The following is a 72,089-nucleotide window of genomic DNA, read 5'->3' as shown; positions in this document are numbered from 1 at the left end:
AAAGGGTTTAAGTCACGGATTTACTGGGCAACACAAATGGTCATTCTGTAGACTTGTTTAATAGTCGGAATCTGGTGTCGCTGAATAGAAATGGGATTGAAAATCTGGTTAGATTAGAGCACCGGAAAGAACCCTGGATCGTGGTGCTGTATGCTCCTTGGTGTCTGTTCTGCCAGGTGAACCTTTACTTGTGAAAAAAATTTATATCTTTTGGCTGATAAATTTTCATAACATTATTAAGTGAAAGATTGTTAGGATGGAAATTAAAATTGTTGGAAATCATGAAATATGGACATGAAATAGTTTTTATTTGTAACTAGGGTAAACAAAACGTAAAGTTGATTGTTCCAGCCCCAAAATATGCTATATACGAATAAATTCAATTATTTTTTCTAACACGAAAGCTAATTGGGATAGAAGCATGAATACAACGTATGCCCCTCAGACCCTCATATCTAATGAAGTACTTAGATATTTCATTTGAAAAGAGGAATGGTTGAGATTTAAACATTTGACCTTTTATTACGTTGTCTGTTGATATCATATCGAGAAACTATCTAAATAGGCTCTCATGTGAAGGACTTGATAGAGTTTTAAAACAATTTTGGGGCGTGAGACATCAACTTAAACTTGTTATTAAGTAGGTTTATTGACATATGACTGAATGTATACTTTCCTGCACTTAAAAGAATGTCAATAGGTGTTTACTATATAGCACCTATGATATCACTACTAAACATGTTGCATCATTTTAAAACATGTTTGAATTTAGCAGGACTGCTTCTCTTCATGAATCATATAGGCTAGTATGCACTCAGGGGCGGAGCAAAGAGTATAGGGGTCCTATTTAATTTTTGATGTTTAGAAATTAAGGCTCTTCGTCAACCATCAGAGCTACTCTTGTGAGAGACCGTCTCTCGATAAGACGACCTTAAAACAAGAAGTCTATATGCTAATTATTTGCATTATTAGGTTATCTAACCCATGTATAAAGCGCGTCTCACGGTGAGATCACCTCATACACAAAATTTATGCAACCATTAATGCTAAAATCAAAGTAAAATTTATAATTGGTAAGTTTTGAACCTCTAACCAACAATATCACAGAAAGATACATCACCAACTAAGTTACGCTTGACGGATGAAATATAAAGAGTTTGTTAATATATGAGGCTCCTAATTTCTAGGGGCCATAGGCGGTCGGGCACTTTAAATAGGCCTAGAACCGTCCCTGTATGTACTGTTGCTAACTGCAACTAAATTTTGTTTACACAGGCTATGGAAGGCTCATTCACAGAGTTAGCTGAAAGATTGGCTGGGAGTGGAGTCAAGGTATGAAAATTTCGAGCAGATGGCGATCAAAAGCCATTTGCAGAGAGCGAGTTACAGCTCGATGTAGGAAATCAGTAGGAAATCAAATAAAATCAGAAATATTCTTTAGAGATCAGCATATTGTATTTTAGGAAGTATATTATTCAGCCCTTATTTCATTCCTAAATTAGATTAAGAATGTAATTATATAATGCATGTAAATACTCAGAATAAGAGAAGGAATTAAGCCTTTTGACAACCAAAAACGCTTCTATACAAAATCACATGGTATCCAAGCCGATGGTTCGATCAACAATTTAAAAATGGTAGGTTCGAAAAGAATGGCGTTCCTACCCTAATTGATTACTCCCACATGCGAACTTGACGGGGGTTCGCATGTGAGGGGGGGTGTTGGGATGAGTTATCCCACATCGATAAATTGAAAATGGTGTGCACGCTTTATAAGCTATTAGAGACCTTCTTCCCATTGCCATATGATTTTGGGATGGTATATATCTCCTTGGCTTATGAAGTGTGTGCACTTGTGTCCCCCCGTTAATATGCTGGCATTCACAATAAGTCCAGCCTAATTTAACATGGTATCAGAGCTCTAAACTTCCAGACTCCCCTTCATGCTCTTAAAACACATCATGAAGTCCCATCTTCTCATTCTCTTCTTCCTCGGGTTTTTGGGTGTGTTGTGTATGTTCATTTACCCGTACGGAGTCGTAGCAAACTTGAACCTCGGGCTGTCAAATGTGTTTTCTTGGGATATGGCACTACACAAAAGGGATATCGATGTTTTGATCTCATTTCTCACCGGATGTATGTGACTTTAGATTGTGAGTTCTTTGAGGATTCGTATTATTTTGCCCCGCTTCGATCTCAGGGGGAGAACCGTAGTGAGGATCTAAGCTGGCTCATAAGTCCTAGTAGGATAGATCCAAAAGAGCAAGTAGGTTACACCACCGACACTGCCTCTAAAACTCTTGAAGATCTTACTCTCCAGTCCACTCCTGCTCCTGAGCATCCTGATTCTTCTGAATCACCTGAGGTAATGGGTAATACTTCTGATAATATGATAGTTGATAATGAAGATACAGAATCTGGTGTTGAAATTAACAATGATCAGAATGTTGAGATGTCTAACAGGTATGAATTACCTCCGAGAATAACAAGGGGTGTTCCTCCAAAGAGGTATGATCCAGAATATGAAGCAAAACGATCTAGATATCCCACAGACAAAAACAATGTTGAATCTTTAGCTCAGATAGCATTAGCCTTTAACGCATCTCTGTACTCCAATAAGATACCCAGAAATGTGAAGAGGCTCTTCAAGATCCTAAGTGGAAAAAGGCAATGGAGGAGGAAATATCTGCACTTCTCAAGAATGAGACTTGGGAAAAATGTGAGCTACCCAAAGGGAAAAAGGCAGTAGGGTGCAAATGGGTGTTTACTATCAAATATCATGCAGATGGAACTATTGAGCATTACAAAGCACGGCTTGTGGCAAAGGGATATACTCAAACATACGGTGTTGACTACTCTGAGACTTTCTCACCAGTAGCCAAAATTGATACCATCCGGGTCCTTTTCTCGATAGCAGCAAATAAAAATTGACCCTTACACCAATTTGATGTAAAAAATGCTTTCTTACATGGTGAACTAGAAGAAGAAGTGTACATGAAACCTCCTCCAGGATTCTCAGAAACATACAACATAAAAGAGGGGTGTAGACTCAAGAAAGCACTATATGGTCTCAAACAATCTCCTCGTGCATGGTTTGGGAAGTTTACATCTGCTATGAAGAAATTTGGGTATACACAAAGTAATTTAGATCACACATTGTTTCTTAAGAAAAGAAAAAATCGGATTACATGTCTAATCATCTATGTGGATGATATGGTGATCACAGGTGATGATACAGATGAGATACAGATATTGAAAGAAAGACTGTCAGGAGAATTTGATATGAAAGACTTGGGAAACCTAAAATACTTTCTTGGCATTGAAGTCTTACGATCAAAAAGGGGAATCTTCATTAGCCAAAGAAAATACATTCTAGATCTCTTGGCAGAAACCGGCATGCTTGATTGTAAACCTGCAGATACACCCATTACAACAAACCATGGGTTACAGATAATTGAAGGAGAAAAGTCTACAGATCATGACCGTTACAGAAGATTGGTAGGAAAACTCATTTATCTCTCACATACTAGACCAGATATCGCATATGCAGTAGGCGTAGTTAGCAGATTCATGCACAAACCACAAGTTCATCATATGACTGCTGTTATGCGAATACTGAGATATCTGAAGAAAACCAACAGTAGGGGACTTCTGTTTCGAAAGAATGATAATTTGGATCTCCTAGCTTATACCGATGCAGATTGGGCTGGTGATAGAGACGACAGAAAATCAACTTCAGGATACTTTACCCTAGTTGGAGGAAATCTTGTCACTTGGAAAGCAAGAAACAAAAGGTAGTAGCACTGTCTAGTGCAGAAGCAGAGTTTCGGGGAATCGCAAAAGGTATCACTGAAATTCTATGGATCAGGAGACTTCTTGGGGAATTAACCTTTCCACAGAAAAGACCATGTAAAATATTCTGTGATAATCAAGCAGCCATCAGCATCTCCAGTAATCCCGTACAACATGATCGAACAAAGCACGTGGAGATTGATCGACACTTCATCAAAGAAAAACTTGAGAAAGGTATTATCGATCCACAGTTCGTTCGGTCTAAAGCACAACTTGCAGATATTCTCACCAAAGCTGTTTCTACAGAAACTTTCAACAGCACCATATGCAAATTAGGTCTCGCTGAATCCTACGACCTAACTTGAGGGGGAGTGTAGGAAATCAGTTGGAAATCAAATAAAATCAGAAATATTCTTTAGAGATCAGCATATTGTATTTTAGGAAGTATATTATTCAGCCCTTATTTCATTCCTAAATTAGATTAAGAATGTAATTATATAATGCATGTAAATACTCAGAATAAGAGAAGGAATTAAGCCTTTTGACAACCAAAAACGCTTCTATACAAAATCACACTCGAAACCTTCCCAACTATAGTGTTCTTTCTTAAGCATTCATCTAAGCCTATTAAATACCCATCTGAGAAATATGATGCTGACTCTCTAATGGTGTTTGTGAATGCTTTGCGCTAGCGGCATGGGTGAATTCAGGGACCGGGATGGTACCAATATAGGGATTAAGTTGGGTGAAACCTCATACCTTGCATGCTTGCATCGACATGATTGTCATTTTTTGTGTTATATAATATAAAATATAATGGATATTAGTTGTATTACTATTTGTCGTCACCCTTTTCATTTTATCGCCACTCCCTCCTAATAAAATTATAAATTTGCCCCTGAACTTTAAAAATTTACAAATTTGCCATTGGAGTTAATAACACTATTAAAATAAAATAATTTATTATAACATTTATTTAAATAACAATAACTTAAAAAATAAATTAATTAAACAAAAAAATTTAAAAAAAAAAAATTTAGTACCAGTCGCATAAAAAGTGCGACTCGACCTAGGCACAGTCGCACTTTTTGTGCGACTGGTATTTTTTTTTTAATTTTATTTTTATTTATATTTATATTATTATTGTTATTATAATTATAATTATTTTTGTTATTATTATTATTATTATTATTATTATTATTATTATTATTATTATTATTATTATTATTATTGTGGTTGTTATTATTATTATTATTAAATATTATTTTTGTTTTAATTATTATATTTATTTTATTTTTTAAAATGTTATTATTATTATTATTATTATTATTTAAATAAAAGTAACTTAAAAAATAAATTAATTAAACAAAAGAAATTTTATAATTCGAAATTCAAAAAAAAAAAAAAAAACCAGTTGCACGCGACTGTACCTAGGTCGAGTCGCACGCGACTGTACCTAGTTCGAGTCGTAAAAAAAGTGTGACTCGACCTAGGTACAGTCGCACTTTTTGTGCGACTGGTATTTTTTTTTTTAATTTTTTTTAATTATTTTTATTTATATTATTATTATTATTATTGTTATTATAATTATTATTATTATTATTATTATTATTATTGTTATTATTATTATTATTATTATTATTATTGTGGTTGTTATTATTATTATTATTAAATTATTATTTTTGTTTTAATTATTATATTTAATTTATATTTTTAAATGTTATTATTATTATTATTATTATTATTATTATTATTATTATTATTATAATTATTATAATAATAATAATAATTATTATTATTATTATTATTATTATTATGGTTGTTATTATTATTATTAAATTTTTATTTTTTTTAATTATTATATTTAATTTATTTTTTAAAATATTATTATTATTATTATTAGTATAAAAATAAGAAATTTTAAGTCCAATGGGAAAGTTGTAATTTTTTTAAATTCTAAGGGCAAATTCGTAATTTCATTCGAAGTGGGGGTGGCGATAAAATGAAAAAGGTAGCGACAAATAAGAATCGGGAAATATAATTCAACGTTAATAGGGTTTTTAATCTGAATCGGTGGTCATGTAGACCCGGGCACAGATTGTCTTAGGCTAGTGGCTAGCTAGACAATCACTCTAGTGTGAAAATTATAGGTAGAGTGAGACTGAGAAGAAATCAGGTATGAAAAGATTATGAATTGATGACTTTGAAAGCATAAGTTCCACAAGGCCCACAATCTTTCAACAGTAATAGCCAGACACCAGAGGCTTGACATGTTGATTCTTTGAATTCTTGTACACTTACAGATTATAGTACACCTTTGATTGCACTAGAAGTTTCTACATGCTTTGCGTTATGTACAACAATAATTGAGTATTATTTATAATATTAAATTGAGATTTTATTATTTGTGATTATAGGGTAGGTTGAGAGAGGAAAAAACTAGATAAGAATTAATTTTAAGATCTTACTTGTAAAAAGTGATAATTACCATATTTAGAGAGACCAGATTCTATTATTAAATTACATATGAATCGATACAAATAATGTTTCATAATTTTATTTTAACTTCTATATGTAGCCCTTGGGAGTTAGTACTATAAGTATCATATAGCAACTTGAGTTGATTCATATGAATCAAAACAAAATTATCAAAAAATTTAGGGAAATTGCATGTGGTGATTATGTATTTTTGGCTTTCTATGTGGTAGACAATAAATTCATATGGTGACCTAGAGCTTTCAACTTTTCCATTTGGTAGACAAAACGTTAAATTTTTTGTGAACTTTTATCGATTGGATTACGAAATATGAGGCCAATTAGGATGATCGCGACATCTTTTTTTTTGAAAAAAAATCATTATATTCGAGAAAATAGCGTAAAGTTAACAAAAACACTTTCTTTTTGTCTAGCATGTGGCAAAGTTAAAAAGTTAAGATCACCACGTGAAAAAAACCTATAATTAAAGGTTACCATGTAGAATTTGTGAATTTTGTATTTTAGAATTAGAAAGTATTCCGTGCATGCTATGTTTCTAATTAAAGTTAACCTTTTAATTTTCTCTATTTTTATTTTTATAGCTCATTTTATTTTTTAAGTTACACGTTTTAGTATTTTAGTTTTTTTTTTCCTCAATATTTAGAATGATTTCGTGATAATTGAGATGGACATCATAAACTAGTTTGTTTAATGCAAGAAATATTGTTGGGAGAAGAGTTTTTAAGACGTACAATACTTGCGTCAATGAAAGTAAAGTTTGATTTCAAAATAAAATCTTAACAGATAGGAATATTGCCAGTAAATAACTTTTATTTACACTTATGCGACTTTCGTATGACCTCGGACCACCATATATATATATATATATATATATATATATATATATATATATATATATATATATATATATATATATATATATATATATAGATTTAGGATCTAATAGGAAGGGGTTTTAAAATAAAAAAGATAGAAAGAAATTTCATCCGTTAGATATTAGATCAATGGTCCATTTTGCACGCGGTTCAGAACAGTAAATAAATTGTGATGTTTTCTTAATTAATATGTGATGCTTTCTTCATAAACATGTGTTACTAAATCTTTTGCTCAGAAAACTTTTTTAAACCGTTAGATCTTAATCAATCAACGGTAGCTACTCCTTTCTATCCTTTCATTTTCACATCCCTTCTCATTAGATCTCTACCCTATATATATGTGTGTGTGTTTTTACTCTAAGTCTTAAAACACTCATTTTGATACTTAAATTGCTTATTTAAAGTCTTAAAACTCCTACTTTAAGCCTTAATATTCCTTCTTTAAAGATTACGTTTATTTTTTACTTAACTATTCTAACTATTAAAATGTTCATTTCAAGGTTTAAAATTCATATTATCTATTTCGAATTTTTTTATTTAGGATAGGTTAGAACTCTTTACAAGTAAAGGAAAACGAAATTAATCCGTATTCAATACCAATAATCAAATGTCTAGATTTGAAAGAAAATGAAAATTGTGGAAGAAAATGGTGATGACAAAAAGATTGCCATATTCCCATATTGTTAGGTAATGTGATTTAAATAAATGGCCATAAATGATAATATTAATAATAAATGAAGGTATGGAAATTATGACAGATAAACATGGTACTTGATAGAGGCAGAAATACAAACTCCAAAGTGACTCCTGTTCAAGTATGAAAACATAAATAATAGTAGTACTCTTTAACATAGCTTGTGTTGTATTTGGCTGTATCGCTATCAGTCGAATTAATATAATTATTTAATTTTTCTTATTGATTATTTTTAACTTATAAATATTATGAAATTTATCTCTTTAAAATTGTAAAGATTACCTTAGGGTCATAAGTGATCACTTGAAGATAATAAATATATATACTCCAACCTATTTTACCCATCGGTCATTAGTTTTATTTATTTTTTGTCATTTTTCATTTATCACTCTTAATTTGTATTTTATTCTTAATCTATAAGTTAAAACATAGTTATGTATTATTAATATCAACTTTTTAAAATTTTTAATTAAGAACAATTAAAAATTTTAAAAATTTTAATATATTATCTCGATAAATGTAAAAATCTAAATAAAACTAATAAATTGAATAGAAGGTAGCCGAATAAAAATAGTCCAAGTACATAAGAGATAAGACAGTTAGGAAGATAATGAAAGACATAATGGAAGATGAGGACGTTAGTGCCTGGTGCATGAGTAATATTCAGCATTCACATTGGTCAATTAATTAATTTATTGTGATGAGGATCTTTCTTTTTTGTAGGTGGCAAACTGAAATTGGCTTTGCTATTTGTGAAATTATTGATCTAAATTAAGATGTTAGAGATTCAAAATAAGAAAAGCCATACATTGGCAAATTTTGGTAGAAAAATTTAAGACTTAAACCTCTACTTATCGAAATAAAAACTTTACCATTTATTCCACAATTATCATATAAATTTGGACCCTCTAATGGGGAGAACAAGATGTAGAAAAGAGAATGCTATTAATTAGGATCTATTTTAATAATATGATCTTATTCTTATTCTTGAAAGAGTTTTTTTTAATTAAATAGTATTTTCGAATAAAAAAATGCTATTAATTAAGATCTATCTTAATCATATGCATTACCCGAAAGAATTAATAACAATTTGAACTTATTTGTTAAATTCATTCCTTTTTATTTAAAATAATGTAACTAGAGAAATTATTAAATATACTCTAAAAATAATGTGTATGATGTAAATAAATAGTGGATTGATCAATTATAGTGCACGTTCTTAATTGAGGTCGTCTCACCGTGAAATTACCAAAATTGGGTCAGGCTAAACTATTTTTAAAAAAATTTGCTTTTTGTATAAGTATGAATTCAGTTTTCATTTTTTTTTTTTATGTTTTCTTACTACTGGGCTGCTTGTATGAGCTCGTTTCACGGTGAGACAGTCTTATACAAGACTTGCTAGAATTTTAAATACGATATAACATAAAAGAAAATAGAACAAAATAAATCAACCGACCTAATAAAAAAAATAGGACAAAAATAAATAAACAAGACAAAATTACTAAAATGAGGGAGTATTTATCACCAAAAGACTTTAATATTAATTTTACACTTTTACTCTTACCAGTACAAAAATCTACTTTAAATTTTTTTAAAAAAACGCCTAGAGGCGCATGCCCTCATAGGCCCAAAATGCATCCGCCACAGCTTTCAACCTTTAACCCTATTGACATCTCCTTAAAAACATCCGAAGTAGTTGACTAAGAGTATTTCTCATAATGTCAAATTCGTTAAAAACTTAAAAGTAAGACTGATTTTTAAGAAAATGATTTATATTTAAAATAAAGTAGAAGAAAGGATCTAATATTTCAATATTAAATTTTTTTTATAGTATTAATGAGAATTATTTTCTATTACTTATTGTGATGTAGCATCCATTTTTCATTTCAATGTTTTGATATCGAAAATTTAATGCTTTTTTTATCCATTATAAATAAAAAGAGTTTAAGACTTCTTCACTATTCACATTTTGAAAATGAATAGTGTTTTTGCTTAGTCATCTTTCACTTCATCTTTGGTGTTACACGCATGTGGTGGATTGCATGTTTTTGCTTAGTCGTTTTCGTTTGGGGTTACACATGTTCATTTGAGGTTATGTGGTTGATTGCATGTATGTTAGTGCTTTTGCTTAGACACATGTCGTGGAGTGTTTGTTGTGCGCTGTTCTGTATTGGGTTTTTGCATGTAAATTGCTTATATAATGCACGAAATAAATTATAGCCAAAATCTGAATTTTTATTCTGATTCTTGTTGGTTCTAATTCTTGTTAGTTATATTAAATAAATCACTCATTATCCTCTCTAAGGCAGCCATATCAGACGTTTTCATGCTTGCTTGCCTTAACAATAGGCAACGTTTATACAATGGATATGTGTATTTATTATGGATACAACATAGTGGTCTTCATATGTTTCAGATCAGCTGCTTAATTGTGATTTTCAGTTCACTGGTATGCTCTAAAACTTGATCATGCTTTGCACTGTGTTTTTGTTTGATCATGTTTCCACTGTGCGTTTGTTTGCATTTCTTTCTTGCGTTTTTTTGGTTATGTTTTGGTTTTGTTTAGTTCTTGCTTTTCTCGTTCCCTTTCTTTTAGTTCTTTGTTTTCTTTTGTAGTGGGTTCTTCTTCTTTTTATTTATAAGCCTTTTAGTTATCTTCCACGTGTATCTACGTCTCTTTATCTTCTTCGATCCGGGGGACTCCTTTAGCCGCGCTCTCCTTTATGGGTATGAGTTGCCGCCGTCTTTCCCTCCCCAGACCCTATCCTTAGTTTTCTATGAGTGGGAGACACTGGGTAGGATGATGATGATGATGATTTTGGTTTTGTCTGGTTAAGTTGATAGTGCTATAATAGCTAAAGTTTAGTAATTTTGTCTTCTTTGTTTCTTTTTGTTATCAATGATCATGCTTTAATCCTTTTGGCTACAGTTATTGCATGCGTTGTTTTGGATTTATTTTGGTCTTGTTCTATGTGTTTTTGATGCTTGCCTTTCGTTTGCCTTTTTTTTTAATGTGCTGGTTTTTGTGATGTTGAATACTTGTATGTCATCATCTTTTTATATTTTTGAGTCATTTTGCGTTGATGATGAAAGTTTATTCAGCTATTCTACATTATTTGCGTATTCTTAATGTTTATAGGCCTCAAGTTTTGGAACTTACCAACGATGCTTCTAACTGTGATAGGTGTTAATCGATGCAGAAGTTACTTCTAGGAAATTCAGGAGAGAATACTGAGTAAACTTGTAAAGGTTCACAAGGCATATTTGGGGAAATGCATTACAGCAGATGATGGTAATAAGATGACTAAAAAAAGCAATGTGTGTTTAAAAATTCTGTCGGATATATGTTGCAATGGTCATCAATCGCCGCGTCAAAGATTTTATAACAATAAGCATTTCCACAAAAGCGTTGAGTGAGCTTTGACTTAATCAGATCAACATCTTGCTGGAAATTCAGCAGAGAAATACTGAGTACACTTATAAAAGTTCACAAGGTTTATTTCGGGAAATGCATTCTAGCATATGATGGTAATAAGATGACAAAAGGGGCAAAAGGTAGGACATATGATGATGAATACTTGACCATGTACTGATTTTTGAATTCTTTAATAATGGTAATGAATTATAGAAGAAAAGTAGTATTATTATAAATCCAGTATTGGCTGAAACATACGACTATGTATTTTGGATAAATTTAGTTTTGCTATGCATTCTATTGCTAGGGACATTCAAAAACTTCAGGAAACCATCAAATTTGCTGCTAAGGTTGATACGCATAATCTTCAAGAGTATATTTTTGGTCGGAGATCATAGTCTCCGCAAGATGCTATACAAGTTCTTGATATTGTTCGTCGTGCTACTAAAACACCATAATAGACTAAATCATCGACCTCCCTCCCTCTGATAGGTCGTTTATGTACTATCAAACAAATCCTAATATGCAACTAGTACAGCGGCAGTTAGGGTCGAATCCACAGGGAACAACGTAGTAAATGATTATTTTCCGGCTACCAATTGATTCCAAGTAACATACAAAATTGGAGAATATATGTCTAAACTAACTAAATAACTAAAGCGCAAACAATTAAATTAAAAAGATAAATTGATGATACTAAAACATCTAGGGATAAACTTCCCCACTAGCATGATATGATGACAATGAGATCCTACTACCCTTACAACAATCATAATCGAGTTCAATAGGACGAATACACCATTAAGAATACAAATAACTCCTTTCGAAGACTATTAGCTTCACTACCATACTATCAAACCTATTTTCATGGAATCAAGTATAGTAATGACATTGAGCATAGTATTCTATAAGATCCAACAATCAAATCTATCTATTTTCATGAAGATTATCAAGTCCTTGATCTAAAAGGCAATTCACTCAACCCTAACTTTCGTTAGAGATTGAATGAATTGTTAACCACAATTTCCAAAATTTCTATTGAAAAAACATGAGTTAACTAGCATAAGAAATCAAGCATGAACAAGGATTATGCATAACAAAAAGAGATTTGGATTCAATAATTCATCATCAACATCATGGCTAGGGTTCCATCTAACCCTAGATTAAGAAACTACTCACACATATCAAATGCAACAAAACAAGAATTCATTAAAGAGAACATGATTAAAAGTAATAACAAGGAAGGGATAAAGAAATAGTACTTGAAATCGAATACCAAATGACGAACGAAAGTAATTGAAAGTTACAAAATTTCTTCCTCCCAAAATGAAGAATTAATTGTATCTAAAAAGCAGAGAAAATGTTAACTCCCGTTCTATTACATTCCTTAGTGATTAAATAAGAAAAACTGTGTGGAAAGCGGTTATTAAAGCAGGACCGGACCGGGTTTAATAAAGACCCGACCGGGTCCGTGTGCTGAGAGTTTTCTAGAGAGTAGAAATTGCAAGACCCGACCGGGTTTAATAAAGACCCGACCGGGTCCGTGGGTTGAACATTCCAGCAAGTGAATTTAGACAAACCTGGCCGGATGCTTGCGTTCTTACTTCTTGCTTGAAATTACCCGGGTATGAAAATACCCGCCCGGGCCTATCATCTTGTGCTTACTTTTCTTCATGAGAACGCGGCAAAAGTACAAACGAAACCCAACGGGACTCAAAGCATGTCCGAATGGGCCCGTGAGCTCACAAAAGTGTCGCAATGCGGTCTCCAAATCTTCCAAATCTCGAAGCACGCATTCTAATGCTCAGGAGTGATCCGCTTCCAATACAAGAGTGGAGTAAAATGTCCTGAAATAATCAAAGACACACAAAACTCCAACCAAGTGTAAAACCACATGGAAAATGCGAAATCACATATCAAAATGCCATAAAATGCAAGGGAAGGGAGCATAAAAATATAGTACAAAGTGCATACATCACCCTCCTTCTAAACCAAGCAGGAAAATCAGAAGGAAGCTTAATAAGTTGAGTAGTGCACGGTGATACCACAGGAAGCCAATGTAATCTATGTTTCTTTGGGGGACGAGGAAGTGCATCAGTGGAGGGAATCAGAGACACAACAACCGTAAGGGAAACACACTTATCAGTCAAATGCTTTGATAGTAACCCCTCCAACATTCTAAACCTTCCCCAAAATTTCCTATACCCAGATTCACAGAAAAGAATGATCTTCCAATCACAACATACCTACACAAGCAAAAGCATCAACGTAATCAACAAGACAACTAGCAATACATAATTAGACAAGTTAAGAGCATGGAATTATCTTAGAATTATTTTTTGTATTAGGTTGTGTACTGTGAAATGTATAATGATAACACTCTTTTGTAATTATTGTTGACCTATTATGGCTTAAACTGTTATGCTTATTGCTATCGGCTTAATAAAATTTGGTTCTTTTTGGATTACAATATGTAATTTGCTTGTGGTTTTACTTAAATGTTGTACAGCTTCAGTACTTTATGTTGTTTGATTGTTGGTAGTTTGTTGTAGAACATTCCATGGAGAGTAGTACAATGTGCAGTAGTTTAACCTCTTTTAAATAATCACAATTAATTGAAGTTGACCCATAATCTTGCACATAATCGCCATCCTAATTATAAACAAACAATCGATAATAAAAATCTCTCTAGCAAATCAATAACCTTAAGTACAACACCATGGTATATACTACAAATAGTATTGTGGTAAATAAAAATAGGTATGAAAATAACGTTTTAAGTATCCACAATGAAATCAAATATAAATAAGAGTGAAAATGAACTAGAATTTTGAGCATAATCACGATAATAAAGCATATACCCATGAAAACTAACTATAAAAAATATATCTCAAAAATCCACAAAGAAGACCGACAAGATTATACTAGATACAAGCAAAAAGAGAAACTAAACTTAATTTTAAAGTATATTATGAAAATTTCGTGTGTTAGAGGGCACCAAGAACAAAAGAAGGTGTTTATATTAGTTACCCTAAACAAGAAAATTGAGATTAGGTTAAAACTTTAGAAATTCATTACAAACGAAACAAATATAAAAGAAATGTGAAGAAAAAAGAGAAGACAAACCTTTGTAGAAATTATAGTAATAATTGTAATCATTGGTTCAATAAACGTACTTAAAATTAGGTTTTCATGAAATATTTAGAGTTATTGAAGTTGTATCTTTGAAAATAAAGTTAAATTATAATCTCTTCGTTCCTAAAATGCCAATAGTAGTCAGTTACTGTGATCAAAATCTTAAAAAGATATAATACAATTTGAGAGATATGTTTGGTTTAGTGAGCTTATTATTTTCTCTTTCTGATTTTCTTATTTTTTAAATTTTTTTATTATATTATTTTCCTTGAAATCATAAGTTTTCATAATTTTAAATTGAATTTACATTCAAATCCACTCAAATGCGTGTCCTAGCGTATAACGTATTGGATTCGGCCATTTTAGGCTTATACCTCTCTCTCTCTCTCTCATCTCAATCCTAAAAAATTTTAGATGTGAAGTACGTTTGAAAGTGGGCTGGAATATGGAATGTAATGACGATGATGATTACAGTTGAGTTGACTACTATAGAAATGTCATACCAATATCCAATGTGGATGGAAAATGGAAATGCGATGCGTGAAAGGACACTAACGACAATATATATTGATTGTTCGTATAAGTCCCAATTTAGACTACTCCCTCTCTCTCAAAGCCATTGTCAAGGGCATTATTATATTTTGCAGTCTTATTTATTTCATCGCCACCTCTTATATGTTGAACTTTTAATATTACCTTTAGTTACTTTTCAAATTTTTAATATCTAACATCTCTCTAAAAATTCTCTCCGAACACTCATTAAACTAAAACAAGCTAAAACTAAAAATCGAATTACAATGACCAACGAAAATGAGCATCAATATGATTGTGGAATCAATATGATTGTGTTAAAATTTGATATATGTTCATTCTATATAATTTTTCCTTAAATTTAATATTTTGACTTATTAAAAATAGTTATATTGAGACAATAATACCATACTTTCTATGTCAATTTTTTTTGTTGTTACTCTAGACAAATTGTTAATGGTGAAGGAAATTAATATCTTTCGAATGAGTGTAATTACTACTATATATAAATAAGATGAATTATGGAGCATTTGATTAATTTAGGTGATCACAGTGTAATTACATAGACTTCTTGTATGTTGATGATATAATATAAGTTACATATATTACAAAGGCATATGTTAATTTCAAGCAATATCTTAACAATCGCTTCAAAATAAAGGATCTAGTTTGTCAGTTGAAGTACTTTTTAGGAATAAGAGTGGCTCGATCTTGCTCTCAAATCAACAAAAATTTGTATGTTATTAGTATGTTTTGTGATAATAACGCCACTTTAACAGTCCAACTTGAGGAGAGTATTATGAAGCACACTTACATTTGTGCTATTTTGGGATAAGAATCAAAAAATATGATGAAATTATTATTTTAATAGAAGTTTAATAAAGTTAAAGAGACATACTAAAATGAAAGTTTTACAATCCCTTGAAGAATAGAAGTATCTTTTTTTACTAGAAATATACATTTAGGTTTTAGGTTGAATTTGAAATGTGATATCTCGGCCGTGTTAGTTTTAAGTTTTAGGTCTTACGTGTATGTAAATATCTGGACAATTTATTTTAATATTTATAAGCAGGTGAGTCGAGTCATACTCTATTTTGAACAAAGATTCAACGTTTATCAACTCTATTTTAACCAATTTGGAATTTTCTCACAATGATAGAGCACTAAAATGCATGCTCCACAAATTAAATAGGCAATTGGAAAAAAATTGTACATAATAAGAAAAATAAATGATAAAAAAATGTCAAGCATTCACACACCTTGCACTAAATGGACAAGAAGAGGTGGAACCCCTCAAGCTTATTATAGGCCATAGCCCATATTTTTTGTCCGTCTATAAATTCTAAACACCCCCCCATCAACTCTTTAATTATTCCTCATTCATTATTCTCTTTTTCCTTTTTCTTTTTGAGGAAACACCACAAGAAAATGGCTTCCTCAACAGTAGTAAATTGCAGAAAAAGAGTATTAATAAATTATTATATGATCACAATTTTAATGATTAATATTTTATTCATTTCTATAAGAGCTGAACAGCTTGTACCAGCTTTGTTTGTGTTTGGAGATTCATTAGTTGATGTTGGTAACAACAATCATCTCCCTCTTTCCATTGCCAAGGCTGATTTTCCCCATAATGGCATTGATTTTCCCACCCACAAACCTACTGGAAGGTTTAGCAATGGCAAGAATGCTGCTGATTTTCTTGGTAACTACTTTCGTTCCATTATATTTATACATTTAACTTTTTTTTTCAATTTAATAAGTTAATTTTAATTTTTTATATAGTGATTTGTGCATAACTAAAAGTCATAAAAATTTAAATTTTATGATATTATGTGATTAGATAATTTAAATAAGATTTCACTTGACTAGCCTTAATCTCGAATGATAAATAATAACTATATGTAAATGACTAAAATGTTGTCCGTTTTATATAATTATTATCAATCAAATAAAAATTAGTCTATGTGACATTATCCATTAATAACTACTTTTTCTATATGAAAATAAATATCATGGTAAAATTAACTTTTATATTTATAATAAATTAAAGAGGTTAAGAATTTAAATATTTATTGTCATCATTTTAAAGTTTTAAAAGGCGTCTTCTTGATTTTTCAAAAAACTCACTAGTACTGTGAAAAAGAAGGTAAATTATATGGATTATCTTCATGAGTTGTTTCATCCATAATACTATGTATGTTTGTTTGCTCTATTTAATAAGGTACGTCCAAAAAAAAGACATGACAAATGATATTCTAGACGCTTCAAAAGCGTTTTGGTGTGCCATGAAATTTACCTCTACTTATAAATTAGTATATTGAGTTTATAAAAATGTGTCTTGGCAACCCAAATAAAAAAACTTTATATTTTGAAAGTATGTGATTAAACAATTTAAGCATGAGTTTATTTGACTATATTTTTCTTATACATTAGTAGGGTCATTTCTACCCATAGATAAGATAGGCATTTGCCTAAGACTCAGAGTTAGAAAGGACTCTAAAATTAGAAAATGCTAGTTAATAGAAATAGATACTTAAAAATTTACAACTTATGAATAGTTATTTTATCATTTAAGAATTATATAATACGTTAACATTTTTGATGCTATAATATATAGATAGGGTCATCTTTGTTATTTTTTTAAACACCCTTTTAAGTTTAGACTCGACCCTCTATTAGAGAAGGCCTATTTCTTTCAGATTTTCTAGGGCTCATACAATAACAGGAACGACACTATATATTTACCGCAATATATAAAATGAATTTTAATGATAAATAGTGTCAAAAATATTTATATAGCAAACTATTCTAAAACGTAGGAAGTACTAAGAAATGTTCACTTTAACAATAATTACTTACAGATTTATGAATCCCACATAACTTGGATTTTTTTGGTTGTTACAATGTAGTGGACTCAAGCCTAAAGTCTCTAAATAGGACATGGCAATTTTGTCCATAAGCAAACAGTAAAACATATATATATTGATACAATGACTTTTCTGTTTTTAATTAATAGCTACAATCATATTTTTTTTCTAGAGTTTTTTAATGAAGGGTAACTATTTAAACAATTAAAAGATAACATAATGATTTTGTATGAAGGTTTTAATTTTATTTAAGGTACAAATTAATTTTATAATTTTTAGTATTGTTGCAATTTGCAAATATACTTTGAAATTATATTGATTTATACTATTAAACATTAATTTTTACACAACAACAAAACGCTAAATATACACTACCAAATTAAATATAAGCACATAACTATCGACTATACATTGCTAGTTTATAAAATACTCAAATTAATTATAAGCTTAAGTATCCACATGAGCCTTGACGGCTTGTCATGCGTGATTATGTTATGTTATTTATTTATTTAAAAATATAATATAATGAGTTCTTTAAAATTTAAAACTTTGTTGAAGTTTTGAGTGAGGGCCATGGCACGCATTACCTTGCCACCCCTCCCTCCTTGTTTGGTTATAATAAGATATAGACATATAGTGCTTAAAGATATGTAATAATTATTGATTATTTTAATTATTTACAAATAGTAGTAAAAAACTTAACTAAAAAATGAGAAAGTTGTTTATATTATGTGCTACCAAGGGTTAATATCACAGGTCAAATGAAAATAATCTTTTAGTTATTATTAATAAGTTTTGATTCTAAAAAATAGAACTTGATTTGAATCCTAGCGTTTCGGTTCTGTCTTAAGTTCCTAACGGTTTCAGATGATTTCTTAGCGGTTCAGAAGGTGATTGCTAACTGTTCAACTCCCGAATTAGACGGGTCGAAACTATAATTCAATTTATTTTCTTTAAATATAAGTACAAGTAGGTAGGGGTGATAAGAGAAGCATATACATGCATGTTGAGTCCACTAACATAAGAAGTATAATTGTATGACAAAAACACAGCTGAGAAGATGGGAGTGCAGTCATCACCGCCATACCTTTCATTGACGCGCATTAAAAGTAGCAACTTTTCAAGTGGTGTTAGCTTTGCATCTGGAGGTGCTGGAATCTTTGATGGCACTGATCAACTTTTCGTATGTTATTTCTCTCTTTTTTTATTTATTAGATATTAGATTAGATTAGACTTAGATTAGATTCTCGGCTTGAAAAATTTTTAAATTAAAAAATTTATTAGATTCTCGGTTTTAAAAAAATAAAAATAATGTGATGAGATATATTTGTTTTGTGTATTACATTAAATAGAAACAGTCATTGACGTTAAACAACCAAATAACGTACTTCGGGACAGTACAAGCGACAATGATGCAACAACTGGGACAAATGGAAGCACAGATACTGTTATCAAAATCTGTGTTAGCGATTGTGATAGGAAGCAATGATATATTTGGGTATTTTGGATCGTCTTCTTCTTCCAGCCAAATGAAGAAAGGTACTCCACAGCAATATGTCGATTCCATGCTCCTCGCTTTCAGAGGTCAATTGAAGGTATTTTTTTTTATTTATTCTTCCACATTAATATTTGACTTTCTTTTGATTTTTATTATTATGAAAGAAATTTCACATGGTAATCTAAGATATTGAGTTTTTTCACGTGATAACTAAAATTTTTTAAAAATTCACGTGGTTAACTGTGATTTATTAATTCTTTTTCTGTGATATTTTTACACAGATTATGTTTGAAAATGTTAATTACAAAGTTATGTTTGAAAATGTTAATTACAAAACTTTGTTGTACGCCTATTTATTCGTTTCACAAGATCTATCAATTTTATAATTTGATAGTAGAAGAGAATTGAAAAAAACTAGGGTTTGAATTTGAGGGGAATAATGTAATTTAAAGGAAATATGATAGAGTTAGGGTTTATGATTTAGGAAAATTTATGAAACTGATGTAATTTGATCTGGTGAAACGAATAAATAGACGTGCAATAAGGTTTAAGCTTTGTAACTAACGTTTTTAAACGTTTTCGATAAAAAGGCCACGGAGAAAGAATTTGATAAACCTAGACTTACTGTGTGAATTTTTAAAAAGTTTTAGTTACCACGTGGAAACCCAATACCTCGGGATTACCGCGTATTAGCATTTGTTAATAAAAACAAAATTTCAACAATTCAAAAAAATATAAATGTAAATAAAGTGTGGTTTAGAAAAAGTAAAATAAATGGATGAATAAGAGTTAAAAAATGGGTGTGAATCAAGATAAAAATTGGGTAAAAAAAATAAAATTTATAACAAAACCCGTGGGAAGGAAGAAATAAACGAGGCATTCAGTATATTGAGTTGAGTTTAGATTATAAGTAGAGGTGTTTGAATCATTGAATATGTATAATGTATAAGAATATAAGTAGAGGTGTTTAAAAATAGATTAACAATTTAATATTTATCTGATTCTATAATTAAATTTGATTTTGACCAGTTTTAAATTGAATTTGAATTCATATACCAAAATCAATATAGACGTAAAACTCTATTATAAATTGACTCAAAATAGCTAATTCAAAATTGACTCATATGAAAATCTTTAATGAATTTTTTAAAAATTTATACTTTGACACAAATCACAAAAAACTGAAATCCAAGCACTATAAAATAATGGAACTTAATCAATTATTGTATTTTTAACAGAGATTATATGATTTGGGGGCTCGAAAATTCGCAATATTCGGGGTGGCAGCGGTAGGGTGTTGCCCAGCACAGAGAGAAAGGAACAAAACTGAAGCTTGCAATGAAGCAGCCAATTCAGGGGCTTTGAATTACAACAAAGGACTTATATCACTTCTTCAGGAATACCAAACACAACTTAAAGATTTCCAATATAGCTACTTTGACACTTACAGCTTCTTCCTTAGTCTCATTCAACATCCTGCTACTTACGGTATGCTACTTATTATATAATTCTAAAAATCTTTTACTTTTTGGGATCCCAATTTTTAAAGGCATTTTATTCTAAAATTCTAATTTTGAAATATTATATAAAAATCGTAACTTTTAAAAAAAGTTTTAAAAAAAATAATACATGTACAAATAAATTAATATCACATGTGGCTTTTAGAGTTTATAGCTAGTTATCATCAAGAAGTTAGGTGTTTTAAATTAAAATATCCCTAAAATTTGAATTTGTAGAGAAAAATACAATGTTGAGATTTAATAATTGAAGCACCTAAACTAAAGAGTATTTTTTAGATTTGGAGAAAATTGAACTTTTACTTAGTTTACCAGATTTGTATTAAAAAAATTGGGAGAAAAAAGTGAAAAATTAATGTCCACAATTCTAAAATTAGTTAGCATTTGTTATCATAAATGTTATTTTATACATTTTATATAAATTATTTAAGGATAATTGTCTACATTGAGTACTATGGCTAATAACATAACTCATTACCAAACTCCAAAGTGTGTGTCAATTTGTTGGATCTCTAATTAACATGATCCTAACACCTTTGGAACAATCACATCTACACGTGGGCCGAACCAACTCATCAGTACTATTCTGTTATGATTAAATTACAATAATGCTATGTTTGGGAAGATAATATTATTGAAAATCTAGAATTAGCTCAAATTTAATGTTTGACAAATCAATGAAATTCAATTTTGAATTTGAATTAATTCGAACATTTATATTATTGTTAGAGTTTGATGCAAATAAATCAAGAAAGATCTCAAGAAAGATTAAAAACAGAAAATGCGCAAATGATCTTTTCACACTCTATGTACAAGGATATACAATAGCCTTATATAGGCTTTGAAACCAGGAGAACAGATAAATGAATGCCCATGAACTGATTTAATGTTGTCGAATAAAACAGAACACCCGCGAACAACCGCTCAACCGGTCGAGCGAAGTATGTAGGTCGAGCGAGTGGGCGGTCAAGCGAAGTATGTACATCGAGCGAGAGATCAGAATGTAGGCTAGCTTCTGATCTCTTGCTGAACTAGTCGAGCACACTTCCTTGGGTCAAGCCATGATCGAGCGAGCAACAGATACCATCAGAATTGTTCTAAACCAACACCATTCATCAACAACCCATTTAATATCCTAAACATCCAAGACGACACATATCCATCATATGTACACATTGGGTTTTATTGATGAGTCACCACATCTAACAATTATAAAAGTAAATAAAATTGGAAATTTGAAAATGAAATCTTCTCGGTTCTTGATTTCATGATCGAAATATACAATATGAAATGAATTGCTTGTTTCCAAACAGAATCTTATAGAATTAAGTATTGCAGGATTCAAGGAAGAGAAAGCAGCATGTTGTGGATTGGGGAATCTGAATGCAAAAATAGCATGCATACCCATATCTACTTATTGTTCCAACAGAAATGATCATATTTTCTGGGATTTTTACCATCCAACAGAAGCAGCTGCTCGCATGATAATCGATACAGCTTTCAGCGGACCTCGGAATTACGCTTTTCCGGTGAATATCGAGCAGCTTGTTTCACTTTAAGCACCGGTGGCCTTGCAAGAGATGATTCATGATATACAACGGAGTACACACTCAAGTAGCTAGTATACACTAATATATACAAAAATTTATGTGTATTCTTTTTTGTAATACATATAAAAGTTAAATTAGTTGAAAAACTATATATCAATATTAACAATATTAATTTAAAATTTATGAGGGCCGAACCAGCTAGAAATTAAACAAGTCACAAGAATAGACTACAAACGTGTAGGAAATAATAATACTTGATTTCTTATTGAACAATCACTTGGTGTATATGAACAAATTAATCCTATTACACCCCAGAATCAAAGGTTTAATCTCAAGAACAAGTATCACGCAAACACTCAAAACAGAATTGTATATGTGCAGCCCAAGAACCCCAAAGATGAGCAAATAAGAACACAAACAAAATATCGCCAAGATTTAAGTGGTTCACCCCTAATTGGACTACGTCCACTATCTTAACCTGGATGTCTTATTGCTTCTTTTAACGGTTCTCCAATGGAAATATACACTTGATGATGATTACAATTGAGGAAGAAGAGAATAGAGAATAGAGAGAGAATTATGTAGAGAGAGAATGAGGTTAAGAAAGCAATCATCCTAATCTATGTGTTTATCCTATTTATAATGCATAGGGACTAAACACTTACATAAAATCCTAAGACAAAACAAGAACCGAAACAGAACAACATAGAAATGATCCAGAGCCAAATGCCGAGTCGGCTTCCCTTTGGCCAGGGGGAAAGTTGACTCGACTTTTTCTTCTGCCTCCAAACTTCAAGTGTTTCTTTTAAGCCTTATATCCTTATATTAGAAATTACCATTTTACCCCCCTTTAAACATAACATATTAGACCATGATTAAGGACTTCAAGTCACACTAATCATCATAGTATATAAACAACAATTCTAGAGCCATACAAAAACCCTAGATAAAAACAATTACATAACCTTATACTAATTATTATATACCCTAAATAATACTGCCTGCTATTTTCTTTAAATATCCCTTTTAATTTTTCAACTCTATTCATCAACTACTTGTTATATGGAGCTTGTGGTCTAAGTGGAGCATTACAAATAAGTTTTTGAAAAAAGTTGCTATATACACATAAGTTAGTATCATTTCAGAGGCTTATAAATTGTTTTTTATTTTTATTTTGGGACTTATTTACTATTAAACAAGAATGCAAATGCAAGTCAAGGTGAAGATTTTTGGATATGTGACTTACATTATACAAGATTGATGGTTGTATTTTCTATTCTTGTTAGGTTTGACTTTCTTATTTTTATTAGGATTGTTTTTCTTTGCTTTAGGATTGATCTCTAGCTTAGATTTTTGATTAGTTAGTGGGTAAACATTTAGAGATTTATATTTAGAACTTTCGGGCAGATTAAAATATTCACTTTTATCTTATATTATATTTTTTATTTTAAAGTGAAAATTAGTCTTGAGCATAGTAGATATAGCTATTACAATGTTAGCTAGTGAACTACGTAAATTTATGTGACTTTTTCTCTTTACATTGTTGATTATTGTTATATCTTTTATAACCAGTGATCTCAATCACTCTTTTGTTATTAGCACAATAAGTACTATTTTATCCTAAACAAGTTGTAATACAGGTTAAGGCAATGACAAAAAACAAGTTGTAATACGTTTTCAGGTAATTAACTCTGTTTCCAAACACAATTTGATATTATGGATAGTTATATATGAATTCAAAATTTTATTGGACCCGCCCCACAACTGACCTTATTGAACTTGATCCAGACACACTTTTTAGAACTATTTAAAACATAGATTTGGTAGACCAATTTTAGACTCGACTCATTACACGACCCAAAATCATTTTCAAACTTTTAAACCCATTTCTTAGAAGTATTTATTTTGACTTATTTAATACTTATATTCAATCTATATACCCATTTTTAACCTCATTACTAGGGATGGTCATGGGGCGGGTCTGGCCAGACCCGGACCCGGACCCTATTTTTTTTGGATCCAGACCCGGATCCGGACCCTAAGGGTCCAAAATTTTCAGATCCGGACCCGGACTCTACGGGTCTGACAGGGTCTAGGGTCCTTAATGGGTCTTATACAAAGCCTCTTTGATTTGTCAAAATTGAACCTTTTTCGAGTTTTTTTGTATTTTTGTAAGCAACTTATTATCGTATTACTAATACTTGTTCGAGTCCATGAAATTCAAATACAAAATATATCGTATTACAAAATAATTAGATTATATCCCGTCAACAAAATTGTTTGAAAAAGTTACCATATCTTGAACATTTCTGAACAAGAAGGATATGAAAATAGAGCAAAGCAGTCAGTGGAAGACCAACACTGTAATCTCAGTAAGAGGAGGCAACGCAAGGCTTATAAAAGTAAATAATTGAGAATGAGAATGGCCCACTCCCACGCCCATCCATTCATAATATCATAATTCAAAAATATAAAATTTAAAATTTAAAAGTTAAGGGTCCGGGTCTTCACCTTAGGACCCGGACCCGGACCCGTCAAAAAAAATTTGGATCCAGACCCGAACCCGGATCCGACGGGTCTCAAAAATTAAGACCCAGACCCTTATAAAAGGGGCGGGTCCTACAGGATCCTGGGCCCATGACCATCCCTACTAGAGGTGTTCATTCGGTTGATCGGGTCGGTTTCGGACGGGTGTTATTCGGTTCGGTTGCATTTCGGATCGGTTATTTTTCGGCTGTGTGTTACAACGGTTCACACTCGGGTCGAGTCGGTTAGTCACGGTTCGGTTAGAGATCGGTTATTCAAGCTATCGGGTTAGCATCAGTTCGGTGTCGGTTGAAGTTCGTGTCGAGTGTCAATCGGTCTCGGGTTGTCATCGATTACTAATTGGTTCGGTTTTTTCGGGTACAGATCGGGTTCGAGCTTTATTTTTCGAGTAGATATCGGTTACGGATAACTATTGATCGGGTCAATATCGAAATAAGTTAATAGTCAGGTTTTTAATTGATGTATGCTCATTTACTTACAAAAAATAATTACCGATTGTTTTATCAGATATAGCAGATACATCTGTAGCAGATCGGATCAACCTGCTAATGACCCATTTAACCAACTTTTTTTTTAGGTCATTAAATTCATATATTTCAGGTCATTTGACCCATTTAACCTTAATAAAGGCTTCCTTCAAAAATAAACGTATGCCACTTAATGCAGCGAGCACACGGTATTCTTTAGTAAAAGGCGAAAGAATAGTTCGCTTTGTGCTCACGGTGTGGCTGCGTAAGTTGGTATGAGATCTGTGGAAGTGATTTAAAGGATTTTTCTTTTATTAGTATCTTTCATAGCCGATGTGGGACAACTTCCTTTGTTATTGAAAGTCATCTTCAGCTGACAAATCCCTTAGCCGATGTGGGACAACTTCCTTTCTTATTGAAAGTCATCTTCAGCTGACAAATCCCTCAATACATGGTAATTGGTATTATCTTAGTTTTACGAAGTATTTGGCAAATGTTGATCCGTCTTAAATTTAATAAATGGGTTAAACAGGTTTTTTTCGGGTTAAAATATTCAACCTGAACCTAACCCATTTAATAAACAGATCAGGTCGGGTTGACCCATTTAATTAATTGGGTCAAAAATCTAAACCCAAACCCGCTAATTTCGAGTCGGTTTCAGATCAGGTTAGCAGGTCGGGTTAGCTTTTGCCAGCCCTAATAGGTAGATCAATTTATTTCAATTAGTTTATATATATATATATATATATATATATATATATATATATATATATATATATATATATATATATATATGTATATATATATATATATATATGTATATATATATATATATATGTATATATATATATATATATGTATATATATATATATATATATATATATATATATATATATATATATATATATATGTATATATATATATATATATATATATATATGTATATATATATATATATATATGTATATATATATATATATATGTATATATATATATATATATGTATATATATATATATATATGTATATATATATATATATATATGTATATATATATATATATATATATATATATATATATATATATATATATATATATATATATATATATACATATACATATATATATATATACATATACATATATATATATATACATATATATATATATATATACATATATATATATATATATACATATATATATATATATGTATATATATATATATATATATATATATATATATATATATATATATATATGTATATATATATATATATATATATTCTGTATGCAATCTCTTCTGTATAGAACTTGTGTTCTTCCTTTTTCCGTATTATTAGAAAACTGAATTTGGACTTAATTTGCTAAAATTAGGTGAAAATTTGATTCGGATTTATAACAGTTAGATTTACAATCGGTTCGGGTTAAAAACAGTTCGATTAATAATCCATCGGGTTAAAAACAGTTCGATCTTAATCGGTTTTAGTCAGGTTACATTCAGTTACGTGCATAATTCGGGTCGGATTTGACTCGGGTCGATCACTATTCAGTTCGGGTAACATCGGTTAAGGTTTATATGTCGGTTATAAAATTCGGTTGCAGTTCGAGTTCGATTTTGCCCTTTTCTGTTATCAAACGGTTCGAGTGAAGTATCAGTTCGGGTAATTGCGGTTCGGTAAACCTAAAAAACTTACATTTTTCGGGTCGGATAATTTTCGATTCCGGGTCGGATTTTCGGGTCGGGTTTGTTTTGAACAGCTCTAATCCCTACTCATTACGCTTTCAAAATATTAAATATTAAAGTTTGAACAATAAAACTTAAGTTCATTGTTGACTTTTATAAGAATCTATAGCTATTAGACACAAGTACACAACAATTCTGAATCTAGGTCTAAATTTATTAGTTTATAAAGGTATAAATGAAAAAAATTTAAAAATTCTTAAATCGAATCTGATTTAACACGACTTAACTCTACGTTATAACCATTAACCATCGTTATAGTCTACTAGTGTAAAAACTCGTGCAATACATGATTTTTTAGCATCGACATATATAAACATATGATATTATAAAATAAAGCCAGATATATTATATAGTAAATACTCAATTTTGACAGTTATATGAATAAATTAACTTTGTAATTTTAGAAATTTTCAGCAATATATTATGTAGCATATTATATTGTCAAGTTTACTCAATTTAAATATAAATAAATGTTAGTCAAAATTACTTTAATAGTAAAGACATTAATTAAGATTAAATTATTTTTCTTTTGCCAATAAATAAATTTTATTTATCAAACTCTCAACTTTTAATATAATGTATGATATTACGCTAACAAACACGTTAAATTCGAATTAATTGAATCCAGTTTTTAAACACGGGGACCCACCCACCACAAATTTGCATAAATTGACGAATGTGTACTTAATATTCGGCGATCCGCGTGTGAGTTGTTTATTATCGTAAAGAAGACGAAGTCCCTCACTAAACCACTTAGTTGTAACACACCAAACAAAGTCAATTTATCATATCATCATCAATCCAATCTTAAAAATTCATGTCTAACACAAAATTTAACTAAATCACAATCAAATAAAAGCTTTTAATTAAAAATTCATTAATTAATCTGTCAGGCTAACATCCACTCCCAAATCAATTTAAGCAAAACATTCAATTAAACTAAGACAAAAATTTTACTTCACTTCAATCACTAAAAATAAATAATAATTAGCATAAAACAAACAATAATGGATAATAAATCAATAACAACACACAACGATGTTTACGTGAAAAACTATTTCAGTGCAAAGGATAAAAATCACGGGACTAATCAAGAGAGTATATCCAAGTCACCACTCTCATTATGATAAAATAAGAGTACAAGCACTAATATCAGATCACCAAAGTGTACTAGTTTCCACCATTAAGCATCAACAATAAGAAAAATAAAATATGAGAGAAAAACAAAAAAAATTTCACACAGAACAATACAACCACTGTTCAACCCTATTTTTCGACACCACAGACCACTGAATCTTATCATCACCGTTCCGATTGAAGCCTCCTTTGTCCCCTACAACACTAAAAGTGGAGCCAAATTGGACCACCTTTGCTTGTCCATCAAAGCAATTGACGCTGTGTAGGCTGAATTTAATATAAACACACTTTCTCTCTCCTCATTCTGTTTCTGATTTGTGTGTGATATTTCTGCCTCTGATGTCTCGATAGCTCTTTTTTAAACTTAAGTAAGACAAAAACAAACACACTAAACTTACATGATAAGCTATTCTAAAAGTATAATAAGTTAGTCCAAATATGAATGACCCAAAAATATTATAAATGGGTTGGACACCCAATAATCTCCCCTTCTAGCCCCATATGGAGCAGACGACAATTCTACAACCAATTGAAGCTAAATCCGACAAGCTTGCTACAAAGCTCAACCTTGCTTTCGAGGATAATCTTTGTCAAGATATATGAACCATTACTTGTGCATATGAATTTTCTTCACACTTTAACTATCACAAGATACTACAAACTCATATTGGTTCACACCAAAATCTTAGTAGGAACCTTTTTAACCAAAGCATTTAATCAAAGCATTTCCTTCCCTACTTAGCATTTAGAGCTACTAGATACTTTGCCTAGTAGAAAACAAGGTTACACACTTATACAACTTGGATTTCAATGAGATGTCATCTTCATGTTTATCTTGCCTTTTTTACTCTCTTTTCAACTTGAAACAATACTTTTTAATATGTTTAGACTTTTGTTACAATAATGACATGTTCTAGTTTCCTTTTTCTTCTCTCCAGTTAATCCTATTATGTAAATTATCATGCCCTTTGGGATATTTATTCTTGCTTCTTCCCCTATTCTTAACGACTAGAGCTTGTGAATTATTAAGATGATCCAAGAAATAAAATTTTATTAACTTCTAAACTTGCCAATGATTCTTTAACTTTTGATATCAAAGTGCATAATTAACGATAGAGTTTACAATGAAACAATTCAAATAAATTTCTATTGCACCGTATATTAATTTATAGAATAAAATAGAATATAGATATAGATAATAAAAAAAAGAAAAAAATTCAAATTAATAATCAAACCTTTCACCCATCTACCGTAAATAATTCTAATTTTATATTATTTTTTAATAAATCAATCTTTACCCTTAGTTTGCTATCAACATACTAATAGAGTATGCTGATCACAAACTACGGGCTAAGTTGAATTATTATAAAATTAAAGATTATGTTGATAGCAAATTAAGGGTAAAAGTTAAATTAATAAAAAACAATTTAAAGATATGATTGTTTACAAGAGATAGGTAAAAGGTTGAATTATGAAGTAGGATTATTAATTTTTCATGATTTTAAAGAAAAAAAAATCAAAACGAAGAATATATCAACTTGGTGATGATGTCATCAAGGTGATCTAATCATTTTCTCTTCTCTACTACCTTCCTCGTTTGCTCCTGTGAACTACTCTATTCATCATCATTTCTTTTGTTTTCTCTCACATCTTCCTCACACTATAAATAAGAAAGCGAATGCGTAAAAATGGCAGAAATCAGCGGCAATTGAGAAAGAAGAATTATGAGAGATATACTGGAGGGAGGATCGTTTATATCAAAGGCAAGGACAGCCATTCATTCCGCTGCTACTAAAGCGGAGAAAATTCTCATTGATTTTAAATCTGATCTTCGAGGTTCCTTTCTCTCTTCTCCCTTTTCTCTCTCTAACCTCCATTTTTTGATTTCCTTTCTATATTTTCTCTTCACTCTATATACATTCATTCAATTTTGGCTCCTTTTTTCCCCTCTTTATAGTATTTTTATTTTTTTTACGTCTGTATTTATAAGAACAACACAGAGAAGCAAACGAGAAAGTTGAAATTTAAAATTCTAAATTGAAAATTGAAAATTCATTTTTTAAAGTTATGATTGCTATTTGTACAAAATTTAGATTCGGATGAGCAGTGTAGGAAGAGTTCTGATCCTGTGTTTGACGCTGTATCGCCAGCTGAGGTTGAGAAAAAGGTCAGTTTTATTAATCTTTTGTTGTGAATCGTGGAATTACAATTGACATTTGGTGTTTTTGATTGTTCTTTATGAAGCTGTTGATGTAGTGAATGTTACTTTCGATTCGAATTTCTCATTGCTAATTAAAAACTTATAAAATTTGGTTGTATTTAGGTATGTGGCGTAAGAATGAATGGGTTTCTGAATTCAGCATCGCAGGGTAGTACCATCTTAAGTAAACAAATTTAGTATATATGATTAAGTTTAGGACTATCTTTGATTCCAAGTTGACAAGTTTGCGATCAATCCGCAATAAAGTCATGCTATACACCTTCTGTCCCAAAATGAGAATCACATTAACTATTTTAGGACGAAAAGTTTCCATTACCCCATTGCTATAATCAATAACCGGAAACTTAAATCTTTGTTTGTATTATAAAGATATAGTTGCATTTATTCAATCTCGAAACCCTAATGGGTCACAACAACTTGAAATTTGTGTAACGACGTGTTGGTGTTATATATTGATGTCTGAAAGAACTCTTATGTTTTTACCACTTGTCATGATAGGGTTTCAATGAGCCAAAGAAGTTTCGATGGAAGCCGCCTAGAATAGGGATAAAGCAAGAATGGAATGAGAAACTAAGGAATATTGGAAGTAGTAGAAAGGGAACTGAAGGCACACAGAACATCGAGGGTATAAAGATGCCGTTTCCTATGTATGATCCAAATTTATACTTGTACCATGAAAGAGTTGCTGCAGAAGCTAAGGTGAGCTACACACTTGTTATGTTAAATTTGCAGTTCTTCATTTGTTTTTCAAACTTCTGAGTTCTATGTAATCCATATCAAGATTAATGGATATTAAGTTTTTCTTTCATGCTTCTGTCTGATGACCTTATGTACCAATATAATGAAGAGGAAAATGGAAATATGAATTTTTTTCGCTAAGGTCAGCGTAATACTCTTAATTTTTTCGGTCAGCTACAAAAAAAGATTCCAAGAGATCACAAATTATAATTTCTTCACATGTTTTTTGTTTTATAGATGGACATATTGGGATGGTTTGTCTCACGACGATGAATAAAAGATGATGTGCTCATAATTAAAAACTTTGGAGCTCTTCCTTTCATTTCCATATGGTTTTGGAATGGTATCTCTTTGGCTTATGAATTTTGTGTACCTCGTATTATAGAGTAGAACAAGGCTGCATCGCATTGCATCGGTCGCATTGTAAAGGTTTTCTAAATAAACGAGCCGATATTTTTCGTGATGTAAAGGTATAAAAAATCGCGTTTTAGGCCGTATCAAGAGATATTTTATGGTTTCGGCCGATATTTAGGCGCTATGATAACTGCATCACTCCTGTTACTGCATTATCGTTTCGTTACCGCGACCGTTACAACGCCTCGTGTTTGCCAATTAGATGCTGACATTAATAATAAGTTCAACCCAATTTAAAAATCTACAAAATTGAAAGGCTTAAGTGAGAATTTGATAATGGCCACTCTTCTCAAAAAAAAAAAAAAGAGCTCTTTGTTAGCTTCCTTGCCTTGAATTAAGCATTTGATGTAGGAGTAAGATATTTTTTTACAGTTTGGGGTATTTTATAGGGTATATGATTCAAAAGAGTAACTTACAAAGGACAATTGATAAGGTTTGTGCTTGTTGTGTAGATATGGCACATGTTATCTAGGAAGACCTCATTTAATTGGTAATTGGCATCAAGCGAACTTTTCGATTTGAGTAGAGTTAAATGTTATTTTCTTGTTGAAGTTTTCTATTAGTGAAATTTACCAAAGTTACATTAATGAAAGAGAAAACATTTTACAACACAAAATTACACTACCTTCATGCGACAATGCCTTTAGGTAGCTCCTACATAGGTGGGTGTTAGGGGTTGGGATGTACGCAATCTTACACTTTAGGTTGACTCTTGATAGCAAATACCATTTACAATTTCACATGTATAAGTTTACATGTTTAACGAGTCATTTCTATTGTTCAATATAATTCCAAATTAATAAGTTGTAAATTTTTTCTCCGTAAAAAATGAAGAAAAATGACTCATTAATCATGTGCAATTCTTATTTATGTGAAGTTGCACATAATGTTAGCTGGCAAGGGTCAATTCAAAACAACATTTTTGTCGGTGTTATTACTAATTAGGGTAAGGTTGCGTACATCGGACCCCTCAAACCTTTCCTTAGGTAGGAGTTAATTAATGGCATTCGGGTAATGAAATGATAACAAAAAATGAAGGAAAAAACACATAATTGTTTGAATAATTCAAATCTCCCACTTATCTTCCGGGGTGTTATGTGGAGGGTGATTATAGAGAAAATGAAGAATGTTGGAGTTACACCTGCTCACTTAGGCATAAATAGTGGTATATTGGACTTACGCTTCGGTCCCTATATCTTCTTGAGTCCTTTATTCTGTCCCTGCCATGGTTAGGTTGAAATTTATTCTGCTGCATTGACATGTTTAGGGTTTTGAGACACCGTCAGCTGCTGATAGTTCTGAGGCCAGAGATATTATCCCACCTGCATCTGTTTTGAAGCAACTAGCTATTGCCATTGAGTAAGTTCACCATTAAATTCTTTCAACCAATGATTAGGCTTTTCTAGCTTTTCTTTTAGCACATCCACTCTACAAGAATGTAGTTTAAGCAAAATACATGCCAGGTTCAGCAGGTAAAAACTAAATACTAAATTTGACATTTGTAATAAAGATTTTAATTTTCATTAAACCTATTTTATACTTATTATCTTGCGTAATGTCACAATACCCTCTTTTAGGTTTTAGAGGGTATAAGTGTTGTATATCCTACTCTTTTTAAGTGGTTTAATAGATTCATTTCTAGATGCAAGCACTTCCTGTTCAATCTAATTAATTCTAGTTATTTAGAAGAAATTAATTTTGGAATTTACTCTCTTTTCGGTACTTGACAGATCAGAGAAGAATTATAGGTCAGTAAAAGATTTTCTAACATCATCTGCTAGTTCTTCCCCAGTTCGAGAAAGGGCAAGTTTGGGCATCTCAGCCGTTAAGTTCCTAGTGCTTAGGGAGAAGGAGGAAAAGGTTTCTTCTGAGTTCAGTGATGATGAAGCATGGGCTTTTATACAGTCTATACTTGATGCTCGTAAGTGCATGATGAACACATGCTCAGACTCGTTGAGAAAAAAATTTGCAAATTAAGTTTTGTTAGTTATCTCTTGCTGATCGTTCACTTCCATGTAATTCCTGGAAGATGCTCACAGAGGGACTTACGCTCGATAGGAAAGTCCGCTTTTGTGTTGAAAGTCTGCCTAGCTCAAGGACATTCCCAAAAGATGTTCATGGTGCACCACCACAAAGTTTGATTGTTAAAGTCTCTGAAGTCATGGGAAGCTTGAAAACGCTGCGGAAAATGGCATTATTTTGGTGCGGGATCATTGCTCAAGTAAGACATTTACATACTCTTAACATATTTTTTTAACCAAGCTTTTGTTCTCTTCTCCTCTGCCTACCCCTCTGGTCCTCTCTAACAAGAAATAAATGAAGTACATATGAGTGCTATATTTTGAAAATCATACAAAAAAATGAATGAAAAGGGATGTAATTCTAGTTCCCGAAATAAAACAGAAATTTTTTTCTTTTTTCTTTTTTATATTTGTTATACATTTGTAGTTTCCTTCCAATACTTATGTGTCATTTGAAAACTTTTAACCAAGAGTATGTATATTATTTCAATGTTTACAACAATACGTTAAACAATTGCTTACAGTCGACTTCTAATTTGTGATGCTATTAACTTTTCTTTTGTGCTATGTTTGGTAACAAAATTCGCTCAAATTTAATGTTCGGCAAATTAATGAAATTCAATTGTGGATTGAGCCAATTCCACCATTGTTTTAAAATTAGTTAAAGTTGAGAATTTGAGAATGACTTCTCAAAACTTATCATTCTCAAATTCTTCATTTATGATTTCATAATTGATATCTATAAATTTAAAATGAATTACTTGTTTCCAAACACAATCTTGGATGATTTCTATGTCATAGTTGCGTATTACATTTTTCTGTATCTGTTTGTATTTTCCTTTTTTTTTTCTTGTTTTGAAACTGCAATGGGACATTTTTGTTTCTTTATGAGATAAATTGAGAACTGTAAATCTTATCTACATTTTTCATGTGTGCAGCTCAGAAGACTTTGGTTCGAAGAGCTATATATTCCTGGGATTCCTCTTGATGATGTACCAGAATGGAGTTACTGTCTACTCTATCAGCAGATGCAACTTATGAATTGCTGTATTTCTAGGAAGAAACGCCGTGCAATTGCTACTGATTCATTGGAATCAATAATTCAGGAAACTGAATGTGATGCTGAAGGGGCGCCTTTCTCAACTGAAAGAATAACTTCAAATTCTTGTCTGTATGCAAGAACAAACACTGGGGATCATGTTGTACGATTGGGAGTGAGTCATCAGGCTGACAATTTGACACTGTTGGAAACTGGGGAGCCCGTCTATGCTCCCCTGACACAGGTTTGTTGAATATGGAGCAATAGAATGATGTTTGCCTCCATTTCTGTGGTTAAAGTACTATCTGTGCATTACAGGAAGGACCATTGCTAACTGAGGATCTTGCCCGTGAAGCAGAAGAGTTTGTGCTTCGGACAGGAAGGTTAGCTTTACAATATTCTGTCTTTTTTATTTTGTAAGATTGTCATCTCTATCTAGATGTCAAGCTTGATGAGCATATTATGCTTACTATATTGTTTGCTAGGATGATCTTAGTTGTACTAAACTGCTGTGGCTTCTACTATAGGAAGTGCAGAGCAGTTGTAATTGATCCAGAATTGTCTTGCAGATTAATTTTGCTGTTTATGTGTATTCTGGGTCCTTACATTGAAGCCCTTTCTATTGGCTACAATTCGATATCATTAAATTGTATGACCTATACAACTTCATTCAGAGTCTTTGCTACCCATTACCTACTTTCAACGTTTGAGTTGAAAAAACATTGAGCACTCCTGCAGTTTACCCTTTTGAATAGGATGATGATGTTAACATGATATTATCAGTAGTCTTCACATTTCAAAATATGTTACTCCCTCTATCCTAGATTACTTCTAACACTTTCCATTTCCTTCCATCTCAAATTACTTATAACATTCGGTTTTTGGCAAGGTCTTGTATTTTGTTATTTCTTTCACCATAACCACATCCTCTTTCTTCTTGCCCAGTATTCCACTGCTTACCTTTTCTATAAGAAACAATTGATAACCAAACAACTTATTATTGAATATTATGTGCCATCTCAAATGTTGGAACTACATTGAGACTGAGGGCTTTGAGGTCACTAGTTACAGTCATAGATTTGAATATATGGGCTGCTTTCATGACAACTGTATTTTTATCTGTTTTTTTTTTCTGGTTGAGGCTAAATTACTCCTTGGTATGTGGTTACATCTTGTTTCAGTTTATGACAGCTTGATTATTTTCTATTTGCAGTGTAGGAGCTGGCTGTTCCCAGCTTCTGTCTGATATGCAAGCTTTCAAGGTTTGTCTAGTTCTTAATTAAAGAATAGCCTTCCTGCATTTCTTATCTCATCTGACAAGGATAAACAGTCATCTTGTATAAGTACTGCTATTTTGTTACTAAACCTGTCAGGCAGCAAATCCTGGATGTAATCTTGAGGACTTCATTAGATGGCACTCTCCTCCTGATTGGAGTGAGTCCTGCAATGACACTGATGCAAGTACATGCGGAGGTGATTCAACATCTTCCAGAGGTCGATTGAGTAGACGTATGCAGAAAGAAGGTCAGCTTGACTCTGGTCCTCTTAATACTCATCTGCTAGTAAAGTAATAATCACTAAGGCACTAATCAATTAATTGCCTGCAGCTTTTTACAATTGTTGTCAAGCTTTGTATACTAGCAACATCATAAGCATATCTGACATTGACACATGAAATTCACTAGGTGCTGGCATTGTTTAAGTTGGTTATTGTATGATGGTTCACAATTCACCATACCAAATTGCTTTTTGTTTTTGTTACATTGTGCATGTGTAGTAGCATACTTTAACAAAATGTCCTCCATCTTGCATCAGCCCAGTTTGACTTTTCACAAATATTAAGAAATAATTTTATTGTGTAGGAGTTCAACCATTACTGCTAACATTATACTCCCATCCCAAACTAATCTATAGAAGGATTTTGTTAAGTCATTTTTATTTTATAGGTTTGGGTGACAAACATGTAAAAAGGTGTACATTTAAAGAATATTTGTGGTAAGAATAGTTGGTGCTTTTGCGGACCACTTGCCTTATCGAAGCTTCTGACTTCCAATAATTTACTGCCATATTGACTTATTGAGCCATGAGTGTATTAATTAATTTTGTGTTGGAGATACAAATTGGTGAGGACAACTAGTAAGTTAGTGTTTCAAGTAGTTAGGTTAGAATCAAAAGTTTAAGGTTCTAAATGTGCTCTGTGCTCAACGGGTCTTTTGCAGTTCTGCGCTCCTGCCTTTATTTTAGAATATTGTTTATTATATGGATATTTCATCATAGGTGAATATATATCAAGGTTTTTCTATAAAGGTGATAGCTTCTCACCTTGAATGTTCTAATTAGAATGAGGACATGGTTTTCTTTTCGAAAAGCAAGTTTGAGGATATAAATGCAGGCAAGTTCTGCTATTTGGATAGGGTTACTAATTTCATTTACTACTCAAAATAGGTACAGTTAAAGTTCTAAAGTACGAATCCTAATACTTTCTGCACTTGTAGCTCTAATGTAGTGCACTATGGTATACTTGTTTGTTTATGTTTTACTTCCATGACAAGAGAGATGCGTTAGATAATGGGATTCTGTTGAAAAGAAAATTGATGCCTACATCTGGAAGAATACCATTAATTGCAGCTTTTATTATTCATGCATAGTAAAATGAAAATGTTATAATAAGGTGAAGTTTAAGTGAAACAAACACTTTTTTTTTGTGTTGGCTATGTATTAACATAATGCCGAATAGTCCAAGCCAGCTATGTATAGATTTTGAATCCTGTCTGAATCCTGTTCAAAATAATCTGCTGGGATCATTTTGTATTTGAATGTAAATTGCGCTTGTTTGATGTTATCCTTCCACAATGATATTGCTTGATCTGTGTTCTCTCTTAAAAAAGGAATGATTGTCTCAGCTTTGTTGGCTATTGGAGGTTCTTTTGGGAGGTTATGCGATTTCTTAATTGCCCTTCTGCTTGACATTGCTATTCCTAGAAGATCCAATACGAAAGGATTCTATTTTTTTGGAATTTTACTCTGATTACTTTTTTATAATAGGTAATTTATGGCAAGAGCTTTGGGAAACTGCCAAGCCTGTCCCTGCTGTTAGACAAGCACCACTTTTTGACGAGGATTTGGCAGTGTAAGTTGGAACTATAATACTTTTATACTGAATGTTACTTGCGATTTGAGACCTTTTTTCTGTACTAGCTAATTTGCAGAACATGTGACCTTGTGTAGGGAAGGCGTGCTGACTGTATTAGAGGACATTACTCCTTCTCAGCTATTTGGCCAGTTATTTCACTCATTGGTTAGTTACCCATAATGTGTTATTCATCTCCGTTCACTAAGAGTGAAAAATGAGAACGGGCTTTCCTTATTGCCTTGTAATTTAATTTCAGCTTGGATTGGGATTTGTGATTGCTGAGGCTAAGCTTTCTGCAGACGAGAATGTAGTGAAACTGTTCTACGAGTGTAAAGATTTTGTCATTGCCACATGGCAAAGTGAGGCCTGGATGGAGAAAATCGATGATATTTGCCAGGTACAAATTCCTTCAACTGATTAGTTTTCTCGTCTTGTGCTCGCCTTTATGCTGAATTGCTGATCGTAAACTTGCTATCTAATAGGCCGTATTTGAGTCTAGTAAATTGATTTGAAATAGGAATATCCTTTATTTTTAAGTTTACAACTCTAAAGAATGACAAGCAAAGAGCTACTACCATCACACTGAAATGTTGTAGTAGTGTTTTAAAAAGGTAAGGTTGCGTGCTTCCGAACCCCTTAATCTCGTTTAGGTGGGAGTCACTTTAACTTAATCGTATTAGGGAATTGTATGTTTGAAATAAATGGCTAGTCAAAAGTCTGCCTTACTAAATATGGAATCTGGCCTAATGTGGTCTATGATTTGGGAACAGAGGGAATTACTAATTATTCATCGTCACTCGACGATTGTAATATACATCTGATATAGGTTGCTCCTTGTGTAGCAAATATATTTGTAAATGTTGAGAGTTGACCTAGGATGAGAAAATGAAAGCAATGTAGTAATGTATAAACCATATGCTTAGATAAATTGAGAAGCGCATAGGCAAATTATGAAGAATGCAACACTTAGATGTTCCATGAGATCCATGTGCTACTGAATATTCCAATTTCGTGTCAATTTATCGTTTTTTGCTTTGGTGCATGCAGGTTTATGAAACAGTCGAAGCAATTTTTGTTCGACCTGATGATGTCATTAAGGCTGTGAGGCAGCCTGAAGACGCTAATACCATTGAGGAGCCAAAATCACGATTTAAGAAACTAAGCCAGGTATTTGGCCGCAAAAATAAGTCAAGAAAATCATCTTCAGAAGAGAGCTATAGTTCGGAGGATTCTCCAACACGCCAATCAGTTGTGACCTTTTCTGATAGCAGAGCATCGATGTTTGGAAAGAGGCCTCCTAAACCCGAGTACACACAATCGCCAACAAACCCTTCTGGTTCAGATGAAAACGATTGGACAATAGTTTGATTGTTTGAAGAAGCATTTTTATAGTCAGTTTTAGATCAGACAGTTATAAATCCCGCCACATCATTTCGTTGATAAAATTGTAATTATTTTTTTGTTAATGAAAAGAGAACTACAGAAATGTATGGAATTTTTGTTCTTGCCTGTTGTATCTTCTGATACTCTCTTGTACAAAAACTATATTCACACACACATTATTACTAATGAATCAACGACATTTCATTTTTCCAATGTCCTTAAAAATAGCTTTATGTAGACGGTTTGAGGACACTAGATGTACCATGTACGCAATCGTACATTCTTACTCTTGTGAAAAATCTTTATTTGGGTTTGGTGCTGTTGAAACCACGCACTCCCGTCTTTGAGTTTCTGTCATTCACGGAGTCGATGTCAGTTTTCTCATTTTCAGCCTCTTTGTCCAACTCAAAACTTTTGGAGATAAATTGTGGGACAACAAAATTGGCTATCAAATAGACAGAGATCAGCAATGCACTGCAAATTTAAAAAAAAATAAATCAATATTGTTCGAATTATTGATCTTATATAGACATGTTAAAACCGTTGGTTCGACGGTTTTAGTCAAGTCATTTTCGGGTTGAATTCGGATCAACCCAACGGGTAATAGAGTTTTAAATGGAACTTATGTTGATCAACCCTTTGATTAAGAAGTGTACATATTTGTAGTTCATTGAAAATGTCTTTTCATACTTGAACATATAGATGCATTGTGTTTTCCATTAGCAAAGCTTTAATAAGGTGTCGTTTATCATTTTTTAACTTTTTTATTATATTGTATTATATAATCGAAATATAAAAGATAAAGAAGGGGTATAAAAAAGAAACAAACCTTGTTTGGATTAAAACAGAAATATCAGCAGGTTTAGCAACAGCAATGCTTGTAAAACTCTCCACTTTCAAAGCAAAAACACCAACTTTTGAGATTTTATTATTTAAACGCCTGTTTTTTGAAAATTGGCAACATAATTTGGTTTGTGTTTTACAATTTTGGCTATAATTTTTCTGTGTGGAAACCAAGTAAACAGGTGATGAACAACAGTGATTGCAACTCATTGTGGAAGAACTAAGAAGATAAGCCACCCTCTATTTTGTTTTTTATTTTACTTTTTTGGATAATGAATGTAGGGAGATAAAGATAGTTGTTGATGCGAGTTAGATAAGTCGATAACAAAGGCCAAACAAAAATTTTGAAATGAGACCATGAAACAATTTCTATTAGGTTGGACTAATATACATTTACAATATTTAAAGAGTAAATTGTTAACAATAAACCAATTTATTCTTGGTCCGCATAAAATAAACTCGTATATTATTTATTTTAAATAAACTCACCCATTTGGTAAATTTGTTAAATATAAATAGACTTATTATTTATAACAATCTTCAAAATTTCTTTGTAATTCAAGGATTAGGAATAACCAATAGTTGGGTTTTTCCGCAATCATACTGAATATGTGTGTTTATTTAAAAATAAACAATAGTTAGGTTTATTTTCAGTGAATCGAGCAAATGTTTGTTTATTATTTACAATTTCTCCTTTTTAAATTGATCAATGTGAAAAATTAATTAATTGTATGAGTCCGTTTCATAGTGAGACGATTTCATATTGAACACCAAAACATTTAACTAGCCCAAAATATTAAAAGAGTTTGGTCGATTGGGCCCTCTAATATCAAATGAGAAACAAGTGCAGGAGATTATATATCACTACTATACTGGTTTAAAGTGTCTATTTTACTATTTAAAGTGTCTATTTTAACTTAAAATGACATGTATTTAATCATTAAAAATAAATTTTTAAAGTAGAAAATTAGAATTATAATTAATTGAATTGAATTATTTAACTCGAGTTAAGACAATCTAACAAACAAGTAAATTAATTTCCTTATTATGAGATGGAACTTGAGCCATTCTTTATTTTGAGATTGTATAAGAAAAATGCACTAATTATCTATATGTGGCTGTTCCTTTTATGGTGATTGTTGTCTTCGTTCTTGTCAAACGTAATTTAATTTGGTGATGTAAAGCCTGAACTTAAAGGCGAATGTGGGTTAAACGTTTAGATTATAGTTAATTAACAAAATTCATACAAATTTGTTATAGCTATTATTATCATAATTAAAGGAAAAAAATTTAAAAAATAAGGAGGGTCATAGCGAACCCAACATACACCCCTAACTCCCATCATGGTTTTGATTAGTTTAACTTATTATTTCTATTTAAACTTCGCATAATTCAGTTAGAGCATATATATTTTTCAGTTAGAGCATATATATTTTTTCTAAGCAGTTAGAGCATATATATTTTTATTAAGAGAAATTTGACTTTTTAATGCTCATTGTTCCTTCCCTAGTCTTCTTACTTTACCCTCCCCTAAGCCTACCATGTACCCAACAGAAAGAGGAAAGGAAAAATAGTTATCTTCGAATTTTGAACAGTAAAATAAACTATTTGGAAAATTCCGTGTGGTAACTCTGAGTTTTTGGCTTTTTTACAAATGTCTTTTAAAATCCGCGTGGTCACCTTGAGCTTTCAATTTTCTATATGGTAGACAAAATGTTAAGTTTTTGGTTAGATTAAGTACCTATTTCGACTGGACTTCGAAATATGTGGCTAATAAGGGTGATTAGGACGTATATTTTTTGAAAAAATGTCATTACATTGGGTAAAAATAGCATAAAGTTACAAAAAATAAAACTTCTCTTTTACCTAGCACGTGAAAATGTTAAAATGTTAAGGTTACCACGTGGATTAAAAAAATATCTACCACGTGAAAAAGGCAAAACTTCAGAGTTACCAGACGAAATTTTCCAAACTATCTTCTTACCCAAAATATTTCATTAAAGAACATAATTTTTTTATTTTGACTCTCTTGTCAACGATATTAAGTCTCGATGTGTGTGTTTCCTATTCTTTTCCTTTTGTTTTCGTAAAATCAACAAGGTAGCGCATAGTTAGCTTGTTAGGTCTCATCTAGTTGTTGTGATTAGGGATGGGCATGGGGCGGGTCTGGAGCGAGTCTGGCCAGATCTGGACCCTTTTATTTTTTATAGATCCGGACATTAAAGGTCCAAAATTTTCAGACCCAGACCCTCCGGATTTGACGGGTCTAGGGTCCTTAATGAGTCTTAAACAAATTCTCTTTGATTTGTCAAAATTGAACCTTTTGCGAGTCATTTTGTATTTTTGTAAGCTACTTATTATCGTATTACAAACACTTGTTCAAGTCCATGAAATTCAAATACAAAATAATTACTAAAAAGTAAAAACACTTGTCTAAATGCATAATTAAAAACCAAATATAAAAAGACTAAAAGAGATATATAGTTTATATTCCATAACATTACAATCAATTTTGATCAATCTTCTTCAACTTCATCAAGATCCTAAAAGAAATATCAAATAATTATAAGTTAGTTTTCCAATAAAGAATAAGTAAATCAAAATAAGACCATTAAAGTTAAAGCGTACTAGTTGAATCGCATCTATTTGTTGTTCTTCATCAACATCCGAATCATCAATTACTGTGGAGTAAGCATAAGCATCTTCTGAAGAACCTTAGAAAGAGATTTTAAAAACAAAAACAAATTAAGATCACCAACCAAAAACAAAAACAATACTAAATCAGTAAAAGTTAAACTTTTAGCTTTTATGTCTTCCATCATCCAATTCTGTAAACACATTAATGCTTCTACAGTTTGTGAATGAAGTCTTGAACGATGAGGACTAATAACTCTTCCTCCGATACTAAAAGTACTTTCTGAAACAACGGAAGAAACAGGGATGGCAAGAATATCTCTCGCAATCTTTTGCAAAGTCAGATACTTCGTATTTACTTTCCATCAATAAAGGACATCCAAATCCTTATCATCCGATAATGGTTCTTCCTCTAAATAAAAATTCCAATTCACACCTATTCACCTTTCTAACCTTAGTTCTCTTAGATCGAGCAAATTCATCTTGTGCACCGTCTATAGAACTTGGTGTAGATCGTTTCCTACTTTGCCCAACATCATTCACATTTTTCACAATATCACTTTTCCTTTAATACTCCACAACCAAATTATCAAGACACCTTCTTGCTAATTGCATATCAACCTCATTACCATCAAAAAACTTCCTAAAATAAGACTCCGCACAATCCATCTTATTTCTTGAATCTAAGATAGTAGCAATAGCCAAAAGTTCACACATATGATCCCAATACTTGTCAAAATTTTCAAGCATATTTTCTGTCATCAATCTAATAACTTCAACATCACTTTGCAACCACCTACCCATAGCAAGCTTAATCTCACAAACCTTTCGGACAAAAAGATTAATAGTGATAAACTTTCTTCCAGAAAAAACATTAGTTGTATTGTAAAATATTTCTAACTTATCACAAACAAGCTCAGCTAATTCCCAATCCTTATCACTAGGAACAACAAAATTCATCTTTTTATTTAGTCGCTTTAACCTTGAAAACACATCTTTAAACGACAAAACAGTTTTAAGCATCAAGTAGGTTGAATTCCATCTTGTTTTACAATCAAGACTAGGCCTTTTAATTTTAGCTAAGTCCAAAACACGACAAGACTCAAAATTTTCAATTCTTTAGGAGTTGACATCCAAAAAGACACACAATCACAAACTTTTTCAATTGCAGAACTAATAACCCCTAATCCATCTTGAACTATTAGGTTCAATATGTGAGTACTACAACAAAAATGCAAAAAATCACCCTCAAGCATCAAAGACCTTTTCCCCAAACTTATCCATTAAAATCTTCATCATTGCATCATTAGTACTGGCATTATCAATAACAACAACAAATATTTTATTTTCTAAACAATATTGAGACAAACAATCCATCAATACCTTTGCAATAACACCTCCGATGTGAGGACAAGGCACATAGCAAAACCTACATAGAATAATATAATATATGTTTTAGTCAAAGGATAAAACTAATAGTAACATGATTACATGAGTAAATAAGTAAGATTTTACCTTAAGGTGCGATTTCGTAAGACCCATTATTTATCAATAAAATGCAAAGTTATGACCATGTAACCCTTGTTCTGGTTGGTTGCAGTCCACATATCAGTAATGAATTATGCTCGAGCAATTTGTGTAGAGAAAGTTTTTCTTCTTTAAACATCTTCATGATATCTCGCTTTAATGTGGATCTAGAAATCATCTTAAAAGTGCAATTAAGGCTATCAACAAACCTCCTAAACCCAATATGATCCACCATAGACAATGGATACTTGTGCATAATAACCATGGAAACTAATTCCTTTCTCGAAAAATCTTGGTCGAACTCTTTAAGTTTGCTTTTACCCCTAAATTCCAGAGAACTTGACCCATCACATTCCTTCTTAACTCTTAAAGTTGTTTTGACCATGTGCAAGATTCAAATGTCTTCCTGATCAAACTTTCTTTGCGTGTTTCAAGAGATGAGAAGTTCCACTATTACCACCAGTTACTAGACTAACACCACAATGCTTACAAACAGCTCTAGTCACACCATTTACCTCCTCTCTTATAAAATAATTTCATGCCTCAGAGGTTGTTTTCCTTCCCTATCTTTTGTGCAATGACTTGGAGTACCATCATCATTAACAAACCCTTCTTCATCTACATCCAATGTATTTTTTGACTCCTTAACAGCATTATCATGTGGTTGTGCCACTGATTTGGACGTACATTGTGATTGATTTTCATCCATTATCTATACCAAGTAGAAACTAATAAGTATTTTCATCCATTGTCTATATATTTACATTTTAAAACACACCGAATTCAATTCAACAAAAAAATTTTTGTGGGTTGGTGTTGTTTCGTTCTGGTATGAGCAAAAATTGTTATTAAATTTCATAACATGCATACCCAATTCATTTAAACAAAAAATAATAGTGGATTGTCATTGTTTATACAGGCTACAGCTACAGCTACAGCTTCTTCATCCATACAAACCCTTCTTCATTTAAACAAACATACACGCTACAACTTCTTCATTCATGACCATTATCAAATTTCATAACATACAAACCCTTCTTCATTTAAATTTACACATACACTTACACATAAACTCATTACAAAATTAATATCAGAATTTATTACAAAATTTATTCAACCAATCATCTAATAATCTTATTTTAGAATGGCGTACAAACTACAAATCAGAAATTCATGAACTACAAATCAAAAATTCATATGAAAAAATGGAGTACCTTGAATAAAATCATCTGAGAAAATAAAATTAGAAATTGAAAAGGAGTACAAACTACAAACCCTAAAATATAAGAAACTAATATCAGAATTCATTTGAAAAAATAGAGTACCTTGAATGGCGTCTGGGGTCTGTTGAGGCATTGAGGGAGATCGAAGAATGGCGTGAATGGTGGATTGGCGATGGCGACCGTGGAGACTGGAAAGTAAGAATTTAGAATTTAAGAAGAGAGGGAGACAAACAAACGGCGGTGAAGAAGAAATTGGAATAAGAAACAAAGAAAATTAGGGTTAGGCATTATATATTAATATTTAATTGTATAGGGTCCGGGTCCGAATTTGAGGGCCTGGTCTAGGTTTTGGGTCTCAAGGTTTGGTCTGGGTTCGGGTCCGGGTTTGCACCTTGGGACCCGGATCTGGACCCGGACCCTTCAAATATTTTTTAAATCCAGATCCGATCCGAATCCGATGGGTCTCAAAAAAAAGACTCAGACCCTTAAAAAAGGGGCGGGTCCGTGGCGGGTCTAATAGGGTCCTGAACCATGAACATCCCTAGTTGTGATAAAATGTGGTATGGGAGCTTCTTGGATCGATGACTATGTACTTGCTTTTCTTTCTAATTTAAGCCTATCATTTTTATTAAAAAATTAGAACAAAATTATTTAGAAAAACAATTGTTCTTATTTTTAAATGAAGCTGGTGGGAAATTAAAGATCTTGATCAGAGTTAGATAACTCGATAACAAAGGCCAACCTATTTAGCTGACCCAATTAAAGCATTTGGTCCATTGGGCCCTCTTATCAAACAATGGATTAAGTTTCATAATGAGATGTTACTTGATTTGATCCCTTCTTTATTACTCTCTCATATTAAGCAATTGTACTATTTTAGACTGTTTTTTAGTGAGATCATTTTTATTAGGTTGATCTATATATAATTATTGTGTTAAAGTTATCATGATGATATAGTCTCATACAAAATGACTTACACTATTTTCATTTTAAATTGACCTTTAATTTTTAAAATTTTATTCTGACTATTAATTTATTTACATTTTTTAATTCTTATTTACATATATCTTCTCTTATTTTCACTAATTTTTAAATCTTATCTATACAATTTACTTTTCCTTGCCATTATCTCCATACGTATGTAAAACTGTAAAAGTGGACCATTGCAATCTCTCAACTACACACGAAATATGAGATTTGTATAAGAAAATGCGTTAATAAAGCAAACGCGGCTGTTTCCCATATTGTGATTGGTGTCTTCTTCAAAGTTCTTTCATTGATTCATTCTCCCTTTGTCTCTTAATTAATTGCTTTATTTTGCCGCACTTTTCTTTATGGGTATAAATTATTACCGTTTTTTCTTCCCAGATTCTAACCATAGTTTATTATGAGCGTGATACACTAAATATGATGATGATTTCCTATTTTAATTTTTTTTTTTATTTGAAAAAGATAACTACCATTTTTATTTTAGTCTTATCCATTAAGCTTTAATTTCATACACACAATTCAATTTCTTTGTCCAATGGGAATTGCTAAAAGTATAAGTTGAGTTTTTTTAAAGGAGCTAATGGCGCAAAAAATATATACTAAGAAATGTATATATGATAAGAAAAGATAATTTTAATGTATGAATAAAATTTTTAAAAAAAGTGTGAATCATTGGCAAAAGTAAAATTATATTAATTCTCATTACATGGATTAAAAAGAAAATTATAACAATTCCCATGGTGCAAATGCAGTACATCCAATTTAATCGTGACTTTTAGTTCCATATATTTAGAATCGTTTTCCAAAAATTGTTCATTACAAACGTAATTCTCACTTTATTTTAAACTAGAAATTATTTATTCTCAATTATTCTCCACGTACGTTAAATAAAACTTATTTAAAATACAAGAAAGAACGGAAGTAATGACAAAAATTACGAGTTCAACCGTTAACTGATAAGTAGAATTTCTAAAAGTTAAAATAGCATAAAGTTAAAACCTTTGAAAGTGAAACAATAAAAGTTGGTACAGAAATATGACTTAAATGTTTAAAATGTTTAACTAATTTATGATTTTTTTACATCATATAATTAGATTAATTCATTATATTTTGTTTGAATTTATAGGTCTTATAAGTCTAGATTAATTAAATAACACTTGTTGATATGGCAAATTAACAACAATTATCAGTTTGTAATGAATAAATATACTACTAATTTTTTATGAACGTTTCATATTGTAACATGCATATTATATACACATAATATTTTAATTTCGTTTCATCGACTACATACTTTAAGCTTTATTTTTGTAAGTTTTATCCGTCCTTCCAGTTTAGGCCAACACAACATTCCAAAAGGGTTCTTTGTATATATTGAGCACATACTAATTAAAAAATTAATTCTCAGACTTTAATTTTATTCTAATTTAAAAATCAAACTTTATTAAAACGATTTGCTATATATGAATACATTCAGAATAAAATCAAATTTATACTCTTATTAATTTTACTAAAAGAAATAAAATATTGATAGTAGAAGATGCACAATTATAGAACAATCATTCAAAAATAATTAATATAAGTTCAAAGACAATATATACGTTACAATTGTCTAATTTTAGAGGCTTCTTATTGAATTTGTTACAAATTAATGGGCTATGTAGTTTTAAAAAGTATGAGTTAGATAGCGACTTCAAATTCTCATGTGTAATATTTTATTTTCTCTATCTGCTCTCTTGGTATTATCTTTATCTCTCGTTTTGCAATGAAGTTCAGTGTATTTTTTTCTCTTACTCGATCAAAGTGTAGTACTCAATATAATTCTTGAATAAAAAAAAACAAACAATTTCACCAAGTGAAAAAAGAAATTAATTAAAATCTTTTAAGGGGAGCTATGATTGAATAAGGCCATTGATCTCATTCAAATATTGGTGGTAAAATAACAAGACAATATTGAACATACACTTTTTGGTGCAACACTTGAATGAAGAAACAAGAACAAAAGCGTACAAGAATGCTTAAAGGACATGTATTACATGCTAGACCACGTACATAACAAGAAGAAACACTTTAAAATGCATGGTAAAAGTAAATTAAATTGTTACTACCAATTAGTAGTAGTAATATATAGAGTAAGCCTTGTGATCATTTAGGTATGACAAATGATGGATGCTCATGGAAATCCATGTCCAATTCCACCACCAGCACCACCACCAAATCCACCTCCTACACCACCTCCGAGTCCACCACCTCCACCACCACCAAATCCACCACCGCCACCGGCTCCTCCACCTAATCCACCACCAGCTCCAGCTCCAAACCCACCACCGGCTCCAGCACCACCTCCGATCCCACCACCACCACCTCCGCCAAATCCTCCACCGCCTCCACCACCAAGACCGCCACCAAGTCCACCACCAGCACCAGCACCACCTCCAAATCCAGCACCAGCACCACCTCCAAGACCAGCACCGCCACCAAGGCCTCCACCGCCTCCTCCACCAAATCCACCACCACCACCTAAGCCACCACCATGGTGACCAAAGAGAAACTTCTCATCTTTCAAAGAATCAGACGATGGTAGATTCCTACCATTAGTAGTATAAAAAAGTACCCCAAGACACAAACATAGGAAAACCTTCATACAAGTCATCTTTTCTAGCTATAAGGTATTTTTGCTTGTTTATTGATGATAAGATGACTTGGGATGAAAAATGAAGAGCTGAAGAAGGGTTTATATAGCAGATGGGTTTGACTATTGTGTGTATGAGATTTTGCAAAAAGTTTGGAACAGTTGAAAGTGTTAAATGTAGTTTATATTCATCTGATAACCGTGTGAGTTACATCACTTTTAATGCTTTCAACTGCTAGTTTGAATATATGGATCATTCTATGCTGGCCCGGATTTAGCTTTATGTTCTATTTGATTCTGGCCAGAGTTGGACCATATATTTTACTGCTGGTCTTATATGAGACTGTCTTATTATAAGACGAGTCCATTAATGAATTTTTCTAATTGATCATTTTAAAGTTATAAATGATCACTTTATATTAACACCTAAATGCACATATGTCAGCCCATTAGAAATGGTTTTCACCATAATACCGTCAAAATTAAGAATTTGTGTATATTTTATGTATGTATCAATCAAAAGTATAAGTTGATGGTTTGATTTAGACTACATGACATCCTATATGCTTTATTACTCGAAAACTATTTAGGCTAAAAGTACATATACAACACATGCTCCCCTCTAACATAATGCTTAAGGGTGAAAGTTTGATTTTCGGTTTGCATTTTACATAAAATTAACTCAAACCAAATCCAATTTGGTTTTGGATTTTTCAATCCAAAATCACCAAATTTGGCCACAAACCAAACCAAATTAATTCGGTCTAAACTTTTTCGTCCAATCTAAACCAAATTTACTCCTTAAAAACAAATCGAAATCGCAATTCAATTTGAAAAAAAAATATTAAATAAATAAATTTAAAAGTTAAAGTAGCATACGTAGGAATGAAAAAATAAAACATGAATCGTTGATTAAAGGTTTATCTTTGTTTGTAAGAACACTTAAGTTTTTTTAGTTTTTTTAGTATCGTCTTCTAAAGTGAAACTGAGCTCCACTTTTAATTCGGTTCACAATTTCGATTTTCGGTCTTTAGTATGCTCAAACATAATTCAAACCAAAATATTCCGTTTTAGAAATTTCTAATCCAAATCCAAACTGATTTCTAAAAAGTCCAAACCATATTTATTATTCGGTTTAGACTGATTTGGTTTATATTTTTTTTATCCAAATAACTTTCACCCTTAATAATGCTAAATATTTCACTTTATACAAGGGGTAGATAAGCTAAGATTTGAACACTTAACCGCTTGTTACGTTCATGTCAAGAAACTAACTCACTTAAAAGTTTAAGTAATTAGTTAAAACTTTATAATATATTATATATATATATACACACTATTTTTCACTATTTTAGTAATTATATTGTTCTTCAGTGTTACAAATAAACATAATATTTTTGTACATATATTCTGTATAAAAGATTTGGTTCATGTGATATCCGGGGTTTCGCTGTCTAATCTGCTGCAATTTGCAAACCAAACAATGGATGAGATCAGAGTAATTTTTGTGGAATATATAACAAAATTTGTTAGATAAATGGATTTTTTAAGGCTTAGAAGGAAATAACAAAACCTTATGACTGTGATCATTGGGACTTCAATCCCTTGCCATTAATTCTTAATAAGTTGGTAATCTTAATTCCATGATCAATTGTTAAACCCACATTGTTACCTCCAACAATTATATTTTCATTTATAGTGTGATTTACTTATTAAATCATATTTATACACTATGATTATGCTTAATGAGGTTGAAATATAAATATGTGTTATTTCATTTATTTGAAAACACATAATTCTGACTTTTTTATTCTCTTCTTCTTCTACTCACTTGTGTATGAGCTACACTTTAAGTAATGAGTGTACATTGGTTTTGGTATATGTGTTAACTTTGGGAAAATCTCGTTTATTTGCACTTGAATTAGTCGAAAAATAACTTTATTAATGCAACAACAAGTTCGTGATGATACCATAAATTTTCTTAATAAATGGAGTACAATTCTAAACACATTTCTCTGATCGGTTATAAATCGAGTCGGTCATTATTAAGTTCAGGTAATCTTGATTAACGGTTATGTGTCGGTTATAAAAATCGGTTTGGGTTCAGTTTTTCCATTTTCGATTGTCAACCGGTTTGGGTGCAACTTTGGTTCGGATAATGTCGGTTCGATAAACTTAAGAAAGGAACACTTTTTCGGGTCGGGTCACTCTTGAACAGCTCTACAAATTATCATGCTAATATTTATTGATAATTGTAGTCATAAGCAGAGATTGTGGATTATTTTTAGCAGAACTTTCAGTAAATAATGTTTAATTTTTGCATTTCCTTTAAAAAATAGATAAAAATCCTCGTGTGTAAGTTTATTTTAGCCTATAACTATTTCAATATAGAATAAAATTGCAATCTTTGTCAACGATTTTATATATAAATTGTTAACCGTGTTAATAAGTTACAGGTTTCTTTTATTCTATTTGTAAGTTATATATTTTCTTTTTGAAGACCTTTTACGTGAGGGATTTTTTGATCGCATTCTCCTTTATGGATATGAGTTGTCGTCTTTCTTCCTTCTCAGACCCTAATCATAGTTTTTTATGAGTGGGATATACATGATGATGATAATGTTAACAGTGTTAGTAGTTATATCATTGTCTTTATTAAAATTCAATCTTGCATGGATCATATTTATGGAATTAATAACTTTGAGGCATTACTTTACATATTTAAAATTTAGTATATTAATTAGGAAAAACTTAAATATTTTGAAGACATTTATTTTTTTCTATATCTAGAAAATTTCGTCTTGATATGCAAACCAATCACTTTACGGGTACATGAGAGCTAGGAAAATGACAATTGAAAATGAAAGAATAATACACTATTTAGATCAAGATCAAATTCCTGAATTATCAATGATAGGTTCCTCAAAACTTGGTATAACTAATTTATCTTCCTGTAGCCCAAATAATATGGTATTTGAGTTGCTTTAATTAAAAATTAAATTGTAAGTCCCATAAGATTGATGTTTTTACTCTAATTGATTGCTTCAACAAGTGAACTTAACGTGGAATCGCATGTGACAGGGGGTGTTGGAATGTTTTATCTTTTAAAGATCGTGTGCAAACTTTATAAGTCATTAAAATCCTTTATCCCATCGCTATAAGGTTTTAAAATCGTATTTTCTCGTATTTTCTCCGAGACTTATAAAGTATGTGTATCTTGTATTTTCTCCATTATATGTCTACATTCACAATAACTCTAACCAAGTAACATCATGTAAGTTGCTTAGACTCCCACTAGACTAGAGTGATGGTCGACTTCGTAAAAATACATATAATAATATTTAAAACTCTTTTACTTTATTTTTCTGAACGTAAAACTTAGAAGTACGTATAATTAAACAAATTAACCAAATATTTATATTGAATTAAAATTAGTATTTAAGGCCTTGGACACCTATACATGCCTAAAATCATTCATAGTAATGATTAGTGATTTTTGGCACATAGGTGAATTTATTTCTTAATTAATCTACTAAAAATCAAAAAGTTAATAACTATAAAATTTGTTTAAAAAGTTAATAATTATAAAACTTGTTTAAAATAAATTAAATAAGATTGTATTTGAGACATAAATTGAAGGGTGAGAGTATTATTATTAAATGTGTACATTATGTGTGACTAAATTGATTGATTCTCATATTATTGAACTTTTTCTTTAAAAAATTAGTTTTTATTAAGTAGCATATAATTCTTTATAAAGACAATATTTAATTTAGGCAAATGATATCAAAAAAGAATAATAATAAACTTTAAATATATTACATCACTTGAATACTTAATCACATAAGTATTAAAATGCTTAGAACATCATGTACTTTCAATACGATTGTTGTACTTCAATTTTATTATTAGTGACCTATCCCATCCTTTTTTCATTTTGATATACTACCACTTTCTTCCCTTAATTCAATTTCGAAAGTTTTTTATTTTATCAAACATTGTTAAATGTTAATTCTATATTTTTTTTTTCTTTTCAATTTCTATATCAATATGTGATTTGAATATTGATATACCCCTTGAGATTTAATTCAGGTAATTTTCCCTCCTAATTTGTATCAATATCTGATTTATTGATCTCCTTTCTCCAAAATAAAATTTTCGATCCCTTGAGATTCAATCCTAGTACCTTTTCCGCTATTGATATCCTAGGGCCCGAAGTTTGAAAGGGCCCTAATACCTGAAAATTATAGTTAATGATGTAAACACTTAAAAATTTGCAATAAGAGATTAGTTCTTTTATCATTTAAGATGTATATGGCACGTCTATATTTATAATGATGATTACAATATATAGGATCCGTCATTTTTATTTTTCCAAACGCCTGTTAAAGTTCAAAGTTCTATCCTCGATAGAGAAGGTTCATTTCTTTCAGTTTGCAAAGAGCCCATAAAATATCAGGATCAACACCTCGCCTATTGGTATATTATGCATGAGTATTTTTGGTTGGAAAAAAACTCACACAAAAGCTAATAAATGTCCTCAGGGCATTTATTTTAAATAATAATAATATATTTAAAAGAACATATTATAAAACAAAATAAAAATAAAAATAATATGATATATTTTAACATGTAATTTGTTAATAAGATTAAAATTTAATGATATGTTAGATAATATAATTAATGCTTATATAATGCAAAGTGGAGTATAAAATATATATTCTAGTTTACTATATAAAATAACTAGATAATGCCCATGCGATGCACAACTTTATTGAATTTATCGACATATTTATATCATTTAAGGAAATTAAAATTTTAAGAAATAAATTTTATATTATAGTTATAACTCATTTCACTCTGAATAGTTGTATACATTACATATATTGTTTGATTTGTATCATATTTTGCGTTGTGCGCGTAGATAATTGTAAAAATTTAGTTCATGAAAAATAAATCACAACAAAAGACAAAAAATTTGATTATATATTTAATATAATTATATCTATTCTTCTATTTGTTTATTTTGAATAAAAGGGCAAATGGTTTGTACATGAAGTACACAATAAAAATTATGAGTATTTTTAATAAAATAATAACATACCAATTTATGCTAACAAAAACAAATATTTTATTAATTTTATATAAAGTATTATAACTTTTGATAACACACTTCAAAATCAAATTTAACATAAATATTTATGTAAAATTATTTTATAAAAGTTTTAAAAAAATAGTTGTGTGGTGATAAAACTTTAATTTGATCATAAGGTACTTTTGTTCTCAAATTTTCATTACCATCAAATATCCCTTTTTAAATGTTTACATTGAAATAAATTATGTGGCAAAAAAATGAAATAACTGAAGTAGAATAAGCATGACTATTAAACTTATCAATATACAGATTTTGCCACCACGTTTACACTAAATTTTACTATTATTTAATGCTAAGGGTTGTAATTATCATAAACCATTACTTTTTTTTTTCAGATAAAATACTTATACTACTATTTTTAGTACCCTTTTCACTATATAATATATATGAAATATGGGATAGCCTTTAATTTTTATCTAGACACAGCATATAACAGGGACTATTATATTGGGTAGCCTCAAGGTAAAAAGGAACATTGTAAGTATATTAAGGTAATATAAGATATGAGTGATGGAGCTGCGACTAGTATTTAGTCACATATATGGACAATTGAGCCTTTTTCAGTAGAAACGAGTTTTGCAGTAGAGATTGACACTAAGACCTTTCTTATTATCTATAATATACTTGATGAGTTATTCAAACATATTCGTAAAAGTGTTCCTTAGTGCATGCTATTCGCAGTGATATTTTATTCATAGCTAATACTAGTGGGGGTGAGCGAGTGGTAGAAACTCTGGTAGTGATATGCAAAGATGTTCTTGTGACCAGGTTTAAAAATTTAGGATAAGTCCATAGTAATGGGGTAATTAATAAAGATGTAATGCATATCAAATTCAAGCTGGATGATATATTTAAATGGAGAGCAACAATAGGGGTTCTGTGTGATAGGAATTTTTCAACTAAATAAAAAAGTAAATTTTACCGAGTAGTAGTTCGACCCACCTTATTGTATGTGACAGAATGTTAGTCAGTTAAGATATATGAGCATACGATAAATGTTGTATAGATAAGAATGTTAAGGTGGATGTGTTGTCTCTAAAATTGATATAATCAAGACCCATATTTTGAGAGAGAGAGAGGTTAGAGGTTGCACACTTGCATTCATCTCTGCAGAGATGCATAAGAGTAGATTGAAACGGTTTGGACACGTGCAAAGGAAACCCACCGACATGCTTGATACGGGTGAAAATCATCATGGTTGATAGATAATTTTCTTGTAGATTTGTACTATGATCATATATACATACTCCCTCCTATTCAGGAGAAGTGTCCCATTTGACTTTTCACGGATTTTAAGAAAAGTCAAAATGGGACCCTAAGAGAGGAGAGAGACTAGTATTATGGGTTTTTAATTGTAAAGATTAAGGAATTAATGATTCTCACCAATTTAGCCCAATTTAAAAGCTGATTTTTTTGGTACCAAAAGTTTGAAATTTTTTTGCGCCAAAATTACATCGATAATTTATTTAAGTCCTGAATTACATAATTAAGTCCTACATTTACAATAATTTTTGGAAATTACATAAATTTCTCAAGAGTACTAAAAATTAAATACATCAGTTACGGTATCTCCGAGAGCCTTCTCAATTCATCAACAGCTTCGGTGTAGTTGCAGTCGTTACTGATCATGTGAGTGCGAATTTTTTTGCGATCATTGACTTCAGATTTTCCAAATTACCCAAAAAATGCATTAATAATTTCTTAAATAGCCTCCAATTTATAAACAACCAAATTTTCAAAATGGAAAAAATTATCATAGTACTCAAATTAATTTGAAACCCCAAATTAAAATGTCCGAATTCCCCTGACATGAACGTGTTAGATCTAGGTTTTTTTAGATCAATTCAAGCTTTGCAATATCAAAAATCTGCTTACAATGTTAAAGAGTTACTTAGGGCTGTGAATAATGCATTTCAAAATCTGAGTCCACAATGTTTAAGGTTTGTATTCATCACTTTACAAGCTTGTATGATAGAGGTCATGAAAAGACAGGGGGGGTTTGACTATCACATTCGTCACATGAACAAAACAAAGGCAGCAAGGGAAGGGACTTTACCAGATTACCTGACTATTGACAAACAATTGGTTGTTGATTCACTTCAATATTTATTCACAAAGCTAAGTACAGAAAAAATGAATCAGCTTGTGGAACTCATTGGGTATGCAGGGGGATATGATGAAGGGGATTTGAATGTAGAAATATCAGAAGTAAACAACAACCAATCTCAACGAATTTCAGCAGTTGCAACAGAAAGCATCATATAAGCAAAAGAACAGCAACCAACAAAATTTTTTGGGACACAGAGGAAAGCAACAACAGCACAGAAGATCAGCCAACACAACCTTAACCAACACAGCTACATGTTTGAAATGTAAATTCCTTTTGAATTTGGACATATTTTTGGGATCTTTAACATGGGATGTTTCATATGCAAACAACAAAAATTTTATGTTTTTTTCAATGGAACATTTTTATTCAAATATACATTAATGAAAAAATTGGTTGTTTTAGTACTCTCAGGTAAATTTTTTTTTTTTTTGAAATCATTGAGTACAAAATCGAACATCTTTGTGCATTAAACGTTGGAAAACAATCTAAACCCCCTTTGTTCGATTTTATGGTGGCTAAAACTGCTCTCACTTTCAGATCATAGAGCAATGAAATTAAATGCATAAAAAAACGTTTAACTTAACAATCATCATCAGTCAAAATGAACATGCACCAACACAAACAGAAACTCACTTGAGAAAGGACCTAGCTTATCAAGCCAATCTTCTTCTTCACAATCAGTATTCGAAAAAACAGCATCAATGGAAGAATATTCACGATCAGGGTACATATCAGGCTCAGGTGTGTAAATGGGTTCACCTTCAGAGTCAAGTTCTCTTCCCCACTTAGGATCAGTCTCAATAGAAGTTGAGTCATCATTGTAATCAAAAGACTCTTCCTCAAACGATTTCAGTCCAGATCTAGGGTTTCCATCATCGAACCCCTTAAAGTCTATCTTAGAAGGCGATTTGTAAGGAGATTTGGAGATTCTCAGAAGTAAAGAAGTACGCGAGTTAGGATTTTTCATGGGTGAGTCGATTGTCGAGTTAGGATTCTTCAGGGGGGATTTAAAAGGCGAACTGGAGTTTGCCATGACAACAACACGAAAGAAATTAAGGAATAAGGTGAAGCTTCAACCCAGATCTAGGGTTATCAGACAACAACACAGAAGAAATAAAGGAAGATGGTTAAGCTTCAACCCAGATTTAGGGTTTTCAGAGAAGAACAAGAAAGAAGATAAGGAAGAAGGTGAAGCTTTCAACCCAGGATTATGAGAAAACGGCAAGATGAATGGGGAATGGGTAGGATTTTAGGTTTATAAAGGGAGGGAGTGTGTAAATGGGTGGGTATTAATTAGGATTTAAGTATGTTGATTAATTATAAGGGAGGGAAAATTAGTAAGGGTAATAGAGGGTATAATTGAAAATAAGATAAAGTACTAAGGGTATAATAGTCAAAAATGCATGCCACAAATAGAAATGGGATATTTAAGGTGACTTGACCATAAAAGGAAATGGGACACCTAAACTGAATAGGAGGGAGTATTATTTTTACAAATTATTATGACAATTACAATATCAATAGGTAATTTTTTTAAAAAAAGAATAACTATAGTTAATTCAATTTTTTTTCATTTTATGTACGGCATATCGAGTGAAGGAGAGAAACTTGTGAGAATCAAATTTACTCTAATAATTCATAATAAATAACCGTAATTTGTAAATTATCGTTAAAAGACAAAAATTATAATAATAAAATAAACAAAATAAAAAAAATAAATTAAAATAACAAAAGTGTCAACTTATTCTCGGTTAGTTTGATAAATTAGTGTGTACTGTTAATTACTTCCATAATAATTTAGAGCAGCTATAAATAGAAAAGCAGTAATAATAGCCATAATTGCGATCATACTTAGTACTTTCCTCCTACTTGGGCTGACTTTGATGGCGCTTGGTAGGCCGGCCAAGAGACTGATTAATTGCAGTACAATTATTTTTTGTTCTAAATTCAACGTTGTGTAAAACACACTTAAATAAATTGGATGAGAGTTAAATTAATCCGTATAGTTGAAACAATCAGTGACATTACCAACTCAATCAAATGCTGTTATTTCTAGCTACGTATCAAGTCGGTGTTTTTTTTAAAAAATTCTAAAATTTTATTTCCTATAATTATTTTGAGCAAGTATAGTATGAGACTGCATCATTATACAAAGACAAGTTTATATAATTAATCGAATTTCTCTAAGTAATTACTTTAAGATTATAAGCGATCACTCTAAGATTATAAGTGATAACTTTTACGACTATAAAAAATAATTACATAACTATAAGTAACCATTTTAAGATTGGGTAATGATATTTAATTAAAGCCCTTAGGCTGCACATAGAAATTAACGAATTCTCTTTATTTTCAATAATTTTAACTTTTTGAGATAATTTAATCTAGAATTTGGAAAACAATTAATATTTTATATAATTATTTTAACTTTTCAAGAAAGAATAAAAGGAAAACTAATTTTGGAGTCTCAGTTATTAGCTTAAACTTTTGGTTGAGTTGGTTCCTTGACAAAAATACCTAATAAAGTATTCGTTCATTGAACACTTAACATAGTTAGTTTTTCTTAAGTGTCTTTAAAGGTTTTAAGTGTACCTTTTCTTAAAGTACATGTATTAGACTCATAAGTAAAGTGAATAATATAAAGATGTGTGATGTTTAAAATCTAGGAGTTAAAACACTTTAACGGAGATTAGCCATTATTGGTGAATTTCGTAAACAAATAAATTTATCTTGTCTAATTTAAATTCCGTAATTATATTATGCTTACTTCTCAGCCCTGAACAAACAAGTTATCACGACTCTGACAAAGCCATACTTTATTTAACTCCCTTCTATGGTATACCTCATAATATATAAATACACATACACATTATAACATAATATATATACTTTTAGTAGGATATATTTAATAACATTTAATTTAAATGTCACTATTTTAAATTTTTAATGGTATATATAATGAATTTAGTGACATTTATTAGACCATTAAACAACATAATAAAAAATCATACTAAAGCTTTTCGCGATATAAGATATAGTGACATTCTCATAAGTGTCACTATAGACTATAGTAACAATTACATATGTCATTAAAGGCCAAATAAAATGTCACTAAATCACTTTATAGTGGAGCTTATGTAAAAACCAACAATTATTACACTAATGGGTCGCTTAGATTGAGAGCAAATATTTAAGGGGCAAATAAAAGTTAAATTAGAATAACAAAGTTAGTTAGATAGATAATTAAATCACTTTATAGTGGAGCTTATGTAAAAACCAACAATTATTACACTAATGGGTCGCTTAGATTGAAAGCAAATATTTAAGGGGCAAATAAAAGTTAAATTAAAATAACAAAGTTAGTTCGATAGATAATTAAATCACTTTATAGTGTAGCTTATATAAAAACCAACAATTATTACACTAATGGGTCGCTTAGATTGAGAGCAAATATTTAAGGGGCAAATAAAAGTTAAATTAGAATAACAAAGTTAGTTAGATAGATAATTAAAGGAATTTGATTGTTAGACAGATGAAATAATTAATTAGAAACTAATAAAAAATAGAGAAAATAGCAATTAGTTCCCTTATATGAGGTATAAATTTACCCTAGAGGAGGGTAGAAGAATTCTTTACCTTCAAATGAGGAAAATCAAACTCTTTTTTATTCATCCTTTTTAATTTACTTTCATTCTACCTCTGTCACAATTATTTCAATACCTTTATTTGCATAATTGCATCTCTAATTACCTTTGTTATTTTAGTTTGACTTTTTAATCCCCTTAAATATTTACTCTTAATTCAAGCAACCCTTAAATATAAAAATTAATAACTTTTTTTCAATGTCACTAGATTGTATATGGCGAAAAATTAATTTTATTTTAGTCACAATAGCAATGTAAGTACTCCATTATAACACCACTAGATTAACACACGAGTATAACATTTATAACAACGCATGCAATCTTCAAATAATTTTCTTGCTGCAATTACAATTGTCATGGTATCATTTATCTAACTTATTTATTTGTTTAAAATTATTAATGTCATTTTACCTTAATGACCTTTGACTTTCCATATCGACTTTGACTTTCGATCAATGGACCTTTGTCTAAATTCCCTCCTCCCTTGAAAGGTCCAAAGGCAGTTTACCTCTCAATACCCTAACTTCCTTCCAGCAAAATAACTTCCCACTCTCCCTCATTGCTTGGCTATCCTTCTTCCAAGGCTGGTAACTTCCCTTTACACCCATGATCTTCAACCTCTCCTTTCTGAAGTAATTTCCTTCCCCACCATTATAAATAGGGACAACCATCAGAAAGGGAAGGGACATCTAAAAATAATCTTAAGTCACCTTACTTATTCTCTACTTCATTCTCTACTTCATTAGCCTACCAAAATTCTAGTAACGTCATCCACAGCATCTTTTCGCATTCAGCCTGTAATCACTTACTCCATATTCTCATATCCGCGTTCTAACTTGAGCGTCGAAGGGGTTTTCCGGAAGATCACCCCCAGGACAAGGCTAACGTGTTGTTTTGCAGGAATTCAAGTCGCTTCCTTCCACGAATCGTCACTCCTGATAACACTTCTAATAACGATATTTCGTGTGTTTCCCACTTCCTCGTTTCATAACCGAAACAACAATATTTAGTATACTAAGTTTCTTAATTATAATTACCATCATATACAAACTAATAATTTTGGTGTTAATTAATAAATGGCTGTTTAACAGAAAGTGGCTATGTGTAATTTTTTGATTGGTTGAAAGTTTATTGGTAGAAATTTTGCATTATTTGTAATTTATTACTTAATATAATTTCGTACAAATTGAAGGATGATTGACTATGATTTTCGCAATAAAATCAATATGCACTTTTAAAATATAATTACCATTTGTATTTCCTGTTTTACTGGTTGAGAAAATTTTGCCCTGATTGTTTTGTTGACTGATATTTACTGGATGAGACAAATTTGCACAAATTGATAAGCACTTGCATTAATTAAAATCATACAATTTAATAAAAAGATTGGAAAATTACACATGTCATCCTTATAAAATCCCCGCTAAATGGAAAAATTTTAATGGTTGATGTCGAATTATCCTTGCTTATATTGACCTATAAAAATTTTTATCGAATACTGTAATTTTACCATTTTCAAAGATAAATAATTTAAATATTTTTATAAAACTAATCAGCTAAAAAATTTTGTTGCATCAAATGATACAAACAATTTCATATATATATATATATATATATATATATATATATATATATATATATTAGCAATTATTATTTCATATTTAATATATAATGTGTTTAATATTACGTATTTTTAAAAATTATATTTATATATATCTTCATACTAAAAAATCCGTGCATTGCACGAGATTTTATACTAGTTGACAATAAATGATCATTAGGGTTCGCTCTCCACATGTAACAGGTTAATGACTAGACAAGGTATCCTAGAAGTTTTCATGTCAATTTTATAGAAGTTTAATTTGGTTCAATTATAACTGTTTCAACCCTGATTAACAAATCTTAGGAATTGTATGGGAGGTTCTAATACAATGATTCAAGGCAAATAGAATATAAGAGAATAAGATGGTTTAGGAAGATTATCGAGTTGACAAAAAATATAAATTGAGAGAATTTTAGACAGAGAATGCAGATAAAAGTCAATGCTGGAGAATTAATTAATTAGTTTGATTTCATTAATCTGTCCGATTCTAATAATGATGTGTTTATAAAGATTGTATTTTGATAAATATTTGACTTTTTTTTATTTGTTTAACTAACTGATATTATTAATTTTCTTTTGCTTTTTAATTAGTTGGATAAGATAGTTAATTAGAAAAATGTTTGATAAAGCTATATATTGGTTATTGCTAGTTAATTACAGAAAAGTAGGCAAACAAATCAAAAGCTATTAAAAAAGGTAAAGATATTTATCTTTCGGCTTAAAAGTCAGTTTTTCAGCTCGTAAAAAATCAATTGCCAAACATATTTTTTTGGCTTTTTGACTAAACAAAAAACAAAAAATCAAAAGTCAATTAAAAAGTTAACTCAAAAACCATTTATCAAACATCTCTAAAGTCTTTTCTAGCAAAATAAACAAATAGTAGAGTACTTATCTTCTTCGTACATAAGACTTGTTTTTACTTCATCATCATCAGCATAATTGTACCCAATGCATTCGGCGTATAGGAACTATAATCAAAATCTGGCAAGGAAAAGAAGGTACGTGGCAAGCCATACCCATAAAGAAATATATATGTGGCCAAATAGTCCTTTAGCTCGAGTTTTTACTTCATTTTATCAAATAAAATAACTAAAAGAATACAAAAATAATACATGACACTAACCAAGTTCTTTCTTCAACGTCGGACGAAAAATATTAATTAACGTGGTATGTTTTTCCAAGTTCTCTAATGTTGAAGTGAACATACCTGCATCTTTAATATTCTCAACTGTATCCAGTTTGGACTTTGGAGCAAGACCACTTGCGTACTGTCTTATTAGTCAAAGCATTCCCACATGTAAACTATTTATCTTTTAGCTTTTGGTAACACAGTTTAACATCAATGTATTAAGGGAAATTGTCAATGGTATCCCTGTGTTATTGCACTTTATCTTTGTTACTCTTTTGTTTTTTCAATTATCAATGTTACTCCCAGCATATCATGCTAATTACAACTGTGACATTATTTAAGTTTTTGTCGTTATCTTGCCGTTAAATCCTTTTGAAAATCAATCATGATCAATTTGTTATTTATTTCCTTTGGCTCTTCTTTTTCCCTCCTCATTCATACTTGCTTACTTTGTCTTCATTATCAAGCTCTTGGGTTAAGTACTCCATTGCTGAAGCTCCTACAAAGCTTTCTCTTCATCATTGTTGCTTTTCTTATTCCTTCTTTTTCCCTTCTCACTCATACCTGCTTTCTCTTCTTTTTCCCTTCCTCCGTTTTTTCTGTACATGCAACTTGTTGTGTTGTTGGAGTTATTGCCCTAAATTTCATGATTAATGGTACAATTTTTCTGATTTTTCGCCCTAAATTTTGTGATCATTAGGGTTTTATTTGTGAATTATGTGTTTTTAAAGTGTTTTGAGTCGTAATTTGCAGTCCTAAACCCTAAAAATTAGGGCTTTTATGAAATTTGATTGTGTTGTGTATTACACTGTTGTGTTGTGTGCTTGAGTTCTATGATTAAATACTCAAATGGATGGTTGATGTCGTACTTTTTTTTGTGTTTCTATTAATAGATTCTAAATGGATGATAATGTGGTGTTGAAATTTTTGTACAAGGGCAAAGAGACTGAAATTTTTGTTGATGATGTAGACTTAGTTAATTTGCTTGATATGATCATTGAAAACTGGGATACTGCTAAGAGGGAGGAACATTTGATGCCTAAACATCCCAGTTTTAGTTATTTATATAAAAAGAGACATGTTCAAATAGGTGATGATAATGCATTATGAGAATAGGCATAAGGGTAAGGACACCATTTGCATTCATGTATGGGACACAAAATCTAATGCCTTGGATGATGCAAGGAGACTTAGGGGAACATTAAAGCAGAATACACGAAAGATGTGAAACTTAATCCAACCCCTACAGAACGTGATGATGATGATGATGATGTTGTGATGTTCATTCCAACCCCTAGTGTAACCTGTGAGAAATAGCCTGTGTTGCATGTTGATAATGATGTGAACCCCATTCCAACCCCTGCAATACCCTGTGAAAAACAACAACCTGTTACGAATGATGATGACGTTGATGTACCCTGTTAGGAACAAACTGTTTTGAATGAAGTTGATCTGGTGATGTGCAAATTTTATTTAACCGCAAGCGCACGGTGTACGTGTAGTCGCGAGTCGAACACAAGGAAGTTAGGGCAAGAAACTTGCTAATTTCTACTAATTATATTGCTCAAGGAGAAAAAAATGTTTGATTGGTTTTTGACTAATAAACTAATAATGCAATGAAAATGTGGGTCTAAACTATATGATGAAAAGATCTAGGGTATGGGGAATCTCCTAAATTCTTGTATGGTCAAACTCTTATTAGTGTCTATAAAATGTCGGATTAATTATGTGACTAAATATAATATGGTTAATCTCAAACTCTCGCTCTGTTAATTAACTATTAGATTTAGACCCCATTAATTCAATTCTCACACGCTAGTTTTATTGAATGAATTAATAAGAATTTAACTAAAATTTACCCTAAAGCAAAGTTGATCATAATCTCACTCGCTAATTCTATTGACTAGTCCAACAAAGCATATCTAATTTAGGGTTAATGGCACAATTCAATCGCATTAATCCTAATTTCATAGACACATTTAGGCATGGCCACGGTCCGGGTTGGTCCGGTTTCGTTCCGGTTCCATCCGGTTCCGGTTCTACCCGGTTCCGGTTCCATTTGGAACCTGTCGCGACCGGTTCCGGTTGTGGTTCCGGGCGGTTCCAAACGGTTCCTTGGCGGTTCATGAGGCGGTTTCGGCGGTTCCAACTCACGGGACGGGCGGGTCGGACCATCGGTTCCATTTTTATTTTTTCTTTAAATATTTATATAATAAAAAAATATTATAATATTGCGGACGTACCTTTGATGATTACTTGATTATTAGCGAAATTCATTGCTTGTCAATTCGTCATCGTTATTAAAATATGTACTAAAAAGAATGAAAAAAATAAATTAATAAGAAACGAATCAATGATAATGTCGATAAAGATGATTAATAAAAAAAGAGGGAGAAAATGGACTTGAACCTAGTACCCAAAGGAATACTAAGCTGCCTACGTATCCCGAAGGAATCAAAGCCCACGTAGTTCTATGTCATACCTTTTATTTATAGTTGATTTATCGTTGTCCGATTGATCCTCTTCGTCTTCGTCATCATCATCTGGTTGGTTAGATGCTTCCGCTGACTCTCCTCCTGACGATGATTCAGATGTATCCATCATCATCCATGGATCATCATCGTCGTCTTGATCATCATCGTTCCTTAGTCCTTGTGTTCGAATCTCCGCTTGATCCCAATCTTTCTTGCAAACACATATTTGAATACTATGTGGAGCAAGACGAGATATCTTTTCGTCCAAAACTCTTCTACCTGCACTAAAAGCAGACTCCGACGCAATTGTTGACGCAGGAATTGCAAGGATATCCTTTGTAATTCTCGATAAAATGGGAAATTTTACAGATTTTTCTTTCCACCACTCTAAAATATTATAGCTACCTTGGCCAATTTCAAAGTGGTGTTTAAGATAACTATCTAATTCTAAATATGAGGTGGAGGGTGAAGAAGAAGATGATGATCATACAAAACTATCATCTTGAGTCATTATATTAGCTATTACCGAATTATAATAAGAGGGACGTGCCGAAACGCTAGCACGCCTAGACGTATCGCGTTTTGGTTATATACACTAGTGTATAATCATAGAGTTCTGCTAAATATTTTTTACATGTTCCAACATAATTATGTACATCAGTAGGCGGGCGATCTAACGATTGGTAGTAAAATCCTATTACTTTAGTAAGGACTTCAGTTTTAAAACATGGGTCTAAAATGGTTGCAATTCCATAAATATAAGGAAAATCGGTAAAATATGTCTTCCATTTTTCCATCATATCTGCAAGAATCGGCTTCAAATATGGGTTAGTATCATCATGCGTATGTTTAAGGAGATGATAAAAAATAGTAATACACTCACTTATTACTAAGTGAACGTTCGGTTCATAAACATTCGAAAAAATCTTAGTTGCGTGGTCATACGCTTCTAATATATTATGTACACCTATAGCTAATTCCCAATAGCTAATTCCCAAGTGTCATCAGCTATATAGCTATCTGTACACTCACTATACAGTTGTGTTATAACTGGACGATAAGCAATCGCCTTTCTTAATAAATCGTTGGTTGAGCCCCAACGTGTAGGAGTATCTAATGACCAATACACTTTTTTTAGTTGATATTGGTCACATAATTGTTTATATCGTCTCTTTATCTTTCCAATCCTAAGCCGCTTCACTATATCTCTAATTGGTTCTAATAAATCGCTTAATTGTTTTAAACCTGCTTGGCAAGATAAGTTAACTATATGCGCACAACAACGTATGTGTAATAAGCTACCCCCAAGGATAAAATTAAATGCAGGTTCGTTAAACAAAAGTTCTATACATTTAATGTTAGCGGTTGCATTATCAGTAGAACAACAAAATATCTTATCTAATAAGTTCCATTCTCTACATATCTCTACTAATCTATATTTTATGTTTTCACCGGTATGTCTTTCTGGCATTGTCTCAAAAGCAATTATTCTTTTCTGAATAATCCAATTTTGATCTATCCAATGTGCTGTTACACACATATAAGATTCTAAATGTGCGGGAGCAGACCAAATGTCAGTTGTTATGCTAACCCTACCATTAAAAGATTTAAACATTTCAACTAATTCATAGCGCATTGATTTATATAATTTAATTGTGCGTCTTTTAAGAGTGCTCCTAGGGATTGCTCTATATTGTGGTTGCAAAGTTTTTTTAGTGAAACGCTCGTATGCCCTACTTTCACCGTGGTTAAAAGGCAATTCATCACAAATTACATACTTAGAAAATTCATCAATCATTTCATTACGATTATATCTAAAAGGCATACCTGTGTTGGGAATGTCCCACTGTGTCTGTCGGCTTCCACTTGTGGTCCCGCTGCCGCTTGCTGCATGAGTTTCTTTTGTGATTCCATGCTTCTTTGTCAAATGTTTGTTAAAAGATCCCGTACCACCACCTAACACGTATTCACAAAACACAATAAATAAATTTTTATAAAATATGAATACATAATGTATGTATAAAAAACTTAAAAAGTATTTACCTCTGGCGAAACTGTATGAAACTAAGGGCTTTACTTCTTGACTTTCACAAATTTGACAAGTGCATAAGAAAATATCTGGATTGTCGGTTGGTTCTTTTGTGAAATACGACCACACATGTGAAACAGCTCTACCACTAGGAGGTGGCATTGCCGGAAAAGGTTGTCTTACTGGTTCATCTTCATCTAAATAAATAATTTAAAATTATAAAACTATAATTAAATAAAAATAATTTAAAATTTAATTAATTTGAAGAATAAAATTATAAAACTAACCGATAGTTTGGAAATTGACTCGTTTACCACGAGCTTGTCTTTGTTGTTGTTCTTGTAGTTGTTCTTCATGTGATCTTGTTGATGACTGTCGAGATACATGTATCCCAATAGGGGTCGTTGGTTCCTCTTCTTGTTCTTCTTCTTCATCAATTTGTATTTTTCTTTCCACTTCTTCTGCATAATTATGTAATTCTGGGTCGTATCCTTCTTGATAATTTGGTTCATAATTATAATTACTAATCGAAGGTGTTGTTGATACCGACGGAGTAGAAGTGGCCTTTCTTTTGGAGGAGCTGGAACCTCCCAATGATTTTGCCACTTTAGTAACTTTTTTTGAGGCTTTTTTCAAAAATGAAGACATGATTGATAATATTGAAATAATAATAATAGAATTAAGAAATAAACAAATAATTAATAGACTAATTATGTAATTAACTAAATTAAGAAATAATTAAAAGACTAATTATGTAATTAAGAGAATAATTGCGTAATTAAAGAATTAAGTAGAGAGAGTAAGTAGAAACGAGTAGGAGAAGAGATGAGTTGTGAATGAAAATGATTGAAAGTGGTGGGTATTTATAGAAAAATCCCAACGGCTAGAAACGGCTAGTTTCCAACGGCTCTTTTCATGGTTCCATGGAACCGGTGGGCCGGTTCACCCGGACCGGTTCAGGCAACTTTTTTTCCGGCGGTTTCGTAGTTCGGGGCGGTTCGGAACCTGTCGCAAACGGTTCCGGTTCCGGATCCGGTTCCAAGCGGTTCGGGACCGGTTCAGTTCCGGGTAACCCGCCCCGTGGCCATGCCTAGACACATTTAATAATCAAATCATACTTGAGTTATATGTTCAAACCCTAACCCTAAAAATTAAATTTACTTACTATTCATGGTGGAAGCAATGAACACATACCCTAAGATAGTACTAAACATGAATGAAAATGATAATATTGAAATTTGCAAGGAAAAACAATAACTAAACTATGAGACACATAATTAAAGATCCAAGAGACAAAATAGAAAGAACAATTTATTAAATGACAATTTCTAAGAAAACAATTAAAGTATGACAAGGAAATATTAAACTAATACAAATTTGATAAAGATAGATTACACTAATCATGAGAAAGTAAATCAAAGACAAGAAATTAAAATGACAAGAAATTAAAAGCTTACATGAATTAAAATGGTGTTCAAATGGAAAGGAAGATGAAGGAGGAAGAAGGAGAAGGTTTTTAGTCTCCCTCCTTGTGCTCCTCTGAAGGAGGCTTAACCAAAATGCACCAAAATGCTCCCCATTAACCCCTAAATAAACCCCTAAGAAGTTAATTAAAATAAAGATAAAAATAAATAATACAAAATTAAAGTATTGAAAAATGGGCTGCACGGATTCCAGTAGAAAAAGCCTACTCGGCGTCCACTTCCACGACTAGGAAGCCGAGTCGGCATTTTTGGCTGACAATTTTTGCCAACTTCAAACGATCGTCATTTCTTGCTCGGTTATCGGAATTGGATAAATAATATACTATTGGAAAGCTCTTGAAGTTTAGTTTCCAATGCAGTAAACCTTGAATAAATTTGATGTTCTTATCAAAAGTTATGTTTAAAGGAGTAGACATGTATCAAATTTCACCTCAAAACTTGTGCATTATAAACACTCTTCTACTCTTTTGCTCATTTTTTATGTAGAACATCTTCACCCGAGCTAAAATCTTTCTTAGTGAACTTCGTCATCGTTAAAACCATAAGAATTATGCTTAAAACAATCAAAACCACTCAAAATCAACATGAATAACCAAAACGAGTAAAGTAGCATAGATCTTCAAAATAATCACGGAATTTGAAAGAGAATGGCTTAGACCCAACAATGGTAGAATTATGAGTAAAAGATGAGTGAAAAACAGAGAATAAACAAGAAACAATCAAACAAGCAACAACGATGTGTTTATGAGGTATCTAATGAAATCTCCCTCTCAAAAGATGATTACTTTCATTAATCTATTCAACAATACATTAATGACTAACCAAACATGAGAACAAGCTCTAAAGATAGTGAATCCATTCAACAATTGATATCACCCCAAAACTAACATAATGAAGAAGAAAACTCTTATGGTTTCTAACCCTAGCTTTCTCTCTTGTGCAGCCTCACTCTCTCTTACTTCGAGTGATGTTCTAAGCCCTCTTATATAGTCTACCACATGTTAGAAGCATTAGGACCAATACTTAAAGCCCAAACATTTCCGCAACAAAATAGAATACGCGATATTTGGGCTCTGACTCACCCGCTCGACTGAGCCACTATGCTTGACCAGTCAAGCGAGACAACTGGAGCGACTGAAATTTACCTGCTGAACCAATGCATCATGCTCGACCAAGCTAGGGTCGCTCGACAGGTCGAGCGGGTCTTTAAGACCTTTTGTTTGTTGCTTCTGGTTCACGCCTCGATCGAGTATCCTTCCCTTTGTGCCTTGATTTGATTGAGCACCTATCAAAGCCTCTTTGGTGCACTCTTATGCAATGATCTAGTCCTCCCATGCCTTGCCCATTGTACCTCATTTGCACCACACACTTGTTCTCCGTCGCACCCTTATCACAGCACTCCGAAGACTCTCCACACAAGGGTGATTTGGTGCTTGCTCTAACAGAATTACTATTAACGACCATCATTAAGGAGTATAAAATGATATAAATAAGTGAAAATAATTGCACTTATCATCTGGATGTTGAAGTAGATCTCATTCCAACCCAAACTACCTATTCTTAGAAAGCAGACCAAACATGTTGAGACTGAAATGGAGTCCCTACCATCCCCTGGTAACATCAATGATGTGATCATCGAAAATGTAGAGTTTTTAAATGTGATAAACCAACAGGATAAAGTAATAATGAAGTAAATGAGCCTATCCAAAGTGAAGCTAATGATGAAGGTAATGTGGAGAAGACAACACCAAAGAGAACACCTAAGAAAACTGTTAAGAAAAAGTCTAATTTGACAAAAAATACCAAAGACTACTTTGAAGAGAAAGGGTATTAAGAAGACAGTTAAGAGAAAGTCTCTAAGACAGTTGCAACAAAATGATGAGATGGAGGATGGTGCTGCATTTGGATTAAGAGCAGTGCTTAGTGAGAGTGATGATGAATCTTAATGTCCAATTATATCAGTCCATAGTAGTGACAGTGAAAGTGTTTCTTTGGTGGATCATGAGGTAGAGTCTGAGGTAGAAGATGGCATTAGGGTGGATATGTTGTTGCAGTTACAGATCACTTTGATGCGTTTGATGGACCATTTTAAGATAATCAATGTGATAATTTTGATAATTATTTGGCTAGGTTGTATAGGAATGGTAAATTGCACATATATAGATAAAGGATTTGAGAACATTGTGATTAAAGAGTGGCAACTGTTTATAGACAAGCAACATTTAAGGGATGTTATTAGAGATTACTGCATACAAACTGGTGACTTGGTCCACCAAGTAAATAAAAGTTGGCAACAAGATTAAGGAAATTAATCTAACATGTTAGTGCGTATAAGTAAGAAGAGTACAAAATAGTTCTTTGTAATTGGTAGATTAGGAATCACACAAGTACATTATTACATTGTACTAAGTGTTAGTGTGTGTTTGGATGAAGTAAACCTTAGGCACCAAGAACTACATTGTGATTGGATGATGGAGAATCAAACAAGTACACTAGTACATTGTACTAGGTGTTAGTGGGTCCTTGGATGAAGCAAACATTAGGCACCCATGCTTTTCCCCTATAAATACTCTTAATCTAGGCCTAATTAGAGGCACTAAAGTCTCATTTATGAGAACATTCTTCTTGCTTAAGATTTCTACCTAATTAGCTCCTCTTTTTTTACATTAAACCTCCATTTGTAATTCCCTTTAAGTTTGTTTATCTCCTCTAAGCATATTAATATAATTCTAGATTAGATGGTGAATATAGTCCATTGATTGATGAACCACCTTAAATTTTTGTCTTAAAATTATTTCTTTATTATTGTCATTTATTACATACACTTACATTATTTGATTCCTATACTAATACACACTATAAACACTCATCTAAACTTTATTTTGTGATCCTTTGGTAAGGTATACTCCTCTCCATTCACTACATGGCTGCGAGTTTTAACATGGTGAATTTGGAGCATTATGTTACAAATAAGCTTTAGAAATTAGTGACTTTGCAAAATAACTTGAGGCCATGAAGTTTGAAATTGATTTCATGTTTGACAATCAAGTATGTGACATTGTTTACTTTTTGAATGGGCAAAAACTAGATCGAGTGTTCATTCGGGCAGGGCCCGTTAAAAAGTTAACGGGCTTGACCCTTATTTTTTAAAAGTGACGAGACTTTAAAGAATTGTTTTACTAATAGATATTTAATGGATCAGGGCGGTTTTTAAGGGGCCAAACATACTTCCTTCGTTCTTTTTTACTTGTAATATAGTTAACTTTGGTACTATTTATCAAGTAAATTGACTTTTATATTATCGATAATCTATAAGTTAAAGTATAGTCATATAAGATTTTGTTTGAATCGTCTCGATTTAAAATTTATTAATGTTGAGTTTTCATAATTT

General features: G+C 31.5%; 4 protein-coding genes, 1 long non-coding RNA gene, 1 other non-coding gene and 1 pseudogene across 8 annotated transcripts; 3 read left to right on the top strand and 4 right to left on the bottom strand.

Annotated features, from left to right (window-relative positions):
• LOC130808257 (5'-adenylylsulfate reductase 1, chloroplastic-like) overlaps positions 1-3,066 on the top strand; it is a 6,061-nt pseudogene extending 2,995 nt beyond the window's left edge.
• A 13,228-nt stretch (positions 3,067-16,294) lies between these two features.
• On the top strand, positions 16,295-23,083 carry LOC130808745 (GDSL esterase/lipase At5g55050-like). Its single transcript, XM_057674224.1, has 5 exons — positions 16,295-16,643; positions 18,861-18,991; positions 19,161-19,403; positions 20,545-20,794; positions 22,162-23,083. The coding sequence occupies exons 1-5, from the start codon at positions 16,367-16,369 to the stop codon at positions 22,380-22,382; spliced, it is 1,122 nt and encodes a 373-aa protein (XP_057530207.1). The 5' UTR covers positions 16,295-16,366; the 3' UTR covers positions 22,383-23,083.
• A 2,452-nt stretch (positions 23,084-25,535) lies between these two features.
• Positions 25,536-25,650, bottom strand: LOC130809533 (U5 spliceosomal RNA). The gene has a single exon (XR_009040837.1). It is a non-coding gene; the product is annotated as a U5 spliceosomal RNA (small nuclear RNA).
• Positions 25,651-29,865: 4,215 nt separating this feature from the next.
• LOC130807736 (uncharacterized) lies at positions 29,866-39,210 on the top strand. 3 transcript variants are annotated; one of them, XR_009040647.1, is made up of 14 exons: positions 29,866-30,108; positions 30,366-30,439; positions 30,992-31,192; positions 32,913-33,004; positions 33,376-33,566; positions 33,685-33,866; positions 34,605-34,949; positions 35,024-35,088; positions 35,919-35,967; positions 36,079-36,229; positions 37,751-37,835; positions 37,934-38,003; positions 38,138-38,235; positions 38,886-39,023. XR_009040647.1 is itself a non-coding variant. In XM_057673058.1 (14 exons), the coding sequence occupies exons 1-14, from the start codon at positions 29,997-29,999 to the stop codon at positions 39,204-39,206; spliced, it is 2,079 nt and encodes a 692-aa protein (XP_057529041.1). In that variant the 5' UTR covers positions 29,867-29,996; the 3' UTR covers positions 39,207-39,210. The 3 variants fall into 3 exon arrangements, 2 of the variants coding, with proteins under 2 accessions (XP_057529041.1, XP_057529042.1); XM_057673058.1 differs by having other exon boundaries at positions 29,867-30,108; positions 38,095-38,235; positions 38,886-39,210; XM_057673059.1 differs by lacking the exons at positions 29,866-30,108; positions 30,366-30,439; positions 30,992-31,192 and adding exons at positions 31,202-31,373; positions 31,469-31,574 and having other exon boundaries at positions 38,095-38,235; positions 38,886-39,210.
• Positions 39,211-39,269: 59 nt separating this feature from the next.
• Positions 39,270-40,358, bottom strand: LOC130807737 (uncharacterized). Its single transcript, XM_057673060.1, has 2 exons — positions 40,051-40,358; positions 39,270-39,695 (listed from the first exon to the last, which is right to left on the bottom strand). The coding sequence occupies exons 1-2, from the start codon at positions 40,272-40,274 to the stop codon at positions 39,524-39,526; spliced, it is 396 nt and encodes a 131-aa protein (XP_057529043.1). The 5' UTR covers positions 40,275-40,358; the 3' UTR covers positions 39,270-39,523.
• Positions 40,359-42,368: 2,010 nt separating this feature from the next.
• LOC130808836 (uncharacterized) lies at positions 42,369-45,797 on the bottom strand. Its single transcript, XR_009040742.1, has 5 exons — positions 45,551-45,797; positions 44,214-44,937; positions 44,082-44,127; positions 42,693-42,778; positions 42,369-42,607 (listed from the first exon to the last, which is right to left on the bottom strand). It is a non-coding gene; the product is annotated as an uncharacterized LOC130808836 (long non-coding RNA).
• Positions 45,798-48,611: 2,814 nt separating this feature from the next.
• Positions 48,612-49,091, bottom strand: LOC130808256 (glycine-rich protein 5-like). Its single transcript, XM_057673738.1, has one exon. The coding sequence runs from the start codon at positions 49,089-49,091 to the stop codon at positions 48,612-48,614; it is 480 nt and encodes a 159-aa protein (XP_057529721.1).
• Between the last annotated feature and the right edge of the window lie 22,998 nt (positions 49,092-72,089).

This window comes from Amaranthus tricolor, chromosome 3, assembly GCF_026212465.1.
Source record: "Amaranthus tricolor cultivar Red isolate AtriRed21 chromosome 3, ASM2621246v1, whole genome shotgun sequence".
Classification (NCBI taxonomy): domain Eukaryota; kingdom Viridiplantae; phylum Streptophyta; class Magnoliopsida; order Caryophyllales; family Amaranthaceae; genus Amaranthus; species Amaranthus tricolor.
The sequence above is the reverse complement of the archived record's forward strand: the minus strand, read 5'-3'. Positions and strand labels throughout refer to the sequence as shown.

Excerpts from the sequence above, each read along its gene's own strand:
- LOC130808745 (XM_057674224.1), top strand. The coding sequence starts at position 16,367 with ATGGCTTCCTCAACAGTAGTAAATTGCAGAAAAAGAGTATTAATAAAT. Across the intron at positions 16,644-18,860 it reads GAATGCTGCTGATTTTCTTG|CTGAGAAGATGGGAGTGCAG; the intron begins GTAACTACTTTC and ends ACAAAAACACAG. Across the intron at positions 19,404-20,544 it reads CTTTCAGAGGTCAATTGAAG|AGATTATATGATTTGGGGGC; the intron begins GTATTTTTTTTT and ends TATTTTTAACAG.
- LOC130807736 (XM_057673058.1), top strand. The coding sequence starts at position 29,997 with ATGAGAGATATACTGGAGGGAGGATCGTTTATATCAAAGGCAAGGACA. Across the intron at positions 37,836-37,933 it reads TTTGACGAGGATTTGGCAGT|GGAAGGCGTGCTGACTGTAT; the intron begins GTAAGTTGGAAC and ends GACCTTGTGTAG. Across the intron at positions 38,236-38,885 it reads AAATCGATGATATTTGCCAG|GTTTATGAAACAGTCGAAGC; the intron begins GTACAAATTCCT and ends TGGTGCATGCAG.
- LOC130807737 (XM_057673060.1), bottom strand. The coding sequence starts at position 40,274 with ATGAGTTGCAATCACTGTTGTTCATCACCTGTTTACTTGGTTTCCACA. Across the intron at positions 39,696-40,050 it reads TCTGTTTTAATCCAAACAAG|TGCATTGCTGATCTCTGTCT; the intron begins GTTTGTTTCTTT and ends TTAAATTTGCAG.
- LOC130808256 (XM_057673738.1), bottom strand. The coding sequence starts at position 49,091 with ATGACTTGTATGAAGGTTTTCCTATGTTTGTGTCTTGGGGTACTTTTT.